The 72,089-nt window shown below is 48.7% G+C and overlaps 1 protein-coding gene across 2 annotated transcripts; it reads right to left on the minus strand.

The window, feature by feature from the left end:
- Positions 1-12,747: 12,747 nt before the first annotated feature.
- LOC144101022 (suppressor of cytokine signaling 3-like) lies at positions 12,748-54,387 on the minus strand. 2 transcript variants are annotated; one of them, XM_077634016.1, is made up of 2 exons: positions 53,779-54,387; positions 12,748-17,616 (listed from the first exon to the last, which is right to left on the minus strand). In XM_077634016.1, the coding sequence occupies exon 2, from the start codon at positions 17,614-17,616 to the stop codon at positions 16,537-16,539; it is 1,080 nt and encodes a 359-aa protein (XP_077490142.1). In that variant the 5' UTR covers positions 53,779-54,387; the 3' UTR covers positions 12,748-16,536. The 2 variants fall into 2 exon arrangements, with proteins under 2 accessions (XP_077490142.1, XP_077490141.1); XM_077634015.1 differs by lacking the exon at positions 53,779-54,387 and adding an exon at positions 24,841-25,380.
- Positions 54,388-72,089: the final 17,702 nt, after the last annotated feature.

Below are 72,089 nucleotides of genomic sequence, written 5' to 3' on the forward strand. Positions count from 1 at the left end.
AAAGATGTCTCTTGAAAATGATAGGTGTCAAGAGAAAAGCATCGTCATCGAGTCGAAGGCACTCCACAAGCAATGTCGGTTCATTAAGGCGGTATAGATGTACCGAGCAAACACAGAAACAAAGGCAATGGACACAATGAAACAGCGGGATAGAATTTACCAGGACACGGCGCAGTATACAAGGCACACGTTCCTCAAATGCTTTAAGAGCAGCCCAGTTATGCTGACGGCTGTGGCAGGAAGAAACAGACACCATGTCTTTCTCTCTCTCTCTCTCTCTCTCTGTGTGTGTGTGTGTGTGCGTGTGTGTGTGTGTGTGCGTGTGCGTGCGTGCGTGCGTGTGTGCGTGCGTTTGTGTGTGTGTGCGCGCGCGCACGTGTGTGTGTGTGTGTGTGTGTGTGTGTGTGTGTGTGTGTGTGTGTGTGTGTGTGTGTGTGTGTGTGTGTGTGTGTGTGTGTGTGTGTGTGTGTGTGTGTGTGTGTGTGCGTGCGTGCGCATGCACGATAACAATAATAATAATAATGGTGGTGGTGGTGGTGATAATAATTGGTTTTTGGGGAAGGAAATGGCGCAGTATCTGTCTCATATACCGTTGGACACCTGAGCCGCGCCGTAAGAGAAGGGATAAAGGAGGGAGTGAAAGAAGAAAGGAAGAAGGGGTGTGCCGTAGTGGAGGGCTCCGGAATAATTTCGACCACCTGGGGATCTTTAACGTGCACTGACATCGCACAGCACACGGGCGCCTTAGCGTTTTGCCTCCATACGCTAAGGCGCCCCTGTGATGTGCGATGTCAGTAACCTCGATACAGTGTAGCATTATACATGTCAGTTTAAAAGAAAAAAAAAATGATCGCATTCATCAAATGCATCAGCTTCTATGGGAGACACCGCTCTGACATGCATATGCGCCCTGAAGGCAGGAGGAGTCAACCAACTTGTGGAGGGCCTTCAGCGAGTCCCGTGGCGGCTTGCCGCTCTGCCATCGGCGGAGTGACACGTAAATCGAAGAGTCCACGCGTATTTTTATTTCCGTGGGCCTAATTTGCGGCTATGTTGTCTGTGACTGAAGGTATTTATTCACGGAAACCTAAAAAACACAACAAAAGCGAGAGCAAAGACACGTTGGTTGACTCCGCCTACCTTCAGCCTTGAGTTAACAAAAAAAAAAAAAGGCGGGAGCCGGGACGTTTAATCCGATTTAAATTAGGAAAATCGGTCGCACAGGACAATAATTCAGAGTTTCTAAAAATGCTCGGAACGTGTAGATCGGGTTCCCGCGGTAAAAGACGAGCTCAGATTCCTCTTTAGTGCACCTTTAAGTTCCCTCCTTAATACCTGGACTACATGTACCCGCCGCGGTGGCTCAGTGGTTAGAGCGCTCGACTACTGATCCGGAGTTCCCGGGTTTGAACCCGACCGCGGCGGCTGCGTTTTTATGGAGGAAAAACGCTAAGGCGCCCGTGTGCTGTGAGATGTCAGTGCACGTTAAAGATCCCCAGGTGGTCGAAATTATTCCGGAGCCCTCCACTACGGTACCCCTTTCTTCCTTTCGTCTTTCACTCCATTATTCCTTCCCTTACGGCGCGGTTCAGGTGTCCAACGATATATGAGACAGATACTGCGCCATTTCCTTTCCCCCAATACCTATTATTATTATTATTATTATTATTATTATTATTATTATTATTATTATTATTATTATTATTATTATTATTATTATTATTATTATTATTATTATTATGTGCGCGAAAGTGCGAGCGACGCGACCAGGCGGCTCAGCGACGCTCGCTGCGTCGCTTGTGGGCAACCTCCATGCAAGCGAAGGCGGCAGGAGACGCGAACCCGCGACGTGCGCAGCAAACTGAAGCTTAGAAACACGTCCGTAACCTGTTCTCTCTCTTAAAATTTTGTGAGTGTGCCTCATAGCCAGGGCCAAAGGAATATTTCCTCTACGGCAGCGGTGTAGCGGCAGTGGAGATAGCCAACGGCGTGCTTGCGGGGACGAAGTCACATCACGGGTTCACGGCGGAGGTGTGCTTTCGTTCGGTGACTGTGCACTCCGGCTTAGTAAAAACACTCCCATAAACTGTCACCGCAATCTGATTGTATGTGAGCAAACTATAATATACCAGTGAGAATGCGTGCCGCGAGTGTTTCTGCGCAGTTGGAGCGCAGCGGTACGGTGGATCGAGCGCCGGTACCCGCGGCTCGACACGCATCTCTCCCTGCAGTACGCCCGCTCGCGTAGCCCGCTCCAAATGCTGTTAGCCCTCCGCACCCAACAAGTAGATTGTTTTAATTATTTAAATCGTGCGGGTCTGCCTCTCAGCTACAAAACCAAATATTTTCTCGACGGTGGCGATGACCAAGACGACGGGCTGGTTTCGTGAGATGTGCCCGTGAGAAACCGTGGACAAACAGGAAACGGCTTTGGGGGCTCTGATTGGTCAGTCGCGTGGGGGACTTCCGGGCGACGAGCGAAATTTTCTGTGCGTTGTAAGGTTTCTGGCGACAGCCGGTGGTTCGATTCAGCTGCGTAGTCGGCCCGGGACACCTGCAGCCGGGGTCCCTGCACGGCGATAGGCATCTTCGTTCCCACGGCCTGTCCCCGCTTGGGTTATTGGATTCGAGACGGACGACTCTGCCGCCGCTTGTAAACAACATTGCTACGGAGGCAGTTAGCGACCGCCAAACCGAGCAGGAGTGGCTCACCCCTTGAACTGTGCCTGCTCGCCGGCGCCTCGCCCATTCGGACTTCCCGGAAGACGTGTTCGGCTTTACAGCGTGAGAACAGTCGTTCGGACGCGAAAACAACGCTCTCTCTGGTGGGGGCGATTGTCCAGCGGCACCCTCTCTCTCCGGGGCGAGGCATGTGAAGTGGTGTGTGTGTGTGTGTGTGTGTGTGTGTGTGTGTGTGTGTGTGTGTGTGTGTGTGTGTGTGTGTGTGTGTGTGTGTGTGTGTGTGTGTGTGTGTGTGTGTGTGTGTGTGTGTGTGTGTGTGTGTGTGTGTGTGTGTGTGTGTGTGTGTGTGTGTGTGTGTGTGTGTGTGTGTGTGTGTGTGTGTGTGTGTGTGTGTGTGTGTACGTACGACAGCGCAAGTTAGGCCACGCCCAACCTGGCGAAGACCTCCTCGATCCTGGGGAATCCTAGGGACCGGACCCTTTTTAAACCGGACGACGAGTGCCGTGAGGAAAGAATCCTCGATCATCCTCAGATCTTCTCAGATCCTCCGACCTTCCCCCATCACCCTCCAATGGGTTCCAAAATCTTGTAAATAATGTGAAATAAGCCCCCTGTACAGTTTCCTTCATAACCAAGTCCGACAACGTCATTCGGAGAAGGGACCTGCGGCGCTGAGTCAGCTCACTCAAGGACCCCTCACCTCTAACAGGGTGCAGATCCGAGCGACACTTCAAGCGACACATGCATTTTTCTTCGCGCGACGGCGTCGCTTGCCGCCGTCGCCTTCGCGTGAGTTTTCGCTTAGATGGAGTCCAGGCGTTATTTTGTGTAGAATGGCTGCGTCGTCTACGGAATGCTTGATTATAGTTGGCGCCTGTGTCACACCCGGCTGATGATAGGCAATCTGGTGGCCTTGTTTGGAGCTATTGAAAGAAAAAGCCCGAGCCCGATAAACTCAGGCCTATATACATTTAATTTTCAATTACAAAGCACCCCAGCCAGAAGGAAAGTCATTAAAGCATGAGCAAGCTTGTGTCCACAACTGCCAAGAGAAAAAAAAAATACGCCAGCAGGTAAGGCATGATTCGCTGACTGGCAAGGAACAATTTCAACCCAACCGCGGCGGCTGCGTTTTTATGGAGGAAAAACGCTAAGGCGCCCGTGTGCTGTGCGATGTCAGTGCACGTTTAAGATCCCCAGGTGGTCGAAATTATTCCGGAGCCCTCCACTACGGCACCTATTCGTTCCTATCTTCTTTCACTCCCTCCGTTATCCCTTCCCTTACGGCGCGGTTCAGGTGTCCAACGATATATGAGACAGATACTACGCCATTTCCATTCCACCATAAACCAATTATTATTATTATTAAGGAACAATTTCGGAATTCGCGAATAATTGCCACCATGCATTGCCAGTACGCACTGAGTGCACTATGTATGAAATATATACAGATACAAACTGTATACACGGAGCGCTTGAACAGCATTTGAAGAGCTAAACACTGCGAATGGACTATTAAAAAAAGTAAGTAGTGGTAATGTTAACATGCAAGAGTAACATGTAAACCAATGTTACCCTTGCGGGCCGCCGCGGTGGCTTAGTAGTTATGGCGCTCGGCTGCCGGCCCGAAAGACATGGGTTCGATCCCGGCCGCGGCTGTCGAATTTCCATGGAGGCGAAATCCCAGAGGCCCGTGTACTGTGCGATGTCAGTGCACGTTAAAGAACACCAGGTGGTCGAAATTTCCGGAGCCCTTCACTACGGCGTCCCTCATAGCCTGAGTTGCTTTGGGACGTTAAACCCTCATAAACTAAACTAAACTAAATGTTACCCTTGTAGATGCCATCCCGCCTTGATAATAGGGAACCGTAACAGAGTAATAACAGCGTTTTCCCATAGGGCACACTGCAAATATAGCTGCCTGAATTTTCTTACGAAGTTCCGTCTTGTTTATCTGTTTATCTTTCTTTCTCATTTATTAGCGCCAGCGCACACGTTTTATCGTTCTTCTATTCCGCCACTGCAGGCGAGTTAATTTGAGCTCTTTCGCGGGACGCGACGGTTTTGTTCATGAAGAATCTCGAACGCGTGCACGAATTTTCGCGCTGATCGAGATTACGCGAGATGACGAGGGCGGTTTGCTTGGTGCAGATCCAAACCGGAGAAAAATTCATCCACACATATCTCAAGCGGCTCGTGAATAAATGTTGAGGAATCTGGCAGAACTGCAACACTCGCGCGCCGTGCATTGCACGTCGTCGTCTTCGTCAACTAATACTACTGTCGAACTAATATCGTCGCTAGACGTACCGACGACCCAGCAAAGCAAAACCATAAGCCAACCTATCTAAACACATTCTTTCTCACGTCTACTCGATTTAACTACGTTAAAACCCTTCCACTTTATTTATATTATACATATTGTGTTATTATTTTTTAACACACAAGTAGTTGACTTCCATACTCTTCGTCTGCATGTTCGTCTTCTTGCATGGTGTCACTGGTACTTGTAACAATCAGATGATTGCTTTGGTTAGTCCTGGTGTCTTTAGTTTTAAAATCCGGTTAGTAACCAGTAAGCAGGGCCGAAAAGTAACGCTTGCTTGAAGCACTTAACCGCGGCAGGGGAATTAAGATGTTGCATTATATTACAGTTCCTCGTTATATCCTTATTCTTAGCAAAAATCACGTGACCCCCTCCCCTTTTTTTTCTGTAAAGGGTTAGGTGGTTGCTTGCATACACGTCTTAAGTGCAATAGGTTCGCATACACTTTACTAAACAGGGTCGCACTCCGCTCCAGTCGACTTTTTACCGAGATAAATTTTAATCAGGGGTTTTTAAAGTGGGGCGAGCGACAAACTCGCTTGACCGCGCCATTTTTCAAGGTGCTCAATTTTCTACGACCGCAGAGCTTAATTACAGCCCCCGTTAAAAACCGTAATTATCAGACGTGCTGCTTTAAACCCCCAGAAAGACGCGTGGCGGATCAGGAAAAGGAATAAAAAAGCGTTTCGACAAGCTGAAAACACAAGTTCCCCTGACCACTCCAGCTTCTCTATAATGCTTCTTCTGTATAATGACCGCCCTTTTCTGCTTTGTTACTTTACTCTTATTTATCTCAGCAAGCTGAGGGCGAAGGTATTTTCTTCTTGGTCTACTGTCGAGACCGGTTTATTCTCAAGTGCACCGTGCCTGGCCATGCGCACAGCCTGATCCCGTCTTAAGTGGAAGACGGCGAGATTTCCGCGAACTGCTCCAGGAACGCGTGCGCAGGTATTTGTGAGAGCGGCTGTCTGCTTTCTGGCGCGCGATTACGTGACGTCAGCGCTTTCTGTACGGCTAGTTTGCGCATTCGCAGTCGTCTGTGCCTTGCTTTCGGTCGCATTTTTTTCTTTGCCCTGAATTTTGTCGCCTGCAGGGTCGTCAGGCCGCAGTGTGCCTAAATCTTATCTTCCAAGCTTGATTCATATGCGATAGCTTCTGCACGCGATCTCGTGACGTCAGCGCTTTCTGTCCAGCACGGATGCGCATGCACAGTATATTCTATGCCTTCCTCTCGGCCGCCTTTTTCTTTACCCTGCATTTTGTCGCGTTCTGGGTCGTCAGGCCGCAGTGTGCTTATATCATACCTTCCAGGTTTTATTCATATTCGATAGTCGGTGTGGTCGTGGCGTCGAGGATGATTTGCGACCGTACAAAACGCGAACGTTCATTCCGACGCTCCCATTGTCGTCTGCTCGGTCCTTGACATGCGCTGTTGTGTCCTATAGCCTCCATTTTTGCTTGTTGGCCTCTCGCGTGCTGTAGGCGGCGGGGAGAGGCCCGGATGACACCATTTCTCGGTAAGCGAGACCTCCAGCAACGCTTCTCGCCGCAGTGGCGTACACGAAGCCATTATTTCCCTCCTGCGTGCGGCTGTCGTCTGCTATATACGGCCGTTGTTTGTCGTCGTCGTCTGCGAGTCACGTATGCACCTTACGAAGCGTTCGCGTTGCAGAATTCCGTCCGACGCCCACAGCCCGTTCGCGCGTAGTCGTAGGCTTGTTATTTACTAGCCGCTGTCGTGTATACTAACCAGTTTCGTTAGACGTCGGGATGTTGCCCTCGAATACTGCCCGCGAGCGTTAGACGGTTCGCGTCCAAATTAGGAGCAGTGTCCGCGTTATTGGAGAGTTTTATGTCTTCTGCTCGGCGCTCTGCTCAGTTTCAGCTTGTGAAACTTGGCAGCGCATTCCGGTCTTTGCCTGCGTAGTTGCAAAACGCGCGCAGTGTCAAGCGACTTCAGCATTATTAAATATTGGCCTTGTCAAGGGAGTGTAATTCGAAACAACTTTGCGAAATTGTAGTTATGAAAAAATGGAATGTTTGTTTCGCGGCCTTGCGTGATACTGACCGTGCGCATAATGCAAGGTTGGCTTTCTGGTGAAATGTGCGAAGTGTGAGGTGAAATCCTGTCTGTGCTGTCCTGTAGTATGCAAGGGGAAATAAAGATGTCGCCACCGTCGGGAACGCGTTGCAGTAACGAGCGTCAGCTGTTTGGTTTACTAGAATTGATATGTGAATTAATTAATGACGTCATCGATAAATTACCATTATTGGCCGACATCTTAGATTTATAAGTGACGTCGCCAATCGCCAATTGGATATATCAGTGACGTCACCAATCAATCACCTATTCGATATACTAATGACGTCCCTAGTCAATCTCAAGTTGGGCTGCTATATCGATTTACTATGCGGGCCGCCATCTTGAACTGGGTATATCAGTGACGCTACCAATAAATCACCAATTCAATATACTAATGACGTCACCAATTAATTATCAGTCGGATTGCTATATCGATTTACTATGGGGGCCGCCATCTTGAATTCCTCGGGCTTAGAAAATTTCACGCCGAAGGGAGATGGTAGCAGACCTCAAGAAATCGAGAAACGTGAGCAGTACGAGCTAACGCTCTTAAAAAAGAAAAGTTGTTGAAATACGTTATGCTTCGTCTGCCGTATGCAGTTCTGTGAAAGCGTATACAAATGGCTTCAAAAGCACGTAGTGCCGAAAGAACATGTAAGTTCTGCTTATTTCGAAAACAACGAGGCAAGCGCATTTGTGCAGTTTCGTGCTGACCAGCTTTCTTGAGGTAAATGCTACTTAGAGGCACTGCGTTCCTGCCGTATCAAATCTGCTTGCAGAGCATACCGTTGTCGCTCAAGTAATACCAGCACCAAGCGCTGAACGCTATACCAGTCATTTCTTAGTGAAGAAAGGCGCGTTTATAGTAGTTATACTCAAATTAAGGGACTATATGGTACCCGGCATTATCAACTGGAAGAATCACCTTCCGGTCACTGGGCCTCAGCAAACTAAACTTCCATGAAAACTTCTTGCCCTGTATGGGCTTCCTTCCAGACACTTCAAGCCGTCATAAAACAGCTTTTCCGCCTCTTCAACCGCGGGTAGAAAATAAATGAATTGAATTTAAGAGATACCAAAGCATTCTTTTTTTTTTTCGAGGGTGACGTGCACTCAAAATAATATAACTGAAATTTTGGAATGGAGGTTTTGTTCTAACTGAACAAAAATATATGGGCCACAATGGGTTTTTTGTGCATTTTCATCCTGTCCGTTAATGTCTGAACAGCGATTTTCCGTGGTAACGAGGCGTAAATGCACCGAAAAATGTTTGGTCCCCTGGAAAACTGTCTATAATTCGAGTCCTCCATAGTAAATGGGGCAAGACTGTAGTGCGCATCCAACGCAAATTTTTCAGTGCTACAGTGGAATATGTGGCTGAGCTACATTGTGCACAGCAGGGAGCACGGTGGCCAGTCAGAAAATGACTAAGGCAAGAGACGTACACATGATACGAGGCTGAAAGCTAGGCGAATGGCTTCTCCTGTCATGTATTTCCTTCCTTCCTTCCTTCCTTCCTTCCTTCCTTCCTTCCTTCCTTCCTTCCTTCTTTCTTCCCTTCCTTCCTTCTTTCCTTCCTTCTTTCTTCCCTTCCTTCTTCCCTTCCTTCTTTCCTTCCTTCCTTCCTTCCTTCCTCTCTTCCTTCTTTCCTTCCTTCCTTCCTTCTTTCTTCCCTTCCTTCCTTCCTCTCTTCCTTCTTTCCTTCCTTCCTTCCTTCTTTCTTCCTTCCTTCTTTCCTTCCTTCTTTCTTCCCTTCCTTCTTTCCTTCCTTCCTTCCTTCTTCCCTTCCTTCCTTCTTCCCTTCTTCCCTTCCTTCTTCCCTTCCTTCTTTCCTTCCTTCCTTCTTCCATTCCTTCTTTCTTCCTTCCTTCTTTCTTTCTTTATTTTCCTTCCTGCCTTGTGGTCTTGTTGGCTGCCACATTCTTTTGAACGCGGTATATTTAGTACAGCTCCCTAAAAATACGAGCATATACCTATTGATACGCACTCGCTCCTAAAGCGGAAAAAACGAGTGCCCGATATTCAATGCCGGCCGCAAATTACCCGCCGCTAAAAGTAATAAAGCGGTTGCGACGCAAGCCTATACGAGCGCGCGACATTGACCGGCGCCACAGTGAGGTCGCGTGCGGCCCGCTCGAGGGCGGGGGGGTGGGAATGGGGGGGGGGGGGGGGTGCCTCGGCCGGTCCGATATCCTTCGCCGCGATCGTGGAATTCCTCTCGCGTCCACGGGAGGAGACAGCCCCGTTCGAGTGGAGGCCGCGCCGAGGTCGTTTCCAATGGCGCCTCGGCCACAGAGCCGTTTTACTGCGATACGTGTTCGGGGAACACATTGCGGAGAAATTAATAAAAAAAGATATATATCTTGGGGCCCGGTTTTTGTATGCTATACGTGCGCCGTTACCTGAGATGTGGAGGCTGCGCCAGAAATACCGTTCCCAGTTCGCTTTACTTTTTAATGCATGGAATTAATTTTGCAGCTGTAATCCGCCGCGGTGGCTCAGTGGTTAGGGCGCTCGACTACTGATCCGGAGTTCCCGGGTTCGAACCCGACCGCGGCGGCTGCGTTTTTATGGAGGAAAAACGCTAAGGCGCCCGTGTGCTGTGCGATGTCAGTGCACGTTAAAGATCCCCAGGTGGTCGAAATTATGCCGGAGCCCTCCACTACGGCACCTCTCTCTTCCTTTCTTCTTTCACTCTCTCCTTTACCCTTTCCTTACGGCGCGGTTCAGGTGTCCAACGATATATGAGACAGATACTGCGCCTTTTCCTTTCCCCCAAAAACCAATTAAGCAATTAAACAAAATTAAACAGCTGTAATCCCCCCCTTCCCTGTGTCCTCTCTTTCCACATATTTTTGTCCGTCCACAAAAGAGCACACCGCAGCAGTATAGTTCACCTGAATGACAAATAATAGCCGTTAGACCCTTTCCTACAGAGCAGGTAGGCGGATAGATTGGTAATCCATGTTGTCCAGGTGAGCTTACGAGACAAAGTAGTAGTGGAAGAATATATATACTCAAAAGCTATCTTTACTGACTCTATCTGTGTTTGCATCGGAATAGTCCGGATGTAGGACGGACTAGCCTCAGGTGCTTCACATTGTTGTATAAATATCAATGAACAGTTAGCTGCAGTTTGGTGGTTGTACACACTGGACTTATCCTTATTATAGTGGGATGCGGGATGCGTACACACTGGACTTATCCTTATTATAGTGGGATGCAATGCTGTAAATGAAGCGACAAATTCCCCTGAAAAGAGTCCGTACAGCTAATGGCGTCGACTTGCTGTCATGACGTCGCGGTCGACCGCCAGGCACGTATACCATTGTGGCTATATAGTCGGATACAACTCAAGAACTCAGCAGCTTTTTCCCGTCAAAGGACCCCCTTCCAGCCAATGGCGTCGGCCGATTCCCATGACCCTGCTAGTGTTAGAGTGCAGGGAGCGGTACATGAAAGGAGATAATCCTTTCCCTCTACGGCCGCACTCCATTTTGGCGTCGCTTCCTGCATTGTCACACTAGCAGGGTCATGAGAATCGGCCGACGCCATTGGCTGGAAGTGCTTCCTTTGACGAGGAAAAGCCGCTGCGTTCTTAAGCAGTATCCGACTATAGCGCAAAATTGCAAGGTGTGGCAGAAGAAAGGGGAGTAACTATGGCTTAGTAGGATGAACCGCGGCGTCATGAAAATCGGTCGACACTATTAGCTGGAGGGCACCCTTTGAGGGTCATGAGCCGCTTTGTTCTTGAGTTGTATCGATTATTTTTTAACTTTCGCAAAGGCCTAATTAGCAACGTCGTTTTCAACTGTATTCGCTTTTGTTCCTGAAAAGAACCGTTAACATGCTTTTTGCACACGTACTCGCCTTCCGGTGCAGTACAAGGTAGTTAGGCTTAGTAACAACGTGTTCGTTCAGCTCATTCGTCCAAGGGTGGCGTCGTGCAACGAAAGGCAGCCTTTGGTACAACACTTTGGAAACACTGAATCAGCGTGCGGATTCCTTTGTAATTCCTTTGTAACCATTTGTCCTATTCCTACTGTTCGTCGTTGTTGTTGCCACTAGGAGAAAATGGGACATGTGGCCCTTTTCAAGAAGGGTCGTAGGGCGACGCCTCATTGGACACTAGACTGTGCGCGTAGCACAGGTTCTAGTTAAGTGCAACACAGGAAAGAGTTAAGAATTAAGCTACCCAACATCCCCTGCTACCACACGCTCTCCCCAAAGTCGCAAAAAACTGGTTGCTCCGGGGGATGTGAAAATGTCTGTGCCCACCATGGGAGGGGTGTGGCTGTGTTTCGATGGATAATAGGATAATAATAATAATAATAATTGGTTTTTGGGGAAAGGAAATGGCGCAGTATCTGTCTCATATATCGTTGGACACCTGAACCGCGCCGTAAAGGGAGGGATAAAGGAGGGAGTGAAAGAAGAAAGGAAGAGAGAGGTGCCGTAGTGGAGTGCTCCGGAATAATTTCGACCGCCTGGGGATCTTTAACGTGCACTGACATCGCACAGCACACAGGTGCGCCCGTGTGCTGTGCGATGTCAGTGCACGTTAAAGATCCCCAGGTGGTCGAAATTATACGGAGCCCTCCACTACGGCACATCTTTCTTCCTTTCCTTCTTTCACTCCCCCTTTATATCTTCCCTTACGGCGTGGTTCGAGTGTCCACTGAGGTATGCGAAAGAGATACTGCTCCATTTCCTTTCTTCAAAAGCCTTTTTTTTTTCACTTCTCTCACCTTGGTGATCGGCCAAGACAAAGCGGCGGCTGCCAAGTGGTTTAAAGGACTATTGTTTCAAATATTTGCAAAGGCTAGACGGATGTAAAAGAATTGTTCGTCTCCCTTCCGCAGGGCTGGGCACTTTTATTCTTTTTCTTGTCCATTCAAACATACGTCTGTGTTTCGATGCAAGCGAAACACAAAGGCGTCCGTGTGCTGTGTGATAACCGCAGGTTAAAGATCCATAGGAAGTCGAAATTATCCGGAGCCCTCCACTACGGCACCTTTCTTCCTTTCCTTATTTCACTCCCCCTTTATTATATCCCTTACGGCGTGGTTTGAGTGTCCACTGAGCTATGCGAAAGAGATACTGCTCCATTTCCTTTCTTCAAAAACCATTTTTTTCACTTCTCTCATCTTGGTGATCGGCCAAGACAAAGCGGCGACTGCCAAGTGGTTTAAAGGACTATTGTTTGAAATATTTGCAAAGGCTAGACGTATGTAAAAGAATTGTTCGTCTCCCTTCCGCAGGGCTGGGCACTTTTATTCTTTTTCTTGTCCATTCAAACATACGTCTGTGTTCTCTGTGCGGGCAGGGCATCGTTATTTTTATTCGTTTCTGTCCACTCTAAAGTCTGTCTTTGTCCTTTAACGGAAATTCCCGCATTTGGCGCCGTTCCACCATTTCGAAAGTCCAGCCACAAAGTGCATTAAAACTTCCCGTTTCAGTGACACTGGCAGCCAGGTGTCGCCAGTATGGCGTAACGCTGGGCTTACCCCGATTGACAGGAATGTCTGCCTTTCCCAGTTACCGTCCAGCTGCGAGTTTTGTCAATTCACGCAGCTGCCACAGCAGTGGTCACTACAGCGTGCCCCGACTAACAACCATGCAGGATAGACGAATTAACGAGAACGACACAAGTGACTTGTAGGAAATACCAGAGACAATTTATTGTAGCTTGTCTTCGTAATATTTGTGTATTCATTCGTCTTTCTTTTTTTCATATATTACGGTGACTATGTTACACTATGTACAGCGAAAACAGCTGCGCCATTTCTCGCGGGAGATTAACAACGTACACGGACACATTCATATACATAACACGCATACACACATATGTGCACACATAATTTCGGGGCCTTGCACTTTCGCCACTTCCTCACGCGTTTTGTTAAGGTAGAGAGCATCCCGTACGGAGATTGCGGCGTGCAGTCCCTGGGGTGGAAGGCGATGATTTGCTGTCCACAATAGAAGACTCGCTAATAACGGACAAAAACTCTCGCCTAGAAAATTAAAAAAATAAAAAACCTCTGCACATCGGCAACTTTCGCGTGCTTCGATTGGTGACGACGCGCCACTCGCCGGCAGGTCTGCTAAAAGATTATCTTAGATTCCCAAATAGTTTTGACGTGACGTCACGGGCGCCATCTTTGGGTGCAGCAGGGTCTAAGGAGGAAACTGCCCTTTGTCCCTGTGCCGTGAACAGTGGCCTACTAGCACTAGCGACCCGGCACCTGCTCTCCAACATCCCCTAAGACCGTCTCCCCATTCCTGTCTAGCCTGAGCTGCACTGCCATAAAAACCGATTGGCAATAAGTGTATAAAAAAAAACGGTCAATCATTCGCCGTGCTTTCCGGGCCCAAAGATGGCCGCCGCTGTGACGTCGGTGCAAACTATGTATACACTGTAAATAACTAATCCGCTCATTGGTTCCGTGCGTCCAATTTTTATGGACACCTTCTATGCTGCAAAACACCCTTTCCTAATAGTCCCTAGATATAATGAACGCCACAGCAAGGAATTCCAGCCGCGTCTTATCTTCTCGTCTTTTTCCTAGCACACCTATGGCGCCACCTACGCCAGCCTGACTCATGAGAATGAAAAAGAAAAACGAATTACAAACATGAGGGTGCGGGCATCAAAGTACGATTCAAGGCATCGGCAGATGGCTCCTATAAGCGCCCTAACTATGTAAAGCTTTCCACCCCAAAGACAGGCACGCCACAAAAACGTCTTCGCGTTCACAAAAAAGCACCTCGTGCGTTTTTGAGACACGCTTCTACGTCGTTCTGCTGCACGCCCCTCGATGTACAACTGGCAGCGAAAAGAGATAGGGGCCGCTTTACAAAAATACGACGCAGCCGTGAACCAGACGGCACATCAAAGGAAGAAAAAAAAAGTTTCAAAAGCGTCACAACACCGCACAGTCACGAAAAACCGCGACACTTTTTTTTCTTTCCTTCGTCTGCGTTCGCTTTCGTCTTGAACACTTGGGACGCCGGGAAGGGTGCACGAATGACCCGACAGATGGCGCGAGCGCCAACACATAGCCGCCATCTTGGTCCCAGAAGGCACCTGAACAGTAATAACACGATTTTTGTCTGTTTTTCCTTTGCTTGTAGAGTCACTGGATGAGGCGCCCACAACACAGAAAACAGCAGATTCCGGTCACGTGACCACGTTGTTTGCAGTTTCCAGCCGGAGGATGAGTACACACATACACAAGTTTTAAACAGAGTGGGAACAGCAATTCGTCTCCTATTGGGAACTCCGTTTATGACGTCATCGCGACGCGCTCCAATCAGCGCTCGTTTAAGGGTGTCAGCGCCGGTTGCGCCATGTTTGCAGTAAAGTATCATCCCCATACTCCACGATATCTGCTCCAGCAGCTAGACAGCTGAGCAATGATGCCAAGGAAACGGTGTAAAAATAAAACAAAAGGCGTTACACCCGTCACTAAGCGACCAACCGGGGGCGCAATATTATACCCGTTCAATTCCTGAACCGCAACCGTAATTGCAAGCTCTATCACGGGTCCCACAGAAAGCAGATGAGTTGCAAGGTTCCCAATTCTCGCTCAAAGTATGCACAGTCTTTTTTCCACAAATACACACCAGAGATACAGCTGCCATAGAAGATACACCGAACACTCAAATCACTACTCTTTCAAAAAATCCTAGTAGTAAAAATTTTGGGTGGTGCATGTTCCCCCGGCTGGAAGCGGCTTTTAGAATCGTCTATAGAAATGCACAAAAATATGGCATGAGACAATAATACATGGCGCTTCATGTTTCAAAAGACAACTTCTGGTAGGCACCACAACAGTACCAGGAATTAGAACACCCAGGTTTGTGGCAGGTTTTACAAACACTGACAGGGTCAGGATAATATATTGAGTCTAATTCCACCTGTTACACCTTCAGAATAGAGGCAATAGATTCTAAAAAGGAATAGAATTCATGGAGTAGAATTAATTTACAATGCCCAGAATTTCTTATAGTTTTCAATGCCGCACGATCCGAGCACAATATGTCGACTAAGAAATTTTTGCAAAGGCACATAAGAGACAAAGTCGCATGAACTTGCCCGTAATTACACTCCATAGATAGGCAGAACCTGAGGATGTTGTGCCGGCATGTAAGAGTGCCTCAAATCTATAGCACCACAATGAACGGTTTCTGGTCCTGAAGTTAGGCGACCTCCAGGAAGCACCAAAACTTGAGCTCAAATTCAGAAAAGTGACAGAGCTAGCTATCATTTGACAATGCATTTTGGGCTCAGGAATCACTAATGAGCTAATTCAAATATGATCAAGTGGCTGACAATCGTTCTATTTTTTTCTAAAAGTTAAGCACCCTTTAGCAGTAAAGGCGACATCGTGGACTTAGCGACACAACAAGACTTTGCAAAGGCATTTGCATCCACCTCAGCAAACCATTACTGAAGTGTTTCTTATAAAAACCTCTGTACAGCCAAAGTTCATACACCTTTCAGTGAACTCTTTACCACAAAGATAAAATTATCTCAACTGTTAAAAGCAGACTCCACCTTGAGATGCTACATGTATGCCTGCTTCGTTACAGTTTCGGCAATAACAGTGGCGGCCTCATAAGACAGCCCATAACATACTATAAAGATTTTATAATCACCGGAAGACAAGTCTATCTGAACGAAAGCTTGCAAATGCTGCAATACAAGTTTTTGCTCATGACTCACAGAATGCGTGAAGCGATTCTTGCAGACGAGCATTAACTGGCACTGCCTCGTCCATTTAGATCCTGTTGCGCCACAGAAGGCAATGAAGAAAACTACAAAAAACATTAAGGACACAACAAAATGGCATGCTTTGACTCCCTCGATGACATGCGGCCTGTGGCTCTTAATATAGGTATGGAGAGCCTGCAGCTCTTATCATGTTTGGCGTGAAACCATGAAAATGAGGACACAGGTGAAAGGATGGATGCTTCTGTTCGTCTTCCAAAATGTAGGATGTGTCCCGAGCTGTCAAATGTGAACATTTCAGGGACATCACCACCACTTATTGCATCTTTTTGTTATCGTTTCCCTGAGCGTGGCAGGCCTCTGGCGACAAGATTCATGGAAGAAGTTCCAATCCAACAGGTGAAGCTCTTTGTCACACAGACCTACAAGAACCGGGCATGTACGCACACATACCTCGGCTTCCACAAAGACAAGACCCTACAATTTCAGAAAAGTGACAGCGGTTCAAGTGGCATGGCATCACGACAACCATCATCCAGTGACTCTACGAGCGGGCTACGATTACGACACATAGGAACTGCGAGTCCCTTGAGGCCCGCGCGCGCGACACATCCCTAGTCTTTCCTCCTCCTCCTCCTCGGCCCCGCACCGGACACACAGCGCGAAGAGGAGGAGGAGCTGCACGGCACGCGGGGGCCGTCAGTGCTTTGGTCAGTGTAGGTGCGGGTAGTCCCTGAGGTAGTCCTTCAGCGCCGGCGGCAACGGCTCCACAGTCCGGTAGGCGGACACCTCCAGGGGCTTGGCGCCACGGTTGAGCGCGATGCGGCACAGGTGCTGCAGCGAGGCCGGCGCGCGGTACAGCGGCCTCGTGAGCACGATGGGCAGGTCCCTGCGGCCGTGGCAGTCCATCCACACGCACTTCTGTCCCTTGGCCGTGCGGCTGAGCTGCACGTAGTGCTCCACCAACGACACCACGCACGGGAACCACGGCATGCACGGCGACAGCGCGTCCTCGCAGTCCAGGCGGAACTGCCCGCGCCGGTAGTGGATGCGCACGCTGGTCGGGCCTCGCTCGGTCTGCACGCTGAGCGCGAAGAGGAACCGGTTGTCCGAGCTGTCGCGCACCAGGAACGTGCCCACGGGACAGCCCCGCAGAAGGCGGCCGGCCTCCTCCCACGACAGGCCCTCGTAGTAGTAGCCGCTGGTGCGTAGCGTCAGCAGGGCGTCCCTGAGTCGGCTCAGGTCCGCCTCCAGGTCGCCTCCGGCGCCGCTCGCAGGTGGGTGCTGGTGGCCGACGCCGTGGGTCGTCGCCAACGGCGGGGACGGAGGGGCTTCCATGCGATGGTGGTGGTGCGGATCCTCCTCCCGCCGGAGTCCGGGGGATGAGGTCCGTTCCTCTTGATCCCGCGTGGGTAAGGCGGGAGGAGGCAGGAGGTCTTGCCGTAGCGGCGTCGACGACCCCGTCCAGCTGGGGGGAGGGGGCGAAGGGGGCTTGGCGCTCCAGCCGCAGTTGCAGCAGCGGCAGCACGACGACGAAGCCGGTGGGGGAGGAGGCTGCTGCTGGTGGTGGGCCGCGGCGGCGCAGATGGGGAAGGCCACGAGGAACAGCGCCTGCTTGTCGGGCCCGCAGCCGGGGGGCGGGGGCGACCGCAGTTGGGCCGACCACATGCCGCCGCCTCCGGCCAGCGTCGCGGCGCACACGTCAGCACAGGGGCGGCAGCAGAGAGGGCCGCTGCAGGAGGCGCGGGCGCACGACGTGGGCTCGGCTGGAGTCCGGCCGCCGACCACCATCTGCAAAGACCAAAAGGACGACGGCCGCGTTAGGGAACGGCGCGCTCTTGAACGAAGGTTTCCGTTAGTCCACTAAGCGCTCTACGCAATGCGTATGAATGTTTGTGCTTTGCTTCTGACATGCCCGCCGGAACCACGGTCGTCGCAACCAGACGCATCCAGGACAGTGCCCTGACAAGACATCATAGTCTTGCTTGGCTCGATACGTGCCACTAACGGCTCGAGACACACACAGTTCCAGAAGAAGTTACATCTGCCCTAGAAAAAAATACCCTTGACAATACACGAAGCGCCATTTAGTGTCACTAGGCATAAGTTTAGAAAGCGGGGTGGGGACGTAGGCCACAGAAGGGGGAATGCAAGCGGCCGGTTTTCCCCGAGACCATAACGGCTGTTTCTTTCCCACCCGAACGAGTTCGTTCCACCATATATAGGCGCGCCTTCCTTAGTGAAGGTTTGCGCGCAGAACCCGTCGCTGGGCCCGTCACACGTGTCACACATCGCAAAGGTCCCGTTAAACTCCGCTTGTAAGCCACGCCACCGGTAAAGTACGAAGCGGTCACCAGAGCGCGAAAAGTCGATTTTCATGCTTTATGTACAGCTTGCGTCGCGTTTCGCAGCGCCATACAATTCGGGCGAGAGACTGACGGTAAGCAGCAGCCTTTTGTCTTCGGCTCGTATACATATACGCCGCTCAGGCGCCATTCCAATCGTGATGCTCGCGACGTCCAGAACGAAAGGAGGGAGGCACGAGTGAGTGTCGGAGTCACGTATAGCCTCGTCGGTCGTAGTAGCGAGGCGTGCGCGACGAGTCTGGTGTACAAAGGACACGAAAGCATAACCGCACACTCACGAAGACGACAATGACGCCATGTACACCGTCACCTTGTGAACGCGTAAGCTGTTTTGATAGCCTACACCCAACCTTTGCAAGAAAAAATTTTAAACAGTCTATAGACTGTCCATAGGCTTCTGTTTATAAAGGCTATAGACTCTCTATAGGCAATCCCTAGAGAACAGTCTATAGGCAATACAAATCCTATAGACAGTCGGTCGACAATCTATAGGTTTATGGCCATACACTTTTAGTAGACTTCTGTCTATAGACAATCTATAGACTATGAATAGACGGAATGAAATATCTATAGGAAAGCAATAGAGTATATAAGAAGTCTACAGATTGTCTATAGACCATTTTCGTAAGGGAAAGGCCCACGTCGTTTGTTAAAAGTCAACAGCAACAATGGCGTCAACTGTAACAAGAAATTGCTATAGACAGTCTTTAGACTATGTTTAAACACTACAGTGTCTATAGAACGTCTAATGAATTTTTTTGCAAGGGACGACGCAAAGACAAACAAGAGAAACAAACGCTGACGACAAGCTGAATCAGAAAGCTTTGGCACAGCCGCAACGCGCATCCAAACTGCGCATGCGCGGTTTCAGGTGTGCGCCCTCACGCGTCGAATTGCGGCAGCGCATCGAGAAAGGCTGAAACATTCAGGCACTGCAAAGAGCCCCAAAAAATTTTAAAAAATGCATTATTCAGGTAAATTTGTCACTGCAGACACATCACATATCGGTCATTTCAGTCATCGCTCACATGACCGATGCATGACGCGACCAATTTAACAATCACCGTTACAGTTAAAGTTGTAACTAAAACCTAGCACTACACCTTGTCACGTTCTCTCCTGCATACCCTTATAAAAAATGGTCTATAGACAGTATATAGACTCTATTGACATCCTATATTTCTTTTTGTCTATTCATAGTCTATAGACAAAAGTGTACTAAAAGTGTATGGCCATAAATCTACAAATTGTCTACAGGCTGTCTATAGGATTTGTGTTGCCTATAGGCTGTTCTCTAGGGTTTGTCTATAGCCTCTATAAGCTTTATAGACCGAAGTCTATGGACAGTCTATAGACTGTCTAAATAAATCTTTGTAAGGGATATATATCCTTCCTGCACATGCAGCTGACGCTTAAATTGGTGACACTTGTTGTTTGTCTGTCTTGTTCCCAGATGAATCCTGGGCCTGATGCGGCAAACGGACTCTCGTGGCCTTGGGCGACCTCGACTTCGGGGAGATACTATGACGTTCGCCACACCTTGTATACAGCTAAAAGCACCTGCCGACAGCGCTCGCTCACAGAAACCCGCGTACGCGCTATACATCCCGTCCGCCTGAGTGACGCAAACGAGGCGCAAAAAGAGAAATAACCCGTATTAAAGTCGAGTCCCCCTTTGCATGGAGGGAGAGAGAGAAAGCGACTTAAAGCGTAACTCGACACAGCTGGTCCGTAATTTCGGGAAAGCGATTCCGGTTCGCGACGCGCCGTGTCGTACCAGGAAGCCGCTGCTGCACAGCCAGCCAGCCAGCCAGAGTCGCCGGGTTTTCCACCGCCAGGTGCGCGCGTGTCTGTGCGCGCGGATCTATAAAAAGCGGGCTCGGTCCGAGAATATCGCCACCTGGCGCGACCGTGCGACGCTAACGGCGTCGGGCGCTCTGCCAGGGGAATTATGACGTCACGACCAGAACGTAGCAGTGCGCGCGAGCAGCCTTGGTCAAAAAAAAAAAAAAAGTCTTCAGGCCATGTAGTTTGTCACGGCACCAGTGAAGCTCCGAATCTGCAAATCCCTCGCCCTCCGGGGCCTTTTTTGTCAAAGACATAATACTACGTGGCTCACAGACTTTTTATCGAGGCTGTACGTGTGCGAATAGAAGTAAACGGAGCACTCTGTTATCTTGTAACGCATTCTAAGCGGCGCCTAATTGAAAGTTGGACGTATGGTACTCTCATCGTGGCAGCGATCGCTGGTGCGGTTTCTCATTCACACAAACTGTTTCTTCATTTCGGATAGGGAAAGCACGATACCGCTTACAACCAGGCAACGTGATTCGTTTATTTATATCAGCACTTGTACGCGTACTTGTACTTATATCAGTACTTGTACGCAGCCGACCGCGGCGGCTGCGTCTTAATGGAGGCAAAACGCTAAGGCGCCCGTGTGCTGTGCGATGTCGGTGCTCGTGAAAGATCCCCAGGTGGTCGAAATTATTCCGGAGCCCTCCACTACGGCACCTCTTTCTTCCTGTCTTATTTCACTCCCTCCTTTATTCCGTCTCTTACGGCACGGTTCAGGTGTCCAACGATATATGTGATACAGTTACTGCGCCATTTCCTTTCGCCAAAAACCTATTATTATTATTATTGTACGCACGTGTGTAATTACGCGTCGATGCAACAAACGCTTGGGGAGGGGGGGGGGGGGGGGTATGTAGCACGCTCTAGTCGGTGGCTCCGAATTTGTTTCGGACGCCTCAGGTTATTTAAAGTGCTCTGCAGAGAGACTTTATTTGAACAGGGAGAAGCTCACGGTTTTTGCTGTTGTTTTCGTTCGTTTTGCTGTTGCGATGCCCCAAAAACGTGGACTGAAAGCCACGCGAGACATTTGTAGATACATGTAGCCTGAGCAACAAGGCTGGCTAATAGTTCAACACGCTAAGGACGTCAGTCTGGATGTAGTACGCTTTGACAAGAAAGCCAAAACCACGAAAAGACCACACACACACACACACACACACACACACACACACACACACACACACACACACACACACACACACACACACACACACACACACACACACACACACACACACACACACACACACACACACACACACACACACACACACACACACACACACACACACACACACACACACACACACACACACACACAGTGATCACGAGTCTGCATTCACGGCGCCGCGATCGGTTCCGATGGTCGCGTGTGGGTGAAATGAATGCATCCAGAGTCGTCGAGGTCCCAACCGGTCCTCTACAGCGGATTACGTAACGGACCCAACCAAAGCGGTTCAGCTAACGAGGTCCATTGACTACGCGAACCCGGGAAGGGGGGGGGGGGGGATACACGCTTCCTGAATACGCGCCTAACTTAACGCAAACAAACTAAGAACAAGTTACGAGGCAGCCACAAAATACACGCCGTGAAGAAGAGTAAACGAGTTAAATAAACAAAAAACGTTGCCGTCCTAGCCCCAAGGCGCGGCAGAAAACGTCTTTCTCAGGCAATGGCATTCCCCCGACATGCGCACTTAATGACTTACGATTAATCGAGCGTAAAGGTCTAAGCAATCACGTTTGATCAGCATGCGTTAGTGAGAAGAGTACGTTTCTTTTCTTGTTCTAAACAATTCGTGATCCATTTAGAGCCTTCAAGTTCGATGCACAGCCACTGTCGAATTTTTTCAGGCCGTGTGGCTTGCTCTTGAGGCGTTTAATGAATTAAGCATGTACGGTTCCTCTAGAGGTCAAATGGTCAGCGAACGGGGGGCGGCTTCTCCACGCCTTGCGGCGATTTCGACCTATACGGGTCTGCCACAAGTGCCAGGCGGCAGGAAAGTAACCCATGCGCGGCCTGAAAACTTTTTACTAAGGCTGCACCAGTGTTCCCTTTTATGTTACTCGCACCTGTACGAGGATGCACTGGCAGCGCAAAGAAGAAGAAAAACACGAAGGAAAAAAAAAAGTCAGACCTTTGCGCTGCCAAAACTTGTATTTCCTGCCATTCAGACTCTCCTCCTAAGTTCAGTATGTTCGGATTCAGACCTTGCACACTTCCTCTCGAGTTTGACGAGTTTGTGACGCCCGGGCCAGCAGCTAATGTGGACTCGCGCCAAATTTGAACGAGCCTTCAATGGGGAAACTCGCAGGGGAGTATATAAAAGGACGCGACCTTCAAAGCACACAGAGGGGCGCGTATATAAAGAATAAAAAAAGACAGGGGGCGCTGTGATCGCCATCTCCAAGGACCTAGCGTTCACGACGGCACGTCAAATGCGGACAGTTGGCCGGAGGGGGGGTCACGTGACGCACGATACGCTAGCGGAGTGACAGACGCCACGAATGCGGCCGGTCTAACGAGCTCCATTGACTGCGTATCCCGACGTTATATACCCGGCCGGGACAAAAGGGGAGAGGGTCGCTGAGCAGAAGAGGCATCGGAAGGGGACAATGCGCCACGCCTTTGAGTTAAGCGCCTGTAGTACACGAGGCCCAACACATAACAGTATTCATCCAGCGGCATGCGCGACTAAGACTTATGTGTGTCAAATAAGAAGGAAGACGTTGCTTTTGCGTTTGTTTGTTTCGTTGGAAGAGAGGAACGCATCGGTTGTCATCGTTTGCGAAGGTATTCAGTCCTGGCAATACGGACGGCCTGGTAAAAGGACAACTGGCAAACAAACAAATAAGGACGTTTGTGCTTGTCGCGAAATAGCGAGACGAGAACGTGACCCAGGCTTCCGATTCTACCCACGAGTACAGCGCTCCTCAAAGGCCTTTCGCGAACAATAAGGTGGAGAAACCAGTGTGGTCGGTACGGTGCTCTTGGCACAGCACCACATACAGATCATACCACGCACCGAAGTTTTCACCAAAGAAATCAGCTACTTAAATTACTACCCTAACATTCGTCGATGCCCGGGCACATATGTCTTCGTTTCAACGTCTAGAACAATATGGCTTCGTGCGTAGGCGAAATAAGGATGACATTGAGCTTTCCCTTTAAAAAAATCTTTCTTTACACAGTCTATAGACTGTCCATAAACTTTTGTCTGTAAAGTGAACGACTGTCTACAGACAAAACCTAGAGAATGGTCTATCGGCAATACAAATCTTATAGACAGTCTATAAACAATGTAAAGATATATGGCCATATACTTTGTCGACTTTTGTCTATAGACTGTAAATAGACAAAAGAAAAAACCAAATGGAAGGCAATAGAGTTTATAGGAAGTCTATAGGCCCATTTTATATGAGTCATGTCCATTAATTCGACTCGAGAAGGTCAGTGGTGCACTACATCAGTGCAAAATTAAGATCTTCATTTCACGTTATATTGAGAAGTTTCGGCTGAAACTTCCTTGGAAAACCTATTCATCTGCGCAAAAAGTCTCCCTCAAGTCATGCTGGCAACGGAAATTCCTTGAAATGCAACCCCCCCGTGAGTCAAGTGCTAATTTCTACAGGCGGGTAATAACAAACGCTTGAAATGTCGCTGTCTACGATTTCATAGTCATCCATCATCATCCGGGTTGCTCCTATTAGAGGACAAAGGGCTCTAATAACAACTTCAACTTTCTCCGGTTCCAGCCGTGGACACGTTATTTCAGGAAATTATCTAAACTTTTTTAGAAACGATCCTAGGAAACTACCGAAACTTAGAGGCACCAACTGCGCGTGAAAGTGACAAATTACTCATTGTATGTGCCGTAACACATTAGGTCGCATGTGTCTTCTATATCCGACGCAACTGGAGATAGTATGCGAAGTCGGTCAAGAGGGATGCAGACGACGGGATTCCAGTAGCGGAAAGCGCCCCACGTGAATCGACCTCATTGACTCCGCTTTTTCTCTCTCTGATTCTGGCGGCGTTATTACAAGTACGACCCCATGAGTGTGGCAACACTGTCATTTTAGTTAGCTTGTTTTTTTTTGTTTTCTACTAGTGTGGGAGCACTCTGTGTCCACAAATCGGTGCGGCCGGCGCTGCGTCTTGCTCCATCCTCTCCTTCTCGGGCTCGTGCTGTTAGGCTGATGACAGACGATCGGCACGTCACTAGTCACGTGACCCTTTTCGTCCGCGCTATGGTCCGTCGCGTGCATACCGCTTTGGCCGCGAACACCACTGGCAACAGCAAGCGCAAATTGTCAAAAAGTCTCCCCTATAGGCAGTACACATCTGTCGCGGCGGTGTAGCAGACGACAGATCTGCTGGGCAGTGGACACAGGCAGGGCCTGTATCAGACGATAAGACTTGATCTAGGCGGTATCCAACTTTCGCGGCGGTAGCAGACCGTCTGCTAAGCAGTACACATTGGTAGCGCTTGTATCAGACTGTGATAAGTCGTTAGTTAGGCAGTAGTACAAATTGGTAACGGCGGTAGCAGACGGTAATGCAGCAGCAAAACTGGTCTTCCCTGCCACGAGGATGTACCCACCTGGGAATTTTTTTTCCCACGACCTCTTTCATTCTAGGCATTTTTTTTAAACAAAAGCCAGCAACTGGCACCTGCAACGACATCACCGTCAGGCTCCACTTCAGACTCGAGCGCGGATTTCAAAAAACGTAAAAAAAAAAACGGAAAGATTTCGCGAAGCCGGAATTGGGCCAACGCCGCACACTCACCGGCAATCCGCCGCCCCTGGCTTTCACGGCAAAGTCGCCGCGGTCGTCACATTTCCTCTTCGCCGAGTCGGACACGGTCCGACAGCGTCCGCCGACCAGCGCGCCGTAGTCCACAACGTACCGCTCGAAGGCAACGCCACCACACGGCATCCCAACGCGCACTCGGGAGGAAATCGCGTCGTGAATTAAAAAAGAAACGAAAGAAAAAAAAAAGGAATCAAATTAACTAGATCGGAAGCACATGACGCCTATTAAGTCCTTTCTCGATGAAAAAAAAAAGAAATACAGAGAAATGACCGTCACTACGCCTGTTCTCCGTCCCTAGCCGTCTCTTCGCCTGCCAACCGTGCACACACACACATCCCAGGCGGCGGTGACACTCCAGGAGCACGCGTCGCCGTTCTGTGCAAGACGAGCGCGAAACCCGCCAAACCGCCGCACCGCGCGTCCGTCAGTCGAGTGAGTGAGGAGTTTACTCCGATGATAATCTCACTACCAGCGAAAAAGCGTTGCGCTCGTCGCGCCCAGTCTGTGCGGTGTGCACAGCGCGTCGCGCGACAGAAGCGCCGCCTTGCGGGTGAGGAGGCGCGGGAGATAGAGAGAGGAGGCCTTTGTCTCCAGAGCGGTTTTCTCTCCCCCATCACGCCTCTCTCTCTCCCTATCTCTTTCCACAGAGCTGTCCGGAATCTCCCCCTCTCTCGCTCCCTGATCTTTCGCTTCCAGGGAAGCACGTTTGCGCCTCAATTCTCCGTAATCCAGAGCAAAACGGTGCCATTGTTCGCGGCCGAGTAGGGTGATGGATCGCCGGCTGCAGCGTATCTCGCTCGGCGGCGCGGCAAATAATTGCCAACGAGACGACGACAGGGACAGAAAAAGAAGAACCGTTAACTTCGCGCTCAGGCGAGATAGCGCGTTTACGCGCCTAATACACCTGGGCGTTTCGGCGCCGGACGAAAACAGCCAGACGACTGCGTCATGTTCAGAAGTTGACGGCGCCAAGCGAGCTCCGACAAACAGGACTGTCGTCTGCGTACGTAACAAGTTGTTATAATTAGCCAACCAAGCGAGAGCGCAGCAGACGACACGTATACCACGAAGGTACAGGGTTGGTCAAAAGTTTATGGTTTATGGGCCTTCAACGTCCCAGAGCGACTCAGGCTGCGAGGGCCGCCGTAGTGGAGGGCTCCGGATTAATTTCGACCACCTGGAAACCTTTAACGTGCACTGACATGGTACAGTAGTTGACCAAACGTTCCCAGGCCACAGAGTCTTGCTTTTCAGCGGCATATTCTACCGCTTATGATGGCGGTAAAGGTTTCAGGTTTCTCAGAGGTTAGAATGACACTTCTCTTATCATGTACAGAGATTATGGGCTTCGGGGGTGTCATAACTGTCGGACTATGGCGCTCGAAAGCAGACCCTGTGGCCTGGGAACTTTTGACCGGCCCTGTACATGTATAAAAGCTCGACATGCACGGATGTGATCGGCGTGTGAAAAGTTATTACAACGTAGCACATGACACTGTATAGCACGCGTAGCAAACACGTAACGGACGACACCGTTACCAAAAACGACGCAATAGCAGCGCGGTCTGCGCGCAATAGGTTATCACACTGTAGCAGACGGCCTCGTTCGCGGCGGCTCCTTAATCTCGCTATTAACGAGACACTCTAATTAAAAGCCCCATGTGTAAAAAGAAAGAGTGCGCAGATAATATAAAACGTATTTGCAGAAAAACTGCATGCCCGCCGACTGTGGCGCCACCTACGTTGAACACGTTCGAAATGCTCAGCCCCATCTGGACCATCCTGTTATCGATGCAAAAAATTGCCTTTGTTGAGCAACGCAGACTCGTATGCAGTACACCTGCTGTCAAAAGCTTACGGAACACGACAAAAATTTAGTTCTTCACCGTCTTTGCATGCAGCCTGCCTGACAGTCTGCATATTACACAGCTCACCATTGAATCCCGTGTTGCAAGCTGCGAGAAACAGAATTTAGACGCCAGAGTGCCGTGTCATCTACTGCACGACAGCGGGTTTAGCGCTCAGTATTCGAAGTACAGCCTTTGCCAAAGGAAACTAGGCTGCATGGTTTGCTTCTCATTCGAATAGTAGAGCCCTCACGGCTTTTCTAAAGATCAAAAGGTGAGGACAAGGGTTCTGGTTATCATACAGAGAGTTAGAGTTAATAATTAATAATTGGGTTTTAGGGAAAGGAAATGGCGCAGTATCTGTCTCATATATCTTTGGACACCTGAACCGCGCCGTAAGGGAAGGGTAAAGGAGGGAGTGGAAGAAGAAAGGAAGGGAGAGGTGCCGTAGTGGACGGCTCCGGAATAATTTCGACCACCTGGGGATCTTTAACGTGCACTGACATCGCACAGCACACGGGCGCCTTAGCGTTTTTCCTCCATAAAAACGCAGCCGCCGCGGTCGGGTTCGAACCCGGGAACTCCGGATCAGTAGTCGAGCGCCCTAACCACTGAGCCACCGTGGCGGGGAGAGAGTTAGAGTTTGAGGGCTGGCATAATAGCTTCAACATACGGCTCAGAAGCAAACCGTCGTCTAACCTGGTTTACTTTTGGCAAAGACTGCAGTAGATTAGGAGCACCACAGTACGTTCGACGAAGCATTCCGGTATGCATGAATCGCACGATACTACATACAGCCAGCCACGTCATGAACAGGCGAACGATTGCGTTCTGTTCAGCGTGAGTGACCTCGCACGCGACATACCACGTCTGCGTGCTGCCGGAGGAAGTACGTAGCGGAACACGGCCGGATTTCGAAGCAATGTTTCACAACCGGTATGAGTAACGCGCCCTCGAAGACACCTGCACGGTTGACGCAGAATCCAGTGCAGCCGCATATAACACCGCACATTCTATATCGCTTCGCCAAGATATCGGGACAACATCGACGCGTTCGGAGCATTGGCATGGCTTCTTTCGTATCACCATGAAACAGAAAAAAATAAAATCAAAACTGCGACGGAGAAATTGCAGCTCATTCTTCGACGCACTGATTTCCAGAGTGATACCCGCCTGGTCGCGAAACTCGGATTAATAACTGAGTCACTGCTTGCTGCCGTTTTGGAGTAGCAAATGGCAGTTCGGAGCGACGCCTATGAGGTGAAAAAAAAACGAGCCCACCACGGGCCTCTGGCCCGTCAGTTCGCCCTAACATCAATCGTTCTATGTAACCCCAGATGGCGCGACAATTCACAGGCTTCCAAATGAAATTGAATTTGGTTGACGGTTTTCTCCTTTGGGGAGTATCGCAAAACGACGACAAAAAACAGGGTTAGGTTCCGTTGCCAATAAAGTGCGCGTTACGACCATCACGCAAGAGCGCGTTAAGATTACATTCAACGCAGAGAGAAAGACAGAGACACGAATGAGATAAGTCTGACGAGTGTCGCAGACGATATGTGTGTCTGACGTAACGTTACACAAGTACCAACATTTTGTTCTACAAGAACCTCAGTGTTGGACGGTATAGCGTTCACCGTTACAAAAATTGCCTATAGAGAGTCTATAGACTTCTTATAGACTGCCTATAGACAAAAGTCTACTAAAAGTGTATGACCATAAATCTATAGATTGCCTATAGGCTGACTAGAGGATTTGCATTGCCTACAGACTAGAGTTTTTTTTATAGAGAGCCTATATACTTTATAGACTATGGAGAGTCTATGGTGGGTCTATAGACCGTCTAAATAATTTTTTGTAAGGGCATAACGAAGAGGAAGAAGCTTGAGATAACGTCATTCTATAACACTTTTAAATTGTCCAAATACAATTACAGTGTGACGAGGAGGGGGGGGGGGGGGTGGAGCATGAAATACGTGTTTAGTCCAAAGAACCACATTGCGTAAGGCAAAAAAAAAAAAGCTTACGTGGCGAATGTCACTCGTCGACTTTCATCTCGAAGGTGGCAGCCGAAATACGCAGCTTCGCGACATCTTGAAACACAAAGCCACTACGGACACGCTTAATGACAGAAGACGGGAAAGATGAAATCACGCGCTCAAAGCATAGCGCTCAATAGTGATCGCTATTAGGAGGTACAGAGGTATAGCAAAGGTCCCGAACGGTGGGCACGGGAAGATCCCGAAAGCCTCTCAACGCTGCCCTACGCTGTTAAATGCAGCAGACGAAAAAAAAAAATTTTCTCGAGCAGACGACTTCCCAGAAAACGCAGGGCAAGTGCTTACAGCGATTAGGGGGGGAGTAGAGACAAAGAAACAACAATAGCAGACGATGCGTATTACCTAGAAGCCGCTCGGATTGCACTGAGATTAAATTCTACGCTTCAAACAACGACCTCGACGGTTCCCTGAGCTGGCTTCATGTTTTATTTTTCTTTGCTTCTCTCTTTTAAGATGTCGTTGGCTATAAAACTAATGATGTGTTCAACAGACCAAGGTGCGAAGACCTTTCTTTCACCGTTTTAACGCTGCAAGGACAAAGGTTCGGTAACAACTCGACCCAACGTGAGCGCGGCTATGGTACTTTATTTTTTTTTATTGATTTTGCTTTTCTCTCCGGCCTCTTCTGACCGCTATCATTCGCGCTTTACGAAGTACGCTATACAGCAAGTAAAAACGTGGCGTAAAGCACGAAAAACACACTAACGACTAGGTTTTTATATAATGTACATAAAAGGCATAACGGCCAGCAATTAAGGCGGACGTGCAATGAACCGCTCTCCTTCAGCCAATTTGTCGCTATCCGCAAGTCGGGAGAATTAACAAGCCAATTTGTACCGCAAAACAACGCTCTAATGAACACACACACACACATGGACACAAATTGCATGTGTGCTCCGCTAAATGCTTTCCTTAGGCATACATGGCGCCGGCGTTATGTGTCTCCCGTGAGCGTTTCCAAGAGAGCCGCCAATCATATTTTTTTTTCCAGTTCTAGGAAGCCCTGCTCCGAGAATCCGTTGCAAGCCGCCCCGAGTCAAGTGCCAGCAACGCCTATCGTTCGAGTCTATCCGTTTCCTCTTAAAAGCTTCAAGCACGCGTGTTCGAGATTCCCTCAACTTCTTGGAAATCGAGGCGGAACGGAATGAAGTGTCGCACTTATTCAACGGAATCCGCAGATGTGCGGCTCAACTGTCAGGCGACTTTTAATGGTCATCTAGCACTCCACTCCACATCGTTCTTTTTAACTATTAATGAACATGGTACCAGCGCAAGATACAAGGACACAGGGTGAAGACAACACGAACGCCGGTGTTCGTGTTGTCTTCTCCCTGCGTCCTTGTCTCTTGCGCTGGTACCATGTTCCTTAATAGTGCAAACAACCAACTAGCCCAGCTGTCTACCCTTAGCGACGTCCTTTTTAAGTCCTTGGGTTGTTTTTTATTTCTCTTTTTGTCGGATTGCAATAACTCTCACGCCCACTGCTGTGCAAAGGCCTCTCCCATGTATTTCCAATAACCACTGTCCTTTGCCAGCTGCATCCACCCTTTGCCTGCAAACTTCTTAAACTCATCCGCCCACCCAACCTTCTGCCGCCCCCTGCTACGCTTACTTTCTCTTGGAATCCACTCCGTTACCCTTAAGGACCAGCGGTTATCTTGCCTTCGCATTACATGCACTTCCCAAGCCCATTTCATCCTCTTGATTTCGACTAGGATGTCATTGACACGCGTTTGTTCCCTCACCCACTCTGTCCGCTTGCGGTCTCTTAACGTTACACCTATAATTTTTCTTTCCATAGCTCACTGCGTTGTCCTTAACTTAAGCTGAACTCTTTTCGTTAGCCTCCACGTTTCTGCCCCATATGTGAGCAATAACTGTACAGCGCCATTTAATGAAGGAAGCCAACAGCGTCGGGACGCGAAATTCTGAGGTAGTGGGTTCGTATCCCACCGGCGGCACGTGGTTGTTTTTTCTTCAACCACGTAATCAATTATCCTAAAGGGATAAAATAATTGCACTGAAAATTTCCCATCGATAAACACTACATTTTAAAAAAGACAGAAACATTCCCCAGTGCATTCCTTGATTTCACTGACCGCTAGCTTCTTTCACATGCATGTCATAACGCGCCCCTCATTTCCCATTCCTTGTCTGCTCATACAGCGCCACGTTCTACAAGCGAGCTCAAGTGTCCAGGTCCCCGTAGAAGTACTAGCTCATGTTGAAGAACATCTCGCCAATATGGACGTCTCACCGTTCCCCGCGCAGGCCTAATTGCCTGAAACTGCCTTGTTTTTCGCGCAATGGGTTGTCCAAAGACACGCCCACATACACACACTTCTCAGATACAGACAAAAACAGGTCTCGGTGAAACGTCTAACAATCTGCTTGGTCACTGAGTTCCTGGAACCTGACAACACGCACTGGGTCCTAAAAAGCCGTCACCATTGCTTCGTACAGAGTTTCTTTTTTTTAATGGCACCACCCTTGACAATGCCGCGCTCCGCTTGCTACGAGCAGCAGCGATAAAAAGGTGAGATTCGCATCTGGCGTCGACGCGAGTGACGGCAGCGTCTTTCTGAGAAACCGAAAAATAATTGAAGGAGCTAGACACCGCAGCGGACACGGGACAGAGAAAGAAGACGACACAGACTCTCCACTTAGAAAGAAGGTACGAAACGCGAAGAAAAGAAAACTTAACGAGAGAGTAAATTTCGCGCACATGTGGAGAGTTTCGCGTAATGAAATAGGAAACTGTGCGCAAAGTCCTCTCTTTAGGAGGAAAAACAAAAACAAAAGAGAAGTCTCATAATAACCCGGTCAGAGAAAGAAAAAAACACTGAATACTACCTTAAATTGGAGGCAAATATTCCAAGGAATTGCGGGAGCCGGCGACTCCCTGGCGGGCGTCGCTTGGAAGTCACCTGCGCGCCGAGCGACTTCTCCGAGGAGTTCTTACACAAGGTGAAACCGGTGTGTCTCGTCATTGCTTCCAGCCGAGGCAACTTCTCCGGCAGCCGCATATTTGTTCCGGATAAAAGCGCAAAAATAAAAACAACAAAAGATAGCACACACACACACACCTCGGAGCTTCTGACCTCTCGAGTTAGAAGCGATGCAAAGGACTTAACAATGGGCCGATTGCGCAAACGCCTGTTACGCGACCGCATTAATTGAAATGAAACAGGGCGCCTCGGAACGAGCCCCGCCGCGTGTGTAAAGACAAAAAAATATATATAAACAAAAGGACGTCGTTTCGCGGGCGTTAAGGACAGACGAACTTCCCGGAAAGACGACGCGTTGTTCCTTGGCATGGCCCCTTTCTTTTTCTGTTTTAAGGCGAAAGCCTTTAATGGCTCATACTGTCGTCCGTACGTCAACAGAGGGTGTCACACGTGTTAACTCGGGAACTAAAACAAAAAATAGGAGAAAACCAATGGTTGCTTCAGATAGAGGAGAAAAAAATGAACCTAGGAGCCACGTTTGATGACTGTAGAGTAATTAGTTAATTAATTATAGTCAGAAAAGTCAAAATTGCGTCGAAATAGCGCGGACGTCAATATAGCCACGGGAACCGTGTGGCGTCACATTCACCGGAAGTCGTCACGGCATAGCGACAAATTGTCACAGAATGGTCGGAAAAAACAACGTCGGATTTGTCAAATTAGATGGGAAAATGTGTAATTAAGCGTAATAACCCTTAAGATCCCCGAAATATGTATAATTTGGGTATCGATATAGCCACGGGAACGGTGTGACGTCACATTCACCGGAAGTCGTCACGGCATAGTGACAAATTGTCACAGAGTGGTCGAAAAAACGTCCGATTCGTGTCAAATTAGATGAAAAAATGTGTAATTAAGCGTAATAAACACTTTAAGATCACCGAAATATGTATAATTTGGGTATCGATATAGCCACGGGAGCGTTGTCACGTCACATCCACCGGAAGTCGTCACGGCATAGTGAAAATTGTAACAGAATGGTCGGCTTTCGCTTCTCAACACTTTAGCTGCCAAAGTGTCTCGTAATTTTTTAATTTTAAGTGCAAGACTGCGCAGACCTTCCTCCTCTAGCAAGCTCACCGGACGAAACGAATAAGCTCTCCTCTGGCCTACACTCTAAACAGGAATGCGCCTATATGGGGAGTAAGAAAGGGAAGTAAGCTCTCCTCTAACTCAATCACTTTTTATAAAACGGGAATGCTCTAGAAGACGTCTTACTCTCTATTTACTCCCTCTAGCGCGCACCCTTTTATATAGAGGTTGGCGCTAGAGAACGGTTTACTCCCATATAGGTGTATTCCTGTTTAGAGTGTACATACACTACCCAAGAGGTGGAACAGAGAACTTGAGTGGAAGTATACACACTAAACAAATTCTCACCCTTAAGGGTGCAAATCGCTGTCCCCAGACGAACACCCTTTTGGGTGCTAAAAAGGGTGCAGAGATCAGCACCCTTCACGGAGGGTGCACAGCATGAAAGTTTAGAGGGCGCGCATCAGTCCAAGGCTTTTGCTTCATGGGTGGATCAACGTGGAGCACCCTTCCAACATGCATTCGTAGAGGTGTTATGGAAAAATAGTACCCTTTAATGAGGGTGCAACCATTACATAATAATAATTGGTTTTGGGGGAAAGGAAATGGCGCAGTATCTGTCTCATATATCGTTGGACACCTGAACCGCGCCGTAAGGGAAGGGATAAAGGAGGGAATGAAAGAAGAAAGAGGTGCCGTAGTGGAGGGCTCCGGAATAATTTCGACCACGTGGGGATCTTTAACGTGCACTGACATCGCACAGCACACGGGCGCCTTCGCGTTTTTCCTCCATAAAGGCGCAGCCGCCGCGGTCGGGTTCGAACCCGGGAACTCCGGATCAGTAGCCGAGCGCCCTAACCACTGAGCCACCGCGGCGGGTCACCATTACATCCTCTAAAGTATCATTAAGTGCAGCTTTCTTTAAGGGTGCTGATCTCTGCACCCTTTAATAGAACCGAACAATTGGAAAAGGGTGTTAGTCTGGGGAGAGCTGATTTACACCCTAAAGGGTGAGAAATTGTTTAGTGTGTACCTCCAGGAGTTGGACTCAAGGGGGAAGAAAAAAGTTGGCAAAATACGCGCGCGCGCATACACACAAACGAACTATAACAGCCGAACACGCTGTGAGACGAGCACTGTGTCCTTCTGAATTCTTCAAAGCGTCCTTAATGACGAGCTGGAGCCAAGAATTCTCGCTCCTTCATTTTTTTTTCTTTCGTTTTGCTTCGCGTCGCGCAAGAAAGAAAACGATAAGAAGGCACCAAAGACGGAACGAACAACTTGAATAATAATAATAATAATAATAATAATAATAATAATAATAATAATTGGCTTTTGGGGAAAGGAAATGACGCAGTATCTGTCTCATATATTGTTGGACACCTGAACCGCGCCGTAAGGGAAGGGATAAAGGAGGGAGTGAAAGATTGGTTTGGTTTATAGGGGTTTAACGTCCCAAAGCAACTCAGGCTATGAGAGACGCCGTAGTGAAGGGCTCCGGAAATTTCGACCACCTGGGGTTCTTTAACGTGCACTGACATCGCACAGTACACGGGCCTCTAGAATTTCGCCTCCATGGAAATTCGACCGCCGCGGCCGGGATCGAACCCGCGGAGTGAAAGAAGAAAGGAAGAAAGGGGTGCCGTAGTGGAGGGCTCCGGAATAATTTCGACCACCTGGGGATCTTTAACGTGCACTGACATCGTTATGGAGGAAAAACGCTAAGGCGCCCGTGTCCTGTGCGATGTCAGTGCACGTTAAAGATCCCCAGGTGGTCGAAATTATTCCGGAGCCCTCCACTTGAAACTTGAAAACTTGAAAAGAAAAGAATGGAAAGATGTACAGAACGGCGGAAGGAACGATAACAAGGGGGCAAGAAGTACAGAGGAATGAAAAAAAAAGGAATTAAAGAAAGGGCGAAGGAAAGAACAAGGAGAGACGGAGAAAGGAGGAAAGACGGTAATAAAGAGAGGGAGGGAGAAAGGGGATAAAAACGAACAAACGCGACTGCAGCGCCTCGACACTGCTCGGCGGGAGCTCGGCTAAGTGTTACGCAGCCTTCTTCTTTCCGGAGAAACCCGAACGGGGCCAGCGCGCTAAGTGCAACATTAAGTGGAGAGCGGCTCAGATAGGAAAGCAAAGGAGACAGCCCGGAGCCCTTCACTACGAGGATGAGGGCGTATTGCAGCGTTGCTTTCCAGAGAAAAGGCGCGAGATTTCGAGCGAGAAAGCTCGGGGACGGTGAACTAACACCCAGAGAGCACACTTATGCCACAAGAAACCGCGATAAAAGGTTCATTCCCCAAGTACGAACAAACTACGGACGTCAAATGCTCAGCTACCTCTTACCATTATTGCTAAATGCTTTGTGTTAGTCTTACAAACCAGTATTTTTGCATCTTATTTCTTTTCCTGTTTTTGTCTGTTTTTATCTCTTTTTTATTTTTTATTTTTATTTTTTTTCCGAGTCAGTTGTGTCTCGCTTATTTTTCCTCAAACGCAATTGTTTTGTTAGTTGCTGCCAATATATGTAATCAAACAAACCTTGAAACCTTGTACGGGGGCGCAATCAAGCTCCAGTGAGAGCTTTTTGTCTGCGCTCCTAACATCTGGATGATGTAAATAAAGATTTCATTGATTAAGCAGCAGACAAGAGTTTCGTACTATTAACTAGAGCGAAAGCTGGCGGCGCTGCATCTCAGCCACCATGGGCGCTCAAAGCATCATGGGCCGGTGAGATTCTTGGTGCGCCACAGTCGTGTTTTTTTTTTTTTTCGGGAACACAGAGTGGCGTTACTGAGATGTCCCCTTCCGTATCCACAGCGCGCCCCGCGCGCAGACGACTTTGGCGCGAACGTATAGTGCGCAAAAGACACAGTAGCGAAAACGCAACAGCATACGACGCCAATAAAAGGTTTCTGTTTTCCGAAATGCCATGAAAAAAACCTCTTAAATTATTGAAGCGACATTTTTTTAAAAAAACGTATTTCTTTTTTAAAAGTGCGCCTGTTAAGCACGAAATATTGATTTTTTTTTTTTGGCGTGCAATACTTGGCCAAAAGGAGAGCGAGCCATCGCTTATTTTGAGCAAACTTTACATTTACACGGTTTTCTTGCTCGTTTGTTGCCATTTGTAGACAGGATATTGAATGTTAGTGCGTTCTTGACTATGGAACAACGTTTGTTTTTTCGTTATTTTTTTTTTTGCCAAAGGTTGCGGTTCTGCAGTCAGTGGCACTCCGCCCCATGATGCTTAGAGCGCCCATGGTGGCTCGAGGAAGCTCCGTGCAAACTCCTATAGGCGGGGCGCCAGATTTCCCTGTAGGTAATAGTAAGAAACTCTATGGCAGCAGACGACGACCCGGACGACAAAGATGGCGGCGGCAGACGACAATCACTGGAAAGGCGAAAACTGCAATTTGCACTTTCCCCTCACCAGTCTTTTGGAAACACCCACGTGTGCGAGCAAGATGACTGGAGTAAGGCGTGGTGTTGGGCCAGTTGGTTCATAGGATTAGCAAATATAAAACTGCGCGAAGCAGACGGGACGGGAGGAGAACACAAAGACGCTCTGTGTCAGCAGGCGCGGGGTTCGTCTGCTGCTAACCGTCTGCTTCACTGACACAAAGCTCGTCGACCTAGACGGACTCTCCTAAGGCACGCGAGTTGCCTAACACTATCTATTACAAAAGTCGAGTTCAAAATCAGACCATACCCCTTCGACCGGCTTTCGCAAACTCAAAACGAAAGAAAGGTATATAACACACTTGCGCCCTTGTGACATTCAAGTAAGTATACCCTTCAAGAGATACCAGTTGAAACGCGAGGAAACTTTGTAGGACAAAAAAAAAAAGAAATAACGGGTAAAGCAAGAACGTCATTAAACGCTCTGGCAGAAAAATGGGCTCCTTTTATAAACGAAAAAAAAAGAGAAACCGGCGCGTTGGTTTGCACAGACGAGCCGACTGCTTCGCGCGTTGCCTACGAAGTACAAGTAGGCATGCGTTCTCGGAATTTTTCGGGCGAAGAAAGATTGCGACGCTTAGAACAATGGCAGAAGCAAGAGCACTCGGAAGAGCTTCGCTCTCAGAGGGGGTTGGGGTGAAATAGAAGTAGTTAAACTCGGTCCCAGTCAAGCTGAAAATCGTTTACGAGGAAAGAGGTGGTGAGCCTTAACTACTTCCCTCTCGGAGAACGGCTCAAAAGAACAGCACCTACACTCTTTTACAACTCAAGAACAAAGCGGCCTTTCTCCGCCAAACGACTCTCTTCCTCACCAGCCTATTAGTGTGACAATAGAGGGAGTGGCAGATGAAAAAGGATAATGGCCCCTCCCTCCATGGTCGAGCATCGTCCCACCCTGCATTGTGACGATATCAAGGCAATGTGAATCGGCCGAAGCCATTGACTAGAAGGGGGTCCTTTAAGGGGGGATAAAGCTGCTTCGCTCTTGAGTTGTATCTGACTATTGGTATTTGGCCGGTGGAAAGAGGCGCCGGAACAGGCGGCTTCATCTCGCTCAAGCTCGACCCCTGAACCGTGAAGAGGGGAAATGGTGGAGGGAATTAGAGAAGTAGATAGAAAATACGTTGGCGCTAGGCGCCGACCAAAGCGAAGACCGTCATATTGACCTTTTAAGCACCCCCTTAAAAAAAAGAAAAAGCTGCGAGAAGGCAAATTTTCTGTTCCACGGCAACAACAACAAAAAAAGGTCGCCACCGTCTGGAAGACGTTGAAGTAGCGAGCGTTAGCTGTTCGGTTTACTAGACGAAGAAAGCGAAGAACGCGCCGCTCGTCTCGAGAGACGGAATGTGTAAATAAATAAATAAATAAATAAATAAATAAATAAATAAATAAATAAATAATACCCTTTGAAACGGGGTGGATTGCCACCATGCTCGGCTACACGTGCACGCACGCCGCCTAGCGGAGCGATCGACCCCTAGCGCCATCTATCAAAGAAATTACGATGCACATCTACCCGTTGCCGAGTTACACCCCCTCAAGATACGTCTCAAACGGAATTTGCTTCGTTTGGGGGGTCAATGTGAGCCTAGAATTCGGCTTGCGCTGCGATATGGTAACGCTTCAATTAGTAATTGCATTTTCACATTGTTTACCTATTATTTAATAGTAGTTTTAACTTCTATACCACAATCCGCAAGGTTTTATTTGCCTACCAAATTCGGTACACACACAACTGCCCCCGCATGGGTGCCCCTTGTTGTCGGAGTATATATAGCGGAATGATGGCATGCACATACAGCAGTGCTGTAACGGGACAGTTTTCCTACCCGTTCTAGGATACTTTTTTTGATGAGGGGGGAAAGAGATTGGAGGGCACAACCAATTTTAATGGCCGCCATCTTGGATACGAGAAACCGAAACTACGCCGCCATTTCGACCGTTGACGTCGCACTCATAGTTCCACCTCTATCCACCATACTGGACTGTGACGTCATCATTGGCATGCGGTAAGTGGTTGTTTCTACGATGCTATTGTAGATGGCGCTGCAAGTCTCATTGCGAGATGTGCTGTTCACTAGTTGTTGCCAGATGGCGCTGTGATCTCAGGGTGGCACGAGGCTGAACGAAATCCCGAAACGTGACAGGAGCGAACGCTCTGTAGAAAAAAGACCGGAAAGAAAGTGACAGCCACATAGAGCGAATGGGAGCACGGAAGGCATACCACTACAACCACAAGAGCAGCAGAAAGGGGAGGAGGAGGCTATTGACCTACAGTACAACGCCATTATTTAAGAGAGAGTCGTCGCTACAATGCAGCCACCCCTGTCTGTGATGACCGGAATAAAAACTGGGGGGAGGGGGAGGAGTGTTCACGGTGGGGAACACAAAGACGAGACCGAAGAAAATGAAGCGTCTGCGTAAGAACAAGGCGAATAGACAAATGACAGCCCTGAAGCCTGCTGGAAGCGACGTCCTCTAAGAGGGGGGGGGGGGGGGTGCCGATTGGGGGAGAAATGATCAAAGAAAACGCAGAGGAGCGATGGAGAGTCATCGAGGCGACGGTGTGAGCGCGCACCGAGGCTAGATCCCGTGCGCCGCGAAAGAAGCAGGGGGTGTGCAGGACAGGAGGGGGTTACAGCAGGGGGGGGGGGGAGCGGCTGCAGCGCGCAAGCAGAAACAGCAGCAGCAGCAGCTCAGTGACTTCCTCCTCGGCTAGCCGCCGACCGCCGCCGTTGCCTCTTGGGCCCGCCAATCTTGTTTTCCTGGAAGAGCGATTAGCGGCGGCGGAGCGCGCCCGCGCGCGAACGAACGACCACGCTCTGTCCCCCTCTCCCGAGCACTCCGCGGTTCCCTGAAAACCCAGCGGGAGAGTCGCTAAGGGGGGCGAGGGGGGAGGGAGTCACTCGGAAACGGACGTAAGAGAGTTAAGGGAGACAGATAAAGAAAGCAAAGGATTGGTTACGTAGCACGTACTGACAGCAGGACGACCCGCCGCGATTCACCGCCGTCGCCCCAGAAACGCAAGACAAGATCGGCGCGCGTTTCTTTCTACCGCTGCCCCCCCCCCCCCTCCTCCTCCTCCCGCTACTATCTCAGCACCCCCTCCCTCTCTAGCCAGGCGCTCAAGACCTCTCGCGACTCTCCGGCGGCATGCCGGCTCGACTCAACTGCAGAGACTGTGGGAAGGCTGTCCTGTGGAAGTCGTGCTTTCTCTTCGGGTCTGCTTCGGGTCTGGGAGCGGCGTCATCGGGAGGAACAGCGGCATTCGGAACGCCTCTCCCCTTGCCCTTCATTATTTGCTTTTTTTTTTTTTGCGGAGCGCGCTCTTGTAGAGAGTTAAGATGGTGAGAAGGCACTCTACCCTAAGGCCCCTCCAACTCCACCCTCACAGAAACCCGGCGGCGGTCAACTTATCGGCCTTCTACGTCTTCCTCGAGTGGTTCTGCGAAACACGAAATAAAAGGAGTGGAAGGGCGCGAGGCGATTGCGGCATTCGCCGAAACGATGCTAGCGACCGGTCGTTCCGCGCCTCTCCGCGAAAGGAACCGAGTCCACTCGGTTGACGCAAAAAGCCGCTTGGTCGCGAACTCCGCTTGGTCGGCTGACGCAAAGCCTTTCGGCAAACTCTACCGAAACCCGTTGGCCGTGCTCGCCCGCTTAATATTACTCCATCGCTGTTTCTCGGTACGACGCTTTACGTTAGGGCATTCCAGAAAGCGGCGCGAAAATTTGGTCTCGGTTCGTGACGAAAGCACAGCGCACAGGACAAGGCGAGATAAAGAGAAACACTAAACGAAAAAGAACAATCGCTGATCTCGCAACAGGAACTCAGCGCAGAACGTGTAGAAAAACGCAGCGTTCGGGTCTACCGTTTTTTTTTTTTCTCTGATTTCGCCTTCTTCCTTATCTATTCCTTTACTCTTCCTATATTTCATTCTCTGAAAAAGAAGTGTAATCACCCTTTATCACGTCTTGTGTGATCGGAGTAACTCGGGTAAGTTCGGAACAGCGTCGCGCCAGCTGCAGCCAATGGGAGGAGGGCGTCGCGCCAGCTGCAGCCAATAGGGAGGAGGGCGTCGCGCCAGCTGCAGCCAATGGGAGGAGGGCGTCGCGCCAGCTGCCCACGAGTGGAGAGAGGACGTTGAAGAGCGAGAAACGCCGAGATTGAACGCATGCTTTCACACGTCTCTACCCAGTTAAACCACCTCATAACCCTACCAGTTTTTTTTTACTGTTGTTAGTTAATGACGTCACCACGGGGCGACGATGACTGAGGACAACTGCGCACAATTTTACTTCTCAGTGAAAATCGAGTGTTTGCCTCTCTGCACCTGTGTTGATTACTGTTCAGCAGCGAAAGATGAATTTGCTGACGAGGATTCGATTAGAGACTCGTGACGTCATGAGCTGAAAGGACTTCGTGATCACCGTTTGAAAGTGAATCGCGGTGTAGATCCGCGTTAAAAATCACTGCAGTGTACCCGTTAAAAAGGTCAGTAATAGAGGTAATAGAGATACGCGTACTGCTGGTCTTTTATGGCTTATAAAATGCCCCGATTTCACTGATGATGGTTTATATGTCCTTAAAACGCCGTATCCTATTGTCGCGTAGCGAGCTTCGCAGGTTTCGTGCGCCAGTTTTTCCAACAAGCTGAATGTGTTCTTCTCCCCGCGGTGCGACTGTTGCTGTCTTTGTGCTCGCTGCTGTGCGGGGAGCCATTAGAGGGGCTCACAGCCCGACATTTGCCAGAGCCGTTTTCTCTCCGGCTCTTTGTAAGCAGGCGTTGTGCGGCCCCCTCCCCGGCTTTGTTCGAATGCTTAGTTAGAGTAAAACGCACTGAGACCTACGGTTAGCTGTCTGCAGGGGGACAATGTCTCCCAAGGCCGTGTCCGAGACACCAGAGCGGGCGCGCGGACCCCCCGTGGTTTCCAGGAAAGTCGCGCGAAGTGATTGCTTCGGGCAGCCGACTGCCCGGCGGACCAGATGCGTCGGAGACGAGCCGCGAGGGCTGAGAGCGCGGACGGCGGGTCGCGTGGTGCACCGACTGGGAGGTTTGCGTTCCCTGTGTTTCGGATGTCGTTTTGTGTGTTTGTATCTGTGTGCCAAGCGGAAATGCGCGCGTCTTCGTGGAATTTACGCGGTGCTCTCGAGTAAACAACCTCGTGGGCACCGGCGTGCTATTGGCTGCTTTCGTTTTAAAGAAATCATTCTCATTGGCCTCGAGAACAGCATTTCCGATTGGTTACTAAAAGTGTCCCCAGGATCCTGGGCAAACATATTTAAGAGGGGGTTTTTGGCGCGAGGAACGGTGGAGAGGAACGGCTGCGGTCCTGCTGCTCGGGACCTCTGCTCGGAAGATGTTGCGCACCCCTTGGTATGACTGACGGCGTTATTATTTACTCTTAGAGCTTTGTATCAGTTTGTTGAGTTTAAATGATGTTTTGCACCCGTTTTAAATAAACGAAGTTAATTCATGCTACTCATCGGCACCTGCTGGTCAACTTCGAGGTGGCGGAGCGACCGTTCCGTCCCGACGTACGCTTCGTTACACTATTATACAGGCAAACCTGAATCTGACCTAATGCAGTGTCCTTTTTAAACCAACCGCTCCGTTGCATGGAAATCGGAAGAAGGTATACACAACGGGCAAACATTTCCACACCCCGGAACACCCAGATATGAAAGCGATAAGCAATGCAACAAGAGAGCAGATTGAGATTGCCGGCGAGGTTCGCTCTCCTGCGCGCTCTCCAAAAACAGCGCGGACTGCGAAGTCACCTTTCCCAAAGTACACACTAGGCAGCGATTGAGCAACGCGAGGTGACGGAAAAATAAAAGGCGCCCAAGCGCTAGCAAGCAAACACCTTTCGCAACTGCCGGCACGCGCCGCAAGCCAGCCCAGAGATAGAAGTAGCCGGAATCTGCGCCGCGAACCAGCACGCCCTCAGAGACCACTACAGTCGGATACAAGTCAAGACAAAAGCGGCTTTTCCCCCATCGAAGAACCTCCCCCTTCAGCCAATGGCGTCGGCCGGTTCTCATGACCCTGGTCTGCTTGAAAACGCAGGGAGTGGCAGATAAAAGGGGGTTGTACCCTCACGCTGCTTGTCAAGAAGAGTATCTCTCTCTTGCACTGTCAAGGCCACTCCCTGTATTGTCACGCAACTCAAACCGGCCGGCGCCATTGGCTGGAAGGAGGTCCTTTAGCAAAAAAATTAAAAAATAAGTTAAAACAATGCTTTCGCCTTCAATACACGTAAGTGTTAAGTGTCATCCGTAATTTTCTTTTTCTAGAAGATCAAATTAAACACGCTCTTCTAAGCGCTGTACACGTAACACGACCGGTAATGAGATAGCCAATGTACCTGAAATGACAGCGATTTTTTCAAGTCCTGTACCCGTTTCTGCCAAGCGTAAAATATGGGCGCAGTCGGTGGTATCAGCGGTCACTGATAAAAGGTACTTGACGCAGGTTATTGATAGCCTCTCCAAAGCGTCCCTAAACAGCTTTCAAGGGGGGCAGTCTACCCTTACAAAAATGGTCTATAGACAGTCTCTAGACTTCTTATAGCCTCTATTGCATTCCTATAGACATTTATTTTTGTCCATTCATAGTCTAAAGACTTTCTATAAAAAAAGTCTAATAAAAGTGTATGGCCATAAATCTATAGATTGTCTATAGACTGTCTATAGGGTTTCTATTGACTATAGACTGCTCTCTAGGATTTGTTTATAGAGAGCCTATAGACTTTATAGACAGATGTCTATGGATAGTCTATAGACTGTCTAAAGAAATTTTTGTAAGGCTAATAGTCAATCAAATTAAGCGTACCATTCTAAGCGCTTAACGGGTAATATGACCCCTACAAAGGACGAAATAGCCAACAGTGATCGTGCCTCGAATTCAGCGCCCTTGTCGCTGACCGTATGGTTTGGCTGTGCGGTCGACGGTATCAGTGGTGATCGATAAGAGCCAACTGATACAGGTCGCTGAGAGAACTTGGGACTTTCCCTCGCGCGTCTACGAATAACTCGACAGACTCTTTACAGTTGCTCGAATTAATCGCGCCACTGCAAGTGCTTGACAAGGAGTTAACGGCTCCACTTGAAGTGACGCGGTTTCGACGGTTGCGAAACGCAAAAGGCGCCCGTGTGCTCTGGGATGCCAGCGCAGACTAAAGAACAGCATGAACCCGGACCTAGTAGATCATCTACACCAATTATTCGTCAAAAACCTTGATGCCGAATGGTTTGCTGTCAAGCCGCTTAGCTCAATACCTTCGGCCCGTCTGCCATACCGCAGCTGGATTCCTACAGGTCAGGAAAGAACTGGAGGCGAGGATTCTGGATGTCGAAAAATATGCCAGCGAACGACTTGCACTTTCGGCTAAGGTGGCGTTTTTTGTTTTTTTGCAGACGGCACAAGCATCACAGCGCTATCAAAAAGGGAAATAATAGAGTAATAAACAAGTAACGGAACCGTTAGTAACAACCCACAATCCCGCGGGCCGCCAGTTTTGAGTGACGTCGCCAAGGGGGGAAAAAAAAAACACGACTCTCGCCTTTTACTTTCTCATCGCGCCGCCAGCGCCATCTGTCGAGAGTGGCTCCCAACTCACTCTCCCGCCCTCTCCAGCACGCGCTCTCTGTAGAAGGCGCGCGCCACAGAGAGCCGTTTGTAAACACGCCGTTATCGTGCACGCATACGACAGTTTACGAATAGCCAGCGGCCGACGACGACAACGCATTCGGCGGGAAAGGATCTAGGCGAGAAAAAAAAAAAAGACTTGGACGCCCCAGCGGCAGGAGGCATAGAGCTCAACGCGTGCCCAGTGGCCAGCCGCAAGATCCGCCGAGTGGCGTGCGAGTTCGCCAAGAAAAAAAGAAAGAACGAACAAATTCAAGATAAAGGAGCTTATTTGTTTTCTTTTTCCTTTCCGCTTATTTTCTTTTGTGCCGCTTTTCGGGCGTGCTTCTGGGAAACGCAGCTGGGGTTTGAAGCTTTCTCTCCTCCTCTCGTGCGTTGTGCGTCTGGGAACACACGCGTTTGCGCGGAGATCGCGCATGGGGCACGTTGGAAAAAAAAGAATGCATAAAGGAAACATCCACAATAGCGGCGGTGAAGAGATATGCGCAGAAAGCGGCAAACGACGATGCCTTTTTTTCCTTGATGGAATCCAGCAGCTTCAGCCAGCCGCAAAAACAAAACAAAAAATACGAGCTGCATATGTTCTAGTTACAAGACCGAACGAAAGACGCTCGCCGAACACCACACAACCAAATGGGACAAAAAAAAAAAAGCTTTCTGTTGTTGTTCTAGTTCCTGCTGGCGACGACACCGGTCGACCCCATCAAGTCCATCGGCGCCAAAAGCTTCCGGAGTAGATACTCAAGATGGCCACACGCCGTGACAGGCACCGGAATGATTTACGAGCTTGCGAGCCGGAGATGAAACAAGAAATTCTCCGTACCACGAACAACGCCGTATGTTTGTTTAGTCTGCCGCGTTGCGAGCCGCGCTTCACGGCAACGTTCTTTGTCGTTGTTGTAATCGAAACGTTTTTTTTTGTTGTTGTTGCTAGAATGCAAACATTCCGTGTTTAGTTACACCCCCTTGTCTAGTGTTTTACGGATGCTGTGAAAAAACGTCCACGCATTCGTATCTGTACTAACAGAGGACGAGGTAGGTACCAGCGCAGACTGCGCACTGCGAAACCTGCTTCTGCGCAAAACTTTTGCAGCGGCCGGTTCCAATTCTACATCACGTTGAGAGGTCACAGTAGACAAAAATGAACGAAACAGCCAGTAAGAAGTCACGAAAGTAAACGATGCTCTTAGAAAAATACGCCACCAAGAAAGACGGATTCGCTCAGCGCAAACGCGTCGCGCCTTTCTGGAAAAATTTTCTGGCTCGACCAAAAAAATCACGCAACATTGTATCGCCCTCTGAATAACCCGGAGGTCAACGGAATCAAACTCAACGTCCAGAAAGACGAATAAAAAAAAGCAAGAAATGCGTCCCTTACAAGAACGCATTAAGATTCGACATACTCTCCTGTAGAGGATGCGTGCAGATGGGTTTCAGTTCAGGAAGCCCGCACAGGCCTAACCTCTCTCTCTGCGTTCACCGTTGATGTGGCGCGGCGCGCACTGTGCATCGGGAAGAGGTGGGTGCGATCCGGATCTGCAGGTTTCTTCTACGGAGCAGGCATTTGCATGCACTGCGGGTAGCGAAGGGTTAAGAAAAAGAAAAGAATAAGCTACTCAAACCCGTCTACGCCGCGCTCTCCCCCCCCCCCCCCCCCCCTACGTAAGGAGGAGGGTTTTTCTCCATCCCGGAACTGCCGTCTGTCTTTACGCGCTTAGACTGGCTGCAGGCATTTCAGCGCACTGCTCATAAAAAGAAAAAAAAAGAAAATAAAAACCTCTGTGCTTAATCCGGATATACAAGCAGACTTATCAGTCAATAAAGATGTTTTTACTACTGCTACTACTGCACACCGAAAAACTTTTCATAACATAATTTTTTCTCCTCGCCCTCAATATGCCACCGTCACTTTCTCTGCTGTGCAGGGGAAAATATAAGCTCCTTATCATAAGCAGGAAATTATTAGTCGCGATGGAATTATCAGTCCGAGTTATAATTGTAAAAAAACTATCAGTCCCAAATAGGGATACTGCTCAGAGCGGTTATCATGTCTCCTTTTATTTACGTTATAGTTAACGAAAACTTGTGTTCAACCGACTTACCGGAACTAAGCACGTGCCCTGCGCCTCGGCCCGAATAAACAACAAATATAACAATACAAACACAACAAATACACGAACGGCCAATTACAAAGAAATGAACAGGAAAAACTAAGTGCACGAGCAGGGAAGAGAATTTTTCATGGCTGAGTTTTGTAAGAAAGGAAGAAAATACGTAGCCAGCAGCCAGCGCCTATTCTCGATTTCGGCAGCTACAAGGAAATACTACATTTAGAATTCCGTGCAAGGAGATTCTTACGCGTTATCGCAAACAAAACTCGAAGCGCGGTTTAACAACTCGAAACGGATCGCACACAGCAGTTATAGGCAAAAACGCGTTAGAGTTTGACGGCTGCGAGCAAAAAAAGAAATATATAAACTGCTCTGCAGTAACGACAGCACCGAGAACGAATGCGGCAAGGAAAAAAAAGCAAACAAACAAACAACCAACGTGATACGTTGCGACAGGCCCGCGCTTCAGCAAGTGTAAACAGCTCCTGGAAACAGATGGAACAGAATGGGGGCAACACCCTGGATATGTGGAGGTTGTCGCAACTACGCTGCAAGCGATGCTCGCAGGCGGAAATTTCTATTGTAACGGATGATAGCCGATGGACAGATGAAAGACGAAAGAGGGGGGCGTCCGGAGCAAGAAAGCACCGCTCCACTTTCGTAATAAACCACGGGCACTTTGGAGGTGGAGTCAATGATCTTTCAGATGCGCGTTGGAATCGAACGCTATGGCGTTCAGCATTCTGTATGTCTGAACGGCCATTCTGAAAGCGGCCCATCCTTAAAAATTTTTTTAGTCAGTCTATAGATTTCTGTCTATAAAGTCTACAGACTGTAGACAAATCCTAGAGAACAGTCTATAGGCAACAAAATCCTATAGACAATCTATAGATTTATGGCTGTACACTTAGTGGACTTTTGTCTATCGACGGTCTATAGACTATGAATAGACAAATAAATATATATAGGAAGACAACAGAGTCTATAAGAAGTCTATAGACTGCCTATAGACCATTTTTACAAGGGCGATGCCTCGAATGCGTACGGTAGGCCTTAGATTGCGAGTACGGTTACTCCAGGTAAACCTACATCATCTACATGCTATTAATCATCATCATCACGAGCTCAGTTCTGTCACCACCATCGAAAACTCGGTGGTGACGGTTCTGTCCGCTGTAGAATTAAATTTCAATCATTGCGAATCAACAATGCCGGCGCAGACACGAAGCTTCCGGATTGACGGTGCGCAGATTAAACATGGCGGCGCCCCCAGCGAATGCACGTTCCGAAGTCGTCTGATCGAGGACGCGGCCTGAATAAACTTTGCGGCGCCGGCGGCGTGCACCTGTTGAAGTCGTCTGTCGAGGCCTGATAGCAATTAGTGCCGTTCGACTGCTTCTTGTTTTCTTTTTATTTATTAACCCTCGGAGCTTCGACTCGCTCCGGCGCGGGCTGGCAGTTGATTAATCTTCGTCTGCTCTCTTTTCATCCGCCTGTTTCGAGTCGTCTGCGCGGAATAAAGTCGCAAAACGAGCCGGTAATTACCGGAGCTATAGGGCGTTGCAGACAACGAAAGTTTGCGCCATGTTTGGCATGTTTGAGCGCTCAATGCTCGCCTGTACGTACAATCTGTAATTCTCCGAACGCGACTTCGAAACGCTAGCAGACGAGCACCGGCCTACGCGCGCGTCTAATTAGGTGCATGAAAGAATTAAGAATTAGATCAGCGAACCTTTCTTCACTTATTCAAGCATCCCCGTCATCCATCATTACATACCCTTTTATGCCCTGAGGCAATAAATATCGGTTTAAAAAAAACAAATGCACGCGCTGACTGAAGGAAGAAGATGTAAGAACACGATACAGCATAGGAGTTGAACATTGGAAATAAATGCGCGCATCGATAATGACCGACGTTCCGTAACGACAGTCTGCCGTTTTGGTTACTTCCCGAGAGAAAAAAAAAAAGAGAAATGTTTATGCTTAAAAGTATTACAAATGTTTTTGTACATAGAGATCTGAATGAAGCATGCCTTTCGACTGTTGATGATTTGGTGTTCGTTGTGCAGTGATCGTGCCTTCATTCTGTAACGCCGTCTCACCTGTATGGATGGATGATAAGGGCATTACCCTTTGTATCGGGCGGCAGCTTGCGCCACCTAGCGTATACTTCCCCCCTTGTTTCTGACACGATGATGGTGACGATGATATGTGATATTCCCTCAGTATTGGGTAGGTTCACGACTGCGCCCGAGCCGGGAACGTATTTCGCTGTGACCGCCACCTGTACCACTATACGTAATACAGCTAAAACTAGACTTAACGAAGCGAAGAGCAACAACGAAGAACTTCGTTAAATCGAGGAATTCGTACAATCGAGGAATACATTTTTCCGCCTTTCGAAATCTGAAAATCGTAACGTGGCGGCACCCAAAAGCTACCGCCGCATCGTATTTGCCGACCATACCCGCGACTGCGTGTTTGAAGAGTACGCGAAAGCGGCCCGAATCGCTTGCGCGCGAAAGCGCCATCTGGTTAGAACGGACTCGAATCCAACGTGGGAAGCGCAGACGACTGCCGACTCCATTGTTCCGCCTGCGCTATGCAGCCCTGTCAAAACAAAAAACCAGGGCCGTGACTTGGGCGCCTATGGGTATTACTGCTGGCACGCTGCCAACAAGCTACGAGACATGGTGGGCAAAATAAGCGAGAAATTGCCTCTTTTTTGTGCTCATTTATTCCCGCAAGAACTTCGTTATATCGGGTTTAGCGGTCGTTTGTTTCGTTATATCGGGTTTAGTGGTCGTTCGTTTCGTCATTTCGGGTTACTGAGAACATTGAGTCCTAAGGGCACTTAAGGGTAAAATTTCAGCTAACTCTGTATACTTTAGTCATGCGCGTTGTTTCCTTTCCTACCCGAATGTACACATTACGATAATGTTTTTGTTTACAGCTTATTGTTGTTCAGTATATTTTGCTTTGTTTATCCGTGTTCCCTATTTCTATTGTGATAACTTTGTTCATTGTTCTGAAAGTGTGTTTTTTCCTCTCCATTTGGCCACCGTGTTCGATGTATTATTCGGGGTGTAGGCCTCGTCTTCATCCTTTATTTAGCCTCACCTCGAGAGCATATTCTATAATATGACCAAATAAAATACTACTACTACTACCTTGCCGGGAAATCAAAATTTGTTCGTTAGACCGGGAAGTTCGTAAAATCGGGCTTCGTTAGATCGAGTTTTAACTGTAATGGAAACAAGTATAAAGTTCGCGCTTTCTGTTTCGTGCTTCAATTTTTGGAATAAGTCGATAAATATATTTTTTAAGCGCTGGTGTTTCGAGGATGTGCTGCCCCCTTCCTGTTTGTTGCGAGTGGACGGACATCAAGCAGTTTGTCAAGGTCCCCCGCGTGTCCTTGAAGGAGGCAAGGCGGAATCGACTCACAAAAAGCTACGGTCGACCGCGCTTGCGAGCGAGCGAAGAAGGGAGCACGAAATGAAAAACAGTAGTGAAAAACGGGATAGAGCAAGGCCGACAGTCGCCCTTTTCTGTTCGCGTCTCTTGAAGCATTCTGCAACCCCCCCCCCCCCCCCCCCCAAACCGTTTCCTTAGCACAAAAATAATAACGCACAGCTCTGCCTACAGTGTCATTATTATTAATTCGGTAAGGGTCTGGTACTGAATAATGCATTGTTGTGACTTAGCAAGAAATTTTGTGTAAATTTTTGAGCCTCACAGCCAACGTACGAGCAAGTTTCCTACGTTGCTGGGCCTAATCGCGCAAGCCCTTGTAGGCTTTTTACTGGCCCGCAATCCCTTCTCAAGAAAGTCGTACGATGCAATAAACTCATGCAGTTTGTCATACAAATGTCGTACAATTATCATAGAAATCATAGAAAATTATTATACAAATGTCATTCATTTTTTACAAAATCATACATTTGTTTATGGAGGAAAAACGCTACGGCGCCCGTCTGCTGTGCGATGTCAGTGCACGTTAAAGATCCCCAGGTGGTCGAAATTATTCCGGAGCCCTCCACTACGGCACCTCCTTCTTCCCTTCTTCTTTCACTCCCTCCCTTGTCCCTTCCCTTACGGCGCGGTTCAGGTGTCCAACGATATATGAGACAGATACTGCGCCATTTCCTTTCCACAAAAACCAATTATATTATATACATTCAGGTCTCATACAATATCATACAAACTGTAGACATCGTATGACGAAGCCTGTACGAGGTTATTGCACCATACAACTTTTTTTCTTCAGCAGGTATATCTTGTATTTTAACATCTTGTTGGAAATAAGCGTTGTTATTATTACTATTATTGTTATTATTATTATTACAGAGTACCTCTCTTTCCAGTCACGGCGAATGCTTTCACCCACTATTGTGGACGTTACTCATTTTACCAATGGCCGTCCCACGAGCGTTGTTAAATACTCCTCAGTCCAAACCACACAAAATATTGTTTTTGAATCAGGCTGCTGCAGAACACTTGCGAATAGCAGGACCTTATTAAACCTTGGACGGCTTCAATATAATTTGAATCTGGTTAATTCGAACTTGCGCCTATTGCGATCTTGGTCCGATCAGCATCCCGTGTGATACGGGAATCCCGATCTTGCTCCCATTAATTCCAGCGCCTGGTTTATTCGAAAAACGTTTCCGTCACTCGACTACTGATCCGGAGTTCCCGGGTTCGAACCCGACCGCGGCGGCTGCGTTTTTATGGAGGAAAAACGCTAAGGCGCCCGTGTGCTGTGCGATGTCAGTGCACGTTAAAGATCCCCAGGTGGTCGAAATTATTCCGGAGCCCTCCACTACGGCACCTCTTTCTTCCTTTCTTCTTTCACTCCCTCCTTTATCCCTTCCCTTACGGCGCGGTTCAGGTGTCCAACGATATATGAGACAGACACTGCGCCATTTCCTTTCCCCAAAAAACAATTATTATTATTATTATTATTATCATCGAAGTTAAGTCGCGGAAACAAGCTCACGCCTGATTGGCGCATTTTCAGCTTCTCGGGTGGATTGTTTATTGGGATACACCACCGCTCTCAATAACAAAAAATGATAACAGAAAGAGAAACGTGTCTACGGGTGTAACTAAATAGTCGTGGTGATGATATCGCAGTCGACCCCAGAGACACCTGTCAGGAACTGCGGGCAATGCCCACTCCGCCGAAACTTGGTCGCTAAGGTTGTCAGCGCTGTCGCATCGTCAAAAGAGTGATGTAGGACAGGCACGTGCATCCACCGTGCTTTCGCGACTACAAAAAAAAAAAAAAGGTGCGGGTCGCCTATCTGCCAGCAACAAGGGAACGCGGGGCAGCTGATACATCGAGAGGCTGTTATCACGGCTCGGTTTCCAACCAACCTCCGAGACAGAGAAATGTCTATAGTCTGTTCGACCACATTACCGCAGCGGCGATTCGAGACGCGAAAGACGACGTTGTGAATCGATAATACTGTTGGCCACAGGCGAGAGATATACTGAAAGTTTGACGTGTGTCGAAATTTCCGGAGCCCTTCACTACGGCGTCCGTCATAGCTCGAGTCGCTTTGGTACTCTCGTTTCCATCTTTCAGTCCCTCCTTCATTCCGTACCTCATGCCTTGACTCGCTTGTCCAGAGAGCAGCGAGACCGTTACAGCGCCTTTTCCACACACAAAAAAAATATTGACCACCGAACAGTTCTGCTTTCACAAGCCGACGGGTCAGCACTTGTACCTGATGTTCACAGGCTCACCTCATCAAAGGATACCAAGAAACAGGCATCATATAACTAACCAGACAAGAAACGCGAGTCTCTACGAAAACATGTTTTCACGCTTCAGTGGCACAATTGCATAACCTGTACTGAAGAGAGGACGCGATGTTGTAAGAATAAGTCCTTTCCTAGAAGTTGCACCCTGAATTAGTCAATTGACGCTTTTAGAAAAGCGCAGATGCTACAGCGGTAATCAAATGACACCGTTAAGTGCTCAGTACTCACTGCAGTAAGTAATGTAGCAGAAGAGACAGAAAGTAGTGAAGTTTTGAAGGTGGAAAGAAAACCCATACACACAGCTGACAGCGTCAGCTTCGATGATGTGCAGGCGGGATCAGAACATTTCACAATCACACGCCAGCAACCGCTGCTGTCAACAACTCAAACGAGAATGAAGACTTAATTGGTTTTTGCTGCGGCGGCGGAACCGTACCAGAGCGCCTCAGCCGAGATTTCACACAAACGTCAGACAACCGAGTGAGTAATGACGACAGGCATGTTGTTAGTGGATGGGCAGTTGGCGAAGGCAGAATTTTTTTCTGACCGCTAATTATCTTCACACCCACGCACGCAGACAGAGAAACTTCAAACTAATGAAAAACAAAGAAAACCGAAGAAACACCATCATCGCCGGCGTATGGCCCGCCGGGCAGAATCAAAAAAGCGTAGAGGCCAGCGGCTCGCGGAGCCGACCGCTAAAAAAAGAAGCTTTTCGCGCGGGCCCCCCAACTATATCTCGGGGCCTGACGTATAACGTGGGCGTGTTGCCCGTCCGGCAGCGTGAAAAACAGTGAAAGAAAAACTGACGCGAACGTCAGGTAATGAAAGCGCACACCGCCGCCGCGTCGGTCTCGCCGGGATAGGTTGACGGCCCGATGTGACCTCGTTCCCAAAACCTGAAACACAAGGGGGGCCGGCGCTCGACTACATCTACCACAGCTTTCGCGAAACAAAGCGGCTCGCATACCGGCCGACGAAGCAAGTGGGCTTCGACCTCGTTTCAAACAAGACAGCGTTTTTTTGTTTTTGTAGTCAACGACTTACCATACGAAAAGAAAGTGCTCAACCGTCTCATCACCGGAAGCTAAGTGATCAAAAGAACACGAATCGCGAAGTATCTACGCGCAGCGACAGTCCTGACCCCGCGTTTCATGTGCACATTGCCAGGCAAAGGCTGTTAACACAGTTGATCAAGACCAGTCGCTGTCTTCCTAGCGCGTCCTCGCAAGAGGTCTCTGACCCCACTCCGCCTGGGGAGGCCAGTTTCGGTACGCCGCTGACAGCAGACAAGACGGTTCCAAAAAGCACGCGCGATAACGTTGCGCTGCTCTTGCGGTCAAGTCGAAGAGGAAATACCCCACACACGCCAAGCCATCGTCATTCGTCGACGTAATGAATAGGATACACGCCGGACGGGTTTTTCCTTCGAACGAGCTCGCAAAACTTGGCCGGGCGAGGGAATTCCCCGAAAAAAGAACCCAGCAGGTTTCTTTTTTTTTTCCCAAGTATCCACTATGTGGGATCACGTATTCGTGACCAAACGTGACGCTGACCACGTTGAATACACACCGCGGGCCCGCAAAGCCGAAGCCCTGCTCCAAAAGAGGACTGCGGTATCCGCGGCGAACCGCCGTAGCAGAGGTTAGGCTTAACGACGAGTACGGCCGTGCCCCGCCGCTGCCGGCGATCGCGCATACAGCTAGCCGCAGCAATCGGTGCGCAGCCGCTCAGTTTCCTCCTAACCAACGATGCTTTCGAGACCAAAAAACTGCTCTCAATGTCGTACAAAACGGTTCGCTTTGTAAGATAACTTGTGAGCCGTGCCGAAGTGTACTACGCGGGTCGTCAAACTTTGGGTCAGCTCTCGCTCAGGCGAGAGGCGCGGCCGGCGCGATTCTCGGAGCTCGCGCGCTCCGCTGACCTTACGAAATCGCAAAGAGAGGCACGAAAAAGCAGAAACTGACCCATGACGGTGACTGACGAAGGCGCACGGCGAAGCAGTCGGCGGAATCCAGCGTTACCGCGCTGCTTGAGCCAGCCCGACGAAGATGATAGCGGGAGCAGCGCACATGCCACCGATATCCACAGCCGCTTGATCGAAGGCCCCGTCCTCGTCGCGGCTAGGACGTATGGCGGCCTTGCGTCGGCCCAATCGATAATCCAGGGTTCGTCGTCGCTGCCACTCCACACAAAAAAAAAAGAACTTTCCAATTCTTTTTCCCCGCAGACAACTTCGGCACAGGAATCGGCAAAAATCCTCCGGCGTCGAAGAGGAGATCGCGCGCACGCACGCACACGAGTGTGATGAGGAGACCACGGCGTCGAGGGAGCACAGTGGGTGCGAACACACCGCCGAAGTCGCAACTCCTGCAGCAGCTACGGCTACGCACGTTCGGCCGGCGAAAAATCACCGGCACAAGTGGGGAGGCTGGGCTCCGCACTGTTCCGACAAGCCAACTTCGCGACCGCCACCGGTCTCACAGTGCTGCTGCTGCTGGGAACACCCTCGCCATCAGCGCCGCTTCGACCTCGGCGCACTCGGCGCAGGCCGCTTCTCCGCCGGTTCTTCTACTGGGAATCCATCCAGAGAACGCTTTCCAGGAACCACGCCAGAGGCGCGCTGCCCTTTCCCTTCGCCTTCACCGCCCGCTCCTCCTCCCCCTCGCTCTTTCTCTTTTCTCCTCCTCTTACTATTTCTTTTTTACCGCTCTCCGTGATCTTTTCTTCCGTCTATTCTCTCTCTCTCTTTCTTTCTATCCCTCGGCGCGTCGAGTGTGTGCTGCTATTCTTTTTGCCGTGATGGGCTATAGTTCGTGTCTTTTTTTCCTCCTCGCTCATTACAACGAACGAACGGGTAAGGGGTGGAGAGGCGAAGGGAGAAGGAGCGGGACGAAGGAGGTCGGGCCGCGCTACTATTTTCATTCGAACTCTTCTTGTCTTGCCCCGTTGCGTCTCTCCTTTTTGCTCCGTCTGTTTACTTCCCAGAAAAACGCGTTCAACGCCGCTGGCTCGCGCGCGCCGCTGCGCGGGTGAGGGCGGTAAATAAAAACGCGCTTACCGCTGTGCGTGCTGCGAGAGGTTGCGTCGGGAGAACTTCCATAAAATAAGGACAACGAATAAAAAAAAACAGACTATATCAAAGCAAGGCGAAAAACGAAATAAAAGAGAATCGTCTGCGAGAGATAGAGGGAGGGAACAGCAGGAGGGCGCGGCAAAGAAAGAGAGGAGTAGGCGAGAGAGAGACACGAAAAGAAAAGCGAAACAAAAGTGCGTTTTTTTTTTAGGATGCAGCGCGCGCGCTTGTGACGTCATAGGTTCGTCACGCACGCAGCGCGCTTCCATTTATCGGCTTGCCGGTGCGAGAGGCGACGTCACGCGCCGTCCGCCGCTGCGGTTGGCTGAGCCCAACCTCATCGTCGTCTGCTCGCGGCGGCAGCGTGCGCGCTTTTTTTTGCCGTGTCCAGCGGGATGCCGCCAGCGACTCCGCGCTGGCGCGTGAATGTTCGGTACGTGCTGGGACTTGTTCGACACCGACCGCGTCTGAAGACCGGTCATTGAAGACTACCTTCTCTGCTTGAGTGGTTAGAGTGGCACCCCGCAGTGGGCGCTTTTACAACGCCGCTTCGGAATTCTTGTTACCTGTCAGGCAAAAAGTAACATTTTTCACGTACAGGAAGGGTTCACGTGGTGGCGTCATGGGCGGGGGGGGGGGGGGGGGGAGCACGCCGTACGAAGGCTAGTTCAGAGATGTATATAGAAAGCAAAACGGAGCAGCAACAACACGTTCAGAAAAGGTTGAAAAGCTGCTAGACATAACCTTTCCTACCCAAGGAAGTGCAAATGAACGGTTGTAAAAGGCGCGTCGGGCTGCTTTGGGTCTCTTTTTATTTTATTTTTCGCCCTGTAAGTCCATTCAAAATACGCTATTGTTGAGTTGAGGCTGGGCAGCAGTGCGGAAATAAACTATCACAAAGGTCTCATAGTGCTTCCCCGACTTCTCTATTGTGCTGCGCTCAAAGGAAAGAGGCATGGTAGGTAGGAGCAGCATGGAATGCCAGCTATCTTGCCCACCGGCCGTGGTTGTGCCGGCTGGGACCAAAGGAAAGATAAAACAAAAATAAAAGTTGACCCTGTAGTGGCGTGCGTCCTTTCAAAGGGCTTCTTTATTCGCCACTCCCTTCCGAGCCGTCTGCCCGCCGCACATCCTCCTCTCCCGTCGTGATCCGGGAGGTCAACGCACTAGGAGAGGCGGACGGCTTGATCGCCGCCTCCGGGATCGCGCGAGATTTTTATTGATCTTTAAATCAATCAGTCGTGCCTGTCTGCGGCTCGGATAACGTGGGTTAAGGAAGCAGTCGTGAAAGGAAAGGAAAGAAAAAAATATTACCGAGAAGGCATGTGTTGGCGCGGGAGCAACGCGAAAAAGGCAATGCGTGTTCGTGGAACATTGTCGGGCGACGACTAGGAGCAAGGGCTTTGTCGTCTGCTAAACTTGTCGCGCGCGCCCTACCCGACAGACGATTTCGAGAGCACCGTCTGCGAGCGGCGAATTTGATGTCGCCTGCCAGGGGCAATCTAACATGGAGTTCCTTGCTATTACCTAGAGGGAAAGCTGGCGCCCCGTCTATGGAAGTTTGCATGGGAGCTTCCTCGAGACCACCTCAGCCACCATGGGCAGAACCACACCCTTTGGCCAAAAAATAATGAGAAAACAAACGTTGTTCGATAATCAAGAGCGTCCTATCATTCAATATCCTATCTATAAACTGCAACAAACGAGCAGAAAGTCATGTAAATGTAAAGTTTGCCCAATATAAGCAATGGCTCGCTCTCCTATTGGCGAAGTTTTGCACATCACAAAATCCAATATTTCGTTCTTATGAGGCGCACTTTTAAAAAGAAATGTTTTAAAAAATGTTGTCGCTTAGACACTTAAGAGGTTTTTACTGGCACTTTGGAAAACAGAAACCTTTTATTGGCATCGTATGCTGTTGCGTTTTCGCTACTATGGCTTTTGCGCACTACTTTCGCACCAAATTCGTCTGCGCGCGGGGCGCGCCGTGGACGGAATGGGACATCTCAGTAAAGCCACTCTGTGTTCCCCAAAAAAATCCGACTGTCCTGCACCAAGAAGCTCACCGGCGCATGATGCTTTGAGCGCATATGGTGGCTGAGGTGCAGCGCCGCCATCTTTCCCTCTAGTTAATAGTAAGAAACTATGCAATCTAAAGACAGCTATTCTCAGGGCGGCGTGCCTTCTAGCGGCAGCCATTATGATCAGGTTGCGACTTCCTTTTCCTGCTATCGAATAAAAATATATCAAAGCCCTATCTTGCGCATCTTTCCGGCCGTTTTGATCGAGTTTCGGTGTCAAGAAAAGCGGAGACCTGGAAATTACGGAAAAAGCTAATCCAGTTTTCAGGCCCTCCTGCAAATGCCCTCCCCACCACCATAAAAAAACCCCAAACCAACAGATAAAAATAAAAGTGTAAATAAAACTACTAGGGAATGAGGAATGAAAAATAAGAGGGAAAAATACTGCACTTTCGCCCTGGAATCTTTCCAAATTTCGTGCACTCTGCTTCAGTGTTGGTTCTTTGAGGTGTTGCAAACTTCGTCTGCGACCACGCTTGGCTGGTCTTGGAGAACGTTTGGGATGCCTTGGATTGTGGATGTGCTTGAAATTTACCTTTATGCGTTCGAAAACTTTTGACCATTTAGATTTAATCTTTACCTGAGCCTTAGTTCGATTAAACCTTTCGCTCAAGGCAACTTCGAATGGAGACACCCCCAAGTTCCGTGTGCTTATTGGAAAGTCTTCTCTCTTTTTAGGTTCCATCTCACAAGCCTCGTGTGCTTGCCTCAAGAGACCTGTGGGTGAGAGTTTTTAATCACATCGGTTGCACTACTGAACTGTCAAAATCTGGTCACAACCCGAGGCCGGTTTCTGAAGATGAGCAGATGGTGGCTCCATCTATGAAGTGGAAATCCATCTATCTCTTGCGCCCTGAGATACCTTTCCTCTTGATATCTTCGTTTGGAGGACAGCTGAGCAGTTCTCAAAATCGCAAGATGCGCATGTGACAGCCGGCTGATCTTCGAGCTTTGAACCAATCAGTTCCGGATATAGGCACATGAACGCTTTCGGAAGTTACGCAACAGGTATGATCAGAGAACTCTTGTCGACTGCAGGAGAGACGTGCCATATCCCCTCAACGTTATTGAAAACATTTTGATGTTTGCGTGATTCCAGAAATGTTCGTATAATTTGTGGCTGTTTGTTGCCACTGTGACGTCGGCGAAGTCCACTTTGGCCAGGTAAACTAATGTCTAGAGAAAAAAAAAAAAAACTCCTGCTATGTTACGCTCTGGCATCACTTGTTTTATTCAACGAAAGAGAGAGAGTATTATTATTACTATTACTGCTGTCAACAGCATGTTCAGCTACATAAGTAGAAGGGCTTGGTTAAGCTGCAGTGTTGATGGTCCAGATGCCACATATTGTTCTCGTCGCCGCTTACACCTGTTACGCGCCAACTCGGCTTTTATCTAATAAGCGTCGGTAGTCACTGTGATCTTGCTGGCGGTCTGCCTCACCCTGCATGAGCAACTCGCGGCCACGTTATTTCTCACGATTACAAGCGCGAACCTCTACTTTTTTCTTTCCCGCTGCTGGCGATAACGTGATAGCACCGACACATCTGATTGGTTACCGGAATTATGACGTCATCACTCACATGCCCACACCTAAGACTTGAATGCTTCCCAGGATCAGACGTCATTACTCAGTGACCATCCCGCCGCTTCGGATTAGTTGTTGATGAAATAAAATGACGAAGGAGGGGTGGTCTTTCCGTTGGGCGAGGGAGAGGCCGGAACGCTTCCTGTTTGGGATGCTGTAATACCCTCTTCCGCTGCCGCTTCTACTTCCGCTTCCGCAGCCCGGCGAACAATATGGCGATGCCCAGAGAGCAGTCATCGGAAAGGTGTATACCGCCGCAGAGACAACTACCGGTGCAGTATTTCCAAGATAAGAGCTGTTCGGATTCGCGCTACCTTATCGGCACCCACGGGGCATAAAACGGCGGAACATTTGGAGACCGGACGCTTGTTAGATTATGTTCATCTGGATACGTGTAAGGCTTTCCATAGGGTACACGAAAATCTCAAGACATCTGCCTATTACACTTTTACGAACCAGTTGGAGGACTTCGCGCCACAGCCAGCGCTTATGGGGAGTGTTTTTCAGGTTGAAGGGTGCAGTCACGTTCGACATTGGACTGTGGGAGACCCCCCTCCAAAACTTGTTTGTCGAATAGAGTTAAATGCAAAGCTCAAAGCTTTCTCTCCGCGTAGCCTAAAAGCCGTCTGTCCCGAGGGTCATGCAGGGACAACTTCAATCCGCGAGCTAAAAGAAACAAACAAACCAAAAGAAAAGAAAAAAGTGGTAGGCGTTTAACGTAGTTAAATCGAGTAGACGTGTGAAACTAGGTGTTCATTCATCACTAGGAGGGGAAACTTAAGCTCCGCCTTAAGGGTTTGACGGCATAGCTTTAGTGGGTTGATGCCCATATATGCAGAGTTGGTCATTCTCTACTTAACATTCATAGATCGCGGCGAGTCCTGATGCCACTGCCAGACAGCCATCGGTAGGGATTAGGCGACCCATGCTGCTTTTCCCGAGCAACCTCTCGCAACCAGTAATTAATTCAACCTGCCTCACATTGGCTACATCTGGCGCGACACTCCTCCAAACTTACCGGGCTCACTCAGGTAAGCTCGAGTTAAGTTCGGAGCACGATACAAGATGACAAGATTCTTGCTCGTAGTTGGTAAGTCTGGAATACTGCCTTCTCACTATAAAAAGAAAAAAAAAACGCAGGAAAGTCTTCTTACACGGATTCCTCTATTTCTTTACTGCACCAGACCGCACACCAGAAAAAAACGCAATTAAGGCGGAATTTCGTGGGGGGGGGGGGGGGGGGGGGGGATGAAAGTTAACGCCTTTGCAGACGATGTTCTGCTGAAGTCGTCTGCTCTGGACAGAGAAAACCAGAAGCAGAAGGAAAAGCAGGCGACGGATCTTTTGCACGCCTCGCCGCCATTTTCTTCTTTTTTTCCTTAACGACATTCTTCCAACCGCGACAGGCTAAAGTAAGAGACACGGTTTTGGGAATCAGCAATGAAAGGCCGCAAGGGGGCGGCGGTGGGGGAATCCAAGAAAACCACCCGCAGTGGTACCAGCGAAGTCACGTCGGGTCAGGTCCTTCTGTCAGTCGCTGGGCCGGTCCTTGGTTCTCCCCCTACACACGCGGAGCCCCCCCCCCCCACTCCCCCCCCCCCCGCATTCCACCCAGAGTCTACCGGAATAAAGAAGCCCCTCCCCCCTGCCTTCTCGCTATAACGTATCCCCCTCCGCGCGAACAAGAAACCATGGACTGGCTGCCGATTCCATGGAAAGTCCATAAAAACAGGCTCCCCGACGCGTCGCCATTGTGCGTCTGGGCTGCGCAGAGTCACGCCGAAACGTCGCCGACGTGCCGCCCAGGAGAAGAAAACTTCGCGCCAAAGCCATGATGTTTTCTTCCTCCTTCTTCTCCTGCCTTTTCTTTTCTTCTTTTTTTTCCGTGCCATTCTATCCTGTTTGTCTGTTTCTTTCTCTCGCCCCTCCCTCCCAGTGTGGTGCGCTGTCTCGGCTCGCAGGAAGCCCTTGCCCGCGGGGAGTAGTTCCGCGGAAAATGGGAGAGTGTAGTTTACGCTACCTGTGCGCACTGCTGCACAACGCCTGCTCCATACGCACAAAGGAAGGATCACCACACGCTTTTGCGGTATGCGTGAATGTGGTGTCTTCTTTGCTTGTCTCCATGTATGTGTGTGTGTGTGTGTGTGTGTGTGTGTGTGTGTGTGTGTGTGTGTGTGTGTGTGTGTGTGTGTGTGTGTGTGTGTGTGTGTGTGTGTGTGTGTGTGTGTGTGTGTGTGTGTGTGTGTGTGTGTGTGTGTGTGTGTGTGTGTGTGTGTGTGTGTGTGTGTGTGTGTGTGTGGCGTGCGTGCGTGCGTTCGTCTTTGTGAGTCTTGCATGGCACCATATACAATCGGCGTTAGATCCTTACTGAAAAAAGCTCTGCAATGCAATCACCTCGCACAGGTTTTGTCATACAAATGTCATAAGTCGTCATAAACTATCATACAAAATGCATCATAGTGTGGGAAATATGACATTTATAATAATAATAATAGTAATAATAATAATAATAATTGGTTTTTTGGGGAAAGGAAATGGCGCAGTATCTGTCTCATATATCTTTGGACACCTGAACCGCGCCGTAAGGGAAATGAGAAGGGAGGGAGTGAAAGAATCAAGGAAGAAAGAGGTGCCGTAGTGGAGGGCTCCGGAATAATTTCGACCACCTGGGGATTTTTAACGTGCACTGACATCGCACAGCACACGGGTGCCTTAGCGTTTTTCCTCCATAAAAACGCAGCCGCCGCGGTTATGACATTTGTATTGTATAATATTTGCATGATGTTTAATGTTAAAGCTTGTACGAGGTTATTGTATAGCAGGGCTTTTTCTTTTTTTTTTTCTGTAGGGATCAAACGCGAACGGGACCACTTAGGCGCGTAAAACAAGAATACAGATATAATAAATGCCGGAGAGGAAATAAAGGCAGGATGCATTGACACTTCAATGCAGCGGTCTTTATGCCATCGAAGTCAAAGTCAAGTGCGCTAGCATTCAGTCTCCCTGAACTAAGATATCTCCGCTTTGTTTCCCCCGTTGCGATTCGATAACACGTGACCTACCCATAGGAAAAGACAGCAGAATAATTTTAACGCTTCAACGCACAACAAACGCATATAATAATAATAGTAATAATAATAATAATAATAATAATTGTTTTTTGGGTTTTGGGAAAGTAAATGGCGCAGTATCTGTCTCGCATATCTTTGGACACCTGAACCGCGCCGTAAGGGAAGGGATAAAGGAGGGAGTAAAAGAAGAAAGGAAGAAAGAGGTGCCGTAGTGGAGGGCTCCGCCATAATTTCGACCACCTGGCGATCTTTAACGTGCACTGGCATCGCACAGCACACGGGTGCCTTAGCGTTTCGCCTCCATAAAAACGCAGCCACCGCGGTTGGGTTCGAACCCGGGAACTCCGGATCAGTAGCCGAGCGCGCTAACCACTGAGTCGCCGCGGCGGGTACAAACGCATATCGACATTACTTTTAAATATTACATTATTTTGAAATAAACAAATATTTCGCTGAAGTCGAAAACAGGAAGGCAAATCAGACAGAAATGTTTTGGTTCATACATTCGGAAAAGATAAAACTTAGAAGGAGGATGCCGACCAAAAGTAAAAACAAAAAACAACAAAATGACGTTTCGGCTCCCGTACGGGAGCCTTGTTCACAATGAGCTAAACGTCATTTTGTTGTTTTTTTGTTTTTTTACTTTTGGTCGGCGTCCTCCTTTTAAGTTTTATTATGATTGTCCCCGACCAGGCGAGTTTTCGTCCAACTCTCGACTTCATTCGGAAAAGATAACCAAAAATGTAATGTAAGAAACGCATATCGACATTACTTTTGTTTGTATATCTTTTCCGAATGAATGAACCAAAAACATTTCTGTCTGCTTTGCCTTCCTGTTTTTGACCGCAGCGACATATTCGTTTACTTCACAATAAAACGCAAAAAAGGAGGCACAGACGGTTGCTAGCCGCGGCATCTGCTATCGTAGTCTGAAGCCCCTGAGCTGCGATCACCGGAAATTAAAGGGACAGTGAGATGATAGAGATGGAAAAGGAAAGAGGGAAAGGCACAGCGAGAAAGGACAGGGGGTGGGGGAATAATAAAACTGTCTTTCACTCCCTCCCTTATCCCTTCCCTTACGGCGCGGTTCAGGTGTCCAACGATATATGAGACAGATACTGCGCCATTTCCTTTCCCCAAAAACCAATTATTATTATTATTAGAAACTGCGCTACAGTCGTTCCTTTCTTCGTTTTAATTCACATCGACTCATACGCAAACCTGCACAAGAGTTGGAACGGGAAAAAATGAACAAGCAGTGATTGTTTCATAGTTTTTTTTTTCATGCCTCAAGTGACCACAAATCGACGTCAACACCGTCGACACGGAAAAAAACTAAGGAGATGCTTAAGCCACCTTGAGAGTGGACCGCGATGTCGCAGCTTCTGTTTTAACTGTTGTGTGTATTTCCGTCAGTTTCTTTGACTTAAGACGATTGCGAAATTCGCAGCGCCATCTGTTAGCGTTCCGAGAACTAGTCCCGCCATGTTGGTATGGTCCAGAAAACGAAATTGGTGCTCGGCGTTGGTTACCCGCCGCGGTGGCTCAGTGGTTAGAGCGCTCGACTACTGATCCGGAGTTCCCGGGTTCGAACCCGACCGCGGCGGCTGCGTTTCTATGGAGGCAAAACGCTAAGGCGCCCGTGTGCTGTGCGATGTCAGCGCACGTTAAATATCCCCAGGTGGTCGAAATTATTCCGGAGCCCTCCACTACGGCACCTCCTTCTTCCTTTCTTCTTTCACTTCCTCCCTTGTCCCTTCCCTTACGGTGCGGTTCAGGTGTCCAACGATATATGAGACAGATACTGCGCCATTTCCTTTCCCCCAAAACCAATTATTATTTATTTATTGCTCGGCGTTGGGTAATTCGAACTATCTTGGCCGTAAATAAAAAGATATGTTGGCGCGCACCATTCCAACAAATTCACTATATAACGACAAAACATTCTGTCAGAATCGAGTCGGCTGCCTGCGCTTAGGAGCTTGGCTGTGCCCAGTTGCTAGGCCTTGCGGCGAGATTCTCGTCGACGTGAGTTTAATACATAAGCAATACTGTTCAGAGTGCCTCCGAAGTATTTCCGTGCTATGAAAAGGAGAGGAGTTGTAAAGTTTCTCGGCCTAATTAGAATCCGCGAATCGATCCGGATCGACCAGCGAAACCTGCATTCACCGCCGTGGGAATATCAAGAAAATTTGCCCCAGATCGACCAATGGAATTCGCCACAAGCTATAGACGCGCCGCGGTGACTTTGTGGCTTCAGCAGTCGGCTGCTGATCTAAAGGTCACAGGTTCGATCACATTCCCGGCAGCCGTATTTTCGATGGAGGCGATATACAAAAACGCCCGCGTCCTGTCAACGCACATTAAAGAGCCCTGGATTAATTTGGAGCCGGGTCCTCTACTAAGGCGTCCTTCATAGCCGCGTGGCAGTTCAGGGCGTTAAAGCCGATAATTTCAATCTTACAACTAAATCATTCAGGAACGGCTTTAGTGCTGTTTGAACTTCGCTGTGAGAGGCGGAATTGATCAGCTATACTCGATGCGAGCACGACGTTTGTTTATTCAGGAGAATTACCCATGAATGAAGTAGATTTCATTGAGAGACACACAAAACGTTTATTCACTGCTTCTAGAGTATCCATAAAACGCTTTAGAGAGAAAAATATGACAGTTATACTCCACAATTCATTTACGCCACATTTCACCTTGATTAGACGATTGCAGAGGAACGCGTACAAGAACAAACTAGGCACAGGAACAAACTAAGAGCCTGCCGCGGTGGCTCAGTGGTTAGGGCACTCGTCTACTGATCCGGAGTTCCCGGACTCGAACCCGACCGCGGCGGCTGCGTTTTTATGGAGGAAAAACGCTAAGGCGCCCGTGTGCTGTGCGATGTCAGAGCACGTTAAATATTATATCCCCAGGTGGTAGAAATTATTCCGGAGCCCTCCACTACGGCACCTCTTTCTTCCTTTCTTCTTTCACTCCCTCCTTTATCCCTTCCCTTACGGCGCGGTTCAGGTGTCCAACGATATACGAGACAGATACTGCGCCATTTCCTTTCCCCCAAAACGAATTATTATTATTATTATTATTATTATTATTATTATTATTATTATTATTATTATTATTATTATTATTATTATTATTATTATTATTATTATTATTACCTCCCCTGAGTGTCTTCCTTTGTAGTGAAATAAATTTACATTTTGTGCGTGTGAATGGTGTACCAGCACCAAGACCTTTGGGTTGTTCCTGGGCACCTAAAAATAGATTGATTATTATTATTATTATTATTATTATTATTATTATTATTATTATTATTATTATTATTATTATTATTATTATTATTATTATTATTATTATTATTATTATTATTCTAGAGTCTTGAGAGTCTTCATTGGTGGAGTCTCCAGTCCAGGACTCCTACGGTGGCTGGGCAGTCTGGGCCCGTTCGACCAGTGAAAGCTGATATCCGGGTTCCCAGCCTACCTCCCACATGTTCCGGCATTGTGTATGACTGGGACTGCAGGGCTGTGTCGGCGTCACCGTGTGGTGTAGTACAGTGTGGCTGTATCTCTGCACCATGCGCACGCGAACCTGCATGTAGTCGGGTTTACCAATTATTTAGGATAAATAAGCATGGATATGTGTTCGTTTGGAGCTGTCTCTAACTTACAGACTTGCTTGGTTGGCCTAGATCGTAGATCGATTGCTCTGAACAGGCGATGGTCCCGTTTTCAAGCCTCGGACAAGGGATGTTTTTTTTTTTCTCCAACCATGAAGGTTCTGAGAAGATACGCATCTCTCCTTTGTAGCTGTGTGGCTACATTCGGATAAATGCTAATGGGTGATGAGTACTCACTTCCTAGTTCAAAACACTTGCGCGGCTAAGCGAACAGCTGTCGACATGTTCGTTATGCGATTGCATAAATGACGGATAGCGTCTTCGAGGACTTAGGAAGGAATTGCCTGTGTCGCCGGTTCTGGGAAGTAAAACTTAGGACCAGGAAAGACCAATGTAAGGAAAAAAAAATATATGCAGGGTGTTTTCTCAGAAAAAGGAGGTCACTATAGTGCAGAACCCACCAAGCAGAATGATGGAATTCTATAGGCGTCAGAGAAAAAGAAAGACAACTAAAAATGCACGCCCCCTTAAAGTTGACCTCATAATTATATCCAGTTTCTTATTTGGTGCTGTACTTTAGCCATGCCTTCGGCTAGGTATACCTCCAGGTAAGCTGCTGGAAACCATCGAAACCATTTCTAATAAGGATTTGTTAAAATTGAATTAGAACGGGACCACGTTTCTTATTGGCACTGGTGACTGGATTCTTGTTTCCCAAGCCCTTAACTAACCCGCGACGAGCATCGGTTCATGCGAATGAGATAAGCACAAAAAAAAAAATACGGTGCAGCTCGAACTCTTCAAAAATGCGAAACAAATCTTTGGGGCTCTCAGGACAGATATATCAAACAAATTTGCATCAATTGCGCAGCTGGATTTTGTATCCAATTGTCTCTAGTGCTTGACAACACTCTTCGCACGTTGTAGTATATGCATAGGCACAACACAAAAGCGTCTGATTGTTCCTTGTGAACTTGAACAACCTGTGGTTGCTCACCGTGAACACGTATCTCGGCGCGTGGAAGCTTTGGCGGTTCCCCCCTACCCCCCGAAATGCAGTGCCTGGGGCAGGGATCCGAACCCCCTTCTCACTAGAGGGATGCCACATGGATATGCCACTTTTCGAGTGTTCAGTATCAAATTTAATGTTAAATTAAGATCAATACATGAGTAATGAACAAATATACAGAAAGAGGCACTGTACGTAGTGAAAAAATTCACAGAGACACCAAGTTCCCTTAATCCTCCCCGGCACTAGCAGCTACATATTGAATATGTTGCAATTTGTAAACAAAATCACGACAAGTAATGCACAGGACGCACGAAACACAAGCTAAGAAAAAAGCACGAGACTAGGAAATGCGAAGCAGGCAATTACAAGCAAACAAACGTGAGTGAAGTTGAGCGGTCAGTGACCAGTTCGAAAATATAAAAGACCAAAAAAATGAATTTTCAGGGGTGGCACGGCTGTTTTGTTCACAAGCTTGTGAACAACGGAACCGTATAGCCCCAGAACGTCAGTTTTGAACCGGTTATGGACACACGAACATCATTATGTTCCCTTACCAGGTGTAGTATGTCGTAAAAACATCGACAGCGAATAAACATAGATCGAGCAAATATTTGAGCCCTACGTAAACAAAGTACAAGACTCCTGCAGGCTTAAGTGTAAGCCAACTGCTATAAAAGGGGGCTGACGCAACAGGTTAGCGAGTGACTTGTCCAGAACACTCAAAAATAGGAGACCGACATGATTGTTTGAAGAACTGGAGAGCTGAGTTGCATCACTCAACCCACCGTGGCTGATGACTTAAGTGTTCTCTCTCTTAAATAAAGGAGGAGGCCTCACTTAACCCCAGGCTTAACGCATAATGGCCTTTTGGTACTGGTGCATCAAGAAACCGAACGTTATGAGCTCAACTGAACTGGGATGCCGATGAAAAGTCCGAGTAATCAGACGGAGGTAATCAAAATATAGCGGAAAGCAAAGCAATCGAAGTATACGAAATCGTTGGCTTAAATCGACAAATTAATGATTGTTTTCCTGTTTGCCCGGTTCGTAATCTACCTGTGACGACTATTGCTTTAACTCAATTGGATAAATAGGGGTCAAAGAATGTCATGCTTAAAATATATATTAATTAAAAAAAATCGAAATTTTTAGGTCTTTCAGGCTAAACTATTCGTGTAAGGCAGAAGAGAATAGGGAGCTTGCACGAACACTGGCGACGCTATAAATTCTGGGTAGTCTGCCATCTTGTCGTCCTAGGCAGCAGACGACGCAGCCACCGCACGTGCAACACAGCCAAGTTCACACGGCCGCATAGTGCGTGCAAACGGTGCTGGCGTGATGGTATACTGTTGTGTCGTGGGCTGTAACAGCCGAACCCAAAGCAAAGCGCAGAAACTAAAGAGAGAACAGGCCGACTGCGGGTTCTTCAGGAGTCACGACACCGAAGATACGCTTGCACGAGTGCGCGGAGGCAGATCGGCTCTTAGGGCGACGCGAATGGCTGGCTCGAATGCGAGATCGACGCCAATCTGGACAATTACAAAGTCTGTTCCCGTCGCTTCGTGTCAGGTGCGTAAACGATCTGCGAAGGGCGCCAAGTTTGATAGCCGATTTATTTACTGCAGCCCCTGCGTTCTACGCTTCGCAATGCAGGCACCTGGCGACGCGTGTATGTAGTTTTTTCGCCACCTGCACCTCGGATGTACTAATAATAATAATTAATAATTGGTTTTTTTTTGGAAAGGAAATGGCGCAATATCTGTCTCATATATCGCTGGACACCTGAACCGCGACGTAAGGGAAGGGATAAAGGAGGGAGTGAAAGAAGAAAGGAAGAAGAGGTGCCGTAGTGGAGGGCTCCGGAATAATTTCGACCACCTGGGGATCTTTAACGTGCACTGACATCGCACAGCACACGGGCGCCTTAGCGTTTTGCCTCCATAAAAACGCAGCCGCCGCGGTCGGGTTCGAACCCGGCAACTCCGGATCAGTAGTCGAGCGCCCTAACCACTGAGCCACCGCGGCGGGGCTCGGATGTACTATACTACACAAGTTGAGAATTGCTGCCGACACTGGCTATCATTGGTAGCGAGCGTACATTTCCGAAGTCAGCCGTCGAAACTTTTCGACGACTGCAGCCCCTTCAGGGGCCGTCGCTGAACCTGTGTTATGCCTTCAAATCCCGAAATCAGTCCTGCAATCATCGTTGCAAAGCACGATTGCACTGGTAGCCGGCAGACAGGTGTTAGGGCTGTCAATGAACGACTGTTTTTGTCGTGCGCGTGTATGATAGATAGATAACGAGGAGGAGGGAAAGGCAGGGATCTTAACCAGAAAGGGGTTCCGGTTGGCTACCCTGCACTGGGGAAGAGGGAGTAGGGGACACTCTACATAAAACAGCAGGACAGCAAAATGCGAGCAGGCTTCGCCATTGCCGGCCTTGCGAATGCAGTGCACTGTGGTGAGGGAATGTCGCTGCCGCTTTTGTTCAGACTTTGCAAGTGGTTCACCAGGGCATAAATCAAAACGGCAAACAAAAAGAATTTGTGTCTCACTATTGCTATCATTGCCTGCGTTTTTGTTACCACGGTGTCGGCTGGGACCGTTTTCACGCGTGGATTGCGTGCGCATCCACTTGTGAGAACACTATGCACTTCCGGAGCTTCTCTGCCCTTGATTTGCTGCCGGGTGACAAAACTAGTTCTCCTAGCTAGAAATTAATGAATGACGTCCACGGCCGGCCACATGTCCAAATCCATAGCAGTGGTCTGCGCGTAGCGTGATGGGTCCATCCTGCATTACACTTTGCCTTTTCCTCACAGCGTGCCCGATCTTTCAGGCCGAGCGTCGACGCATACGTTCCCGACGCATCTTCCACATAGAAAGGGGTGGTGCACGAGCAACCCCGTGCTTGCATGGTTGACTGTCTAAGACGATGCGGCACTCGGTGACTTCACTGAAGCCTGCATGGTTGCGCGGCGTCGACTTGCTGTCTAGGACGGCAAGATGGCGGACTACCCAGAATGCATAGCGTCGCCGGCATTCGTGCAAGCTCCCTATAAGTTTGGCGTTGAGTTTCAGTAAGGCGCCCTGCTGGTAGCTGGTCTAATAAGGCAAGTTGCTCTAGAGTTGGCTTACTGCATAGTACTGATGTAAGTACTGGTGGTGGTAGTAACATTTATTTAAGGTTAGAGTCGGATACAACTCAAGAACGAAACTACTTTCCCTCCTTCAAATGACCTTCCAGCCAATGGCGTCGGCCGATCCTCATGAGCCTGCTACAGTGACAATGCAGGGAGTGGCACGTGAAAGGGGATAGTCCTCTTCCTCCATGGTCGGGGATAATACCGGCCCTGCATTGTCACGCACGCTAGCAGGTTTATGAGAATCGGTCGACGCCATTGGCTGGAAGGGGGACCTTTAAAGTAGGAACACCTCCTCCTTCTTGAGTTGTATCCAACTGGTGGTGGTAGTAACATTTATTTAAGGTTAGAGTCGGATACAACTCAAGAATGAAACTACTTTCCCCCCTTCAAATGACCTTCAAGCCAATGGCGTCGGCCGATCCTCATGAGCCTGCTACTCTGAAAATGCAGGGAGTGGCACGTGAAAGGGGATAGTCCCATTCCTCCACGGTCGGGGATTGTACCGGCCCTGCATTGTCACGCACGCTAGCAGGTTTATGAGAATCGGTCGACGCCATTGGCTTGAAGGGGGACCTTTAAAGTAGGAACACCTCCTCCTTCTTGAGTTGTATCCAACTGGTGGTGGTAGTAACATTTATTTAAGGTTAGAGTCGGATACAACTCAAGAACGAAACTATTTTCCACCTTCAAATGACCTTCAAGCCAATGGCGTCGGCCGATCCTGTAGTTATAGCCATGCGTGATGAGGGGAGTCATCAGTCCAAGACTCCGACGGCTGACGTGATCCGGCGCGCCAATTCGATCAGCGATTGCTGGTCGCTCAGGTCCGAGCCGGACAGGCCAGCCTCCCTTGGGAAGAGAATGAAGGGTGGAAGATGAGTGCTTGGCTTCCTGGTGGGTTCGGACACTCTCACACAGAGTGATAGAGTGTTGGGTTTCGATTGTTGCACTTCGGACATCATTCGGGGTATTGCGTGGGGAAGAAAAGCTGCTTGTGAAAAATGTTAGGGAATACGTGAGAATCTTGAGCTGGCACAAGGCGATGGCTTTGGCCCTATTGAGAGTCTTTGTGGGGTAGTGAAAGGGAGTGAAAGGGTTCTACTCGTTGAGTTTTGTACAACTCGGATGTGCTCGTGTAAGTGAGCGGTTTTGAGATTGGAGGCCCCACAGGGGGTCTTGTGCCTCCTCAGCGTTTTCTTTGTATGCATTACGGGCTATACTCTTTCAAAAACTTCTTTAGAGAGTCTATAGACAGTCAATAGACTACTGTCTATAAGGTTTATAGATTCCCTATAGACCTTATAGAGACAGTGTGTAGACAATCTATAGATTTATGGCCATACACTTTTAGTAGTTTTTTGTCTATAACAATAATACTGATAATAATAATAATAATAATAATAATAATAATAATAATAATAATAATAATAATAATAATAATAATAATAATAATAATAATAATAATAATAATAATAATAATAATAATTGGTTTTGGGGGAAGGAAATGCCGCAGTATTTGTCTCATATATCGTTGGACACCTGAACCGCGCCGTAAGGGAAGGGATAAAGGAGGGAGTGAAAGAAGAAAGGAAGAAAGAGGTGCCGTAGTGGAGGGCTAGCGGAATAATTTCGACCACCTGGAGATCTTTAACGTGCACTGACATCGCACAGCACACGGGCGCCTTAGCACAGCACACGGGCGCCGCGGTCGGGTTCGAACCCCGGAACTCCGGATCAGTAGCCGAGCGCCCTAACCACTCAGCCACCGCGGCGGATAGACAGTCTATAGACTACGAGTAGACAAAATGTCTATAAGAAGGCAGCAGAGTCTATAGACTGCTTATAGACCATTTTTGAAAGGGTAGCCTGGTGTTTTAGCCTCTTCCTCCCCTGGTTCCTCCTTTGTTTAGAGTGTAAAAGCATTTGTCCAGATTCCCCGGGCTTTGTCTCAGGCAAACAGGGGAACTGAAGATGGCAGAGTTGTTCGTGTCGTATGGGGTTTACGAGGACGTCTAAATCTGTCTTATCGTCGTGGAATTCACAAATGTCATCCAATACCAAGGCTATCCTGCGTCATCGAATGCCCTTGGACTGTTCATTATCTCAGATGCTTCTAGGCTCATACAATCTAAAAGCAATGATTACCGAGAAAGCACGTAGTACATGCTTGACGAGGTACGTTCGGCTGATTTTTGCAGCAGTACGTGTTAGCGCCGGATATAATTGGTTCCACGAAGTCGTAATTCTCAAGAAGAAAGCAAACGGCAACGTCATTTTCTAGAGGCTTCGGCCTCTATTACGGGTACCTAACCAGGAGCCAATTACAGGTCTTGGAACATGGCCGCCAGCGGTGAAATGGCAAAAGCATGGTTGTTATACATGACGAAGGCATGACAGTTGCCCCTTTGTTCAACACTGCGACCTCTGATGAGACCTTAAATGTGGTTCATTAAAAAATGTAATCATCCGTCTTATAACAAGCCTGGTGCAGCTACCACCGGGAAACGAGTCCTTGACATATAGCGCGTTACGGAGAACCCGAGAGCAATGTCAGGGCGAGCATGCGATTACTTCGTTATAGCCGCAGCTTCGTTATATCCCGTGTCGACTGAACTTCCCAGGGGAATCGTCATTCCTACGTAATGACCATTATTTCGTATAAACCGTTTCGCT

Source organism: Amblyomma americanum, chromosome 8, assembly GCF_052857255.1.
Source record: "Amblyomma americanum isolate KBUSLIRL-KWMA chromosome 8, ASM5285725v1, whole genome shotgun sequence".
Classification (NCBI taxonomy): domain Eukaryota; kingdom Metazoa; phylum Arthropoda; class Arachnida; order Ixodida; family Ixodidae; genus Amblyomma; species Amblyomma americanum.

Bases quoted from the DNA above. Each gene is read 5' to 3' on its own strand.
- LOC144101022 (XM_077634015.1), bottom strand. From the start codon at position 24,990: ATGCCGTGTGGTGGCGTTGCCTTCGAGCGGTACGTTGTGGACTACGGC. The intron at 17,617-24,840 runs GTGAGTGTGCGG...TGGTCTTTGCAG, and splicing joins CCAGGGGCGGCGGATTGCCG to ATGGTGGTCGGCGGCCGGAC.